Raw genomic sequence first — 60,948 nt, forward strand, 5'->3', positions numbered from 1 at the left:
TGTTGTGAACATCATTTATATTTTCAAAAAATATTAAATACAAATAACTTTAAATTGTTCGTAATCAAGATAAACTGAAATGTAATATTTATTTACTCTACCAAAATACTTGCATTGTCACTTACTCATCCTGTTGGGTAAAATTGTATGGAGAAACATAAAGCAAGAGAAAAAGAAAGCTAAAAATTTAAATAATGGCTAATCAATAGTCACACTGATGCTTTATAAGCTTTCCAATCATTTTCACTGAATGGTTCTTTTGAAGATAGCCCTGACTACTCTTGTGATTTTATTATTGCTGTCTGTTATTGATGTAGATTTATTCAGAGTACCTGCTTGCTTGCAAGCTGCAGTAAGATTAACCATTGTCCTTGCTATGATGTCACAGCATCCAAATGGTATTATTCCCCTGGAGCTCATCTCTGTCATTATAATATGCACCGTCCTGTATATGAAACTGATGAGATGGCTGGAAACCAGGAACTATTATCGTTTGGTAGCAAAAGTTCGCTTGAGAAGGGAAGCAGCATTCAAGAAAATGAAAAATGCTATGAGTCAGATTAAAGAAATGGTAAGTGTGGGAATTGCCAGATTCTGGTTCATGTTCTGCAAAAAAAAATTGTGTCGTTCTGTGCAGTCTCTATATGTTTGTAGTTTTAAAAAACCTTGTATTTCATCCAGCCTTTCCTGAACAAAACACTTAAATAGTCTGATTGAAGAGTGGGTCTTTCTATAAATGCAGTGATAGCAAGACTTAAAATACTGTGGATGGATTTTGGGTTCGATCCATTTATTTTGGAATCCTGACTAATCTGGGATGTGCAATTATACAATTCTTGCGTTTTCTTTTCCCCCACCCTTCATCTGATGATATAATAAAAAAAGACATGGCTTAGAGAGATGGAATATTCTCGCAGAATTGTTGACATTTCTGCCCCTGCTATTCTGTACATCAAATGGAGTGCTTATTTAGGACTGGACCCTCACCAAAAATACTGAAAAAACCTTTATCAACCAGAGTTAGGATAGCAACTTTTTGTTGAAAAGGGATTAGGTTTTAAAAAAAGATGGTATATTGTCAATGTCTGCCAACATCTCTTCACAAAAACTTGTTGATATCATAATATTTCTTTCAATTCTCTTTCTCTTCTCCATTCACTCTAATCCTTCTTGGAGACATAATGCTTGCTGTCATCACAGAGTGCTCATTTTTTGGCTTTCTGTTTGATGTAGAGTATTTTCATCTGGAATCACTTATTTGCTTAAACAATTTATCACATATTTAAAGCTTTATATGAAAACATGTACAAGATTGCAATGTAATTATTGATGAGGAAGCTCCAATTTGTGCATCGCAGTTCACCATCCAGACATACTTGAAGCTCTTACCCATTGTGAGATGTATTCTTTCTTCCAAGCTTCCAGGATTTTTGTGATATCAAACTTTAAATTGCCTCACAGTACTTCTACTTCCAAAGTCTCCCATTTAAGAAGGAGATGAGGTGTTTTTGTTTTCTCTCTCAAAGCTTTGAGAGTCTTTGAAACTCTTTCCCAGACAGCAACACTTTCAGGCAGAGGTAGATAGAGTTTTGACTAACAAGGGAATCAATGGTTATCAGGGGGAGGCAGGAATGTGGTTCTGAGGCCAAGGCAAAGCAGGACAGAGAGGCTGAATGATCACTGCTTCCTTACTTGTATTTTTGTTCATCAAACAACTGAAAATAAAACCACTTATTCATCTCTTCTAATATCCATTATTATCTCTATTTCATTTATTCCTGAATAAACTCAGACAATGCTGAAAATGTGTTGCTGGAAAAGCGCAGCAGGTCAGGCAGCATCCAAGGAACAGGAAATTCGACGTTTCAGGCATAAGCCTTTCATCAGATTCCTGATGAAGGGCTTATGTCCGAAACGTCGAATTTCCTGTTCCTTGGATGCTGCCTGACCTGCTGCGCTTTTCCAGCAACACATTTTCAGCTCTGATCTCCAGCATCTGCAGACCTCACTTTCTCCTCGAAGATTTAAACTCAGACAACAAAGACTAATGAAACGTCTTTGACCTAAAACATGAACTCTCTTTCACTCTTCCTACATATTCTGCCTGACCCTTTGAGAGTTTCTAGATTTTCTGTTTTAATAAAACATATACATGTACGGGATGTAAGAGCAGTCTTGCTTACTCACCTTCATAGGAAGGGAAAAAACAAAATAATTAGCATTTGATTATATAACTAATAACTAATTTTTGAAGGATATATCTTGCAAAATACTTTTGTCAGAATAATTGAAGGCCTTGGGCATTGCTCCTTGATTATTTTATGGCCAAATTGAAAACATAATGAATGCAACTCTGATAAAAGGAGAACTTGGGTTCTGTAGTTAATGAGGCAAATTCCATTCCTTGTTTTATTGTGCGATTTTAACTGTAGCAAGTGATATGTTTGATTTAACTCAAGATGGAAGCTAACTTTAATAACAAAATTACAGGATTTAAGCATCACACATTTGTCTTCAAGCTTCATCCAGGCTTTTTTGATGTACAGGGATTTTCCCCTTTGAACCAGAAAAATGGGTATATTTGTACAGATTGTGCACTTTAGTGCAGACTGCAGGATAGGAAATGCCAGCCTTGGGAAGAAATGTTAAATCAAGGCTCTGCATGCTGTTCTCTCAACAAAACCTAAAGGACAAATTAACTTACTTCAAGAAGAAACTGGACAACCACCTGATGAAGGAATGGCGCTTCGAAAGCTAGTGTGCTTCCAATTAAACCTGTTGGACTATAACCTGGTGTTGTGTGATTTTTAACTTTGAACACTGAAGTTCTCTTTGTATCCTGATAAACATGAGTCGCTCAACTTTCATTTCTGAACAGATTAGTGCAGCTGGTATTTATCTCACTTCTGTTTGTCAAAACATGCCAGACGCAAATTCGCTGCAGTTACAATTCAACACTAGATCAGAGGCAATGAAGTGCTTTGGTTTGCATTGAAGTCATAAAATGTGCAAAGTCTTACATTCTAATATGAGTTTCAAGTTCATGGCTGCATTGGGTTCATCTGATATAATTTCCTTGAATTCACAATAAATCTTCCTGAGTGGAAGCTATACTCAGTGTTCAGGGATGTGTAAGGCTAGGTGCATTAGTTAGGGGTAAATATAAGACAGTATGTTTGGGGAATGGGTCTGGGTGGGTGTCTGTTTGGAAGATCAGTGTGGACTTGTTGGGCCGAAGGGACTGTTTCCACTCAGTAGGGATTGTATATTGTACATATAGGTGGCTGGGGGCAAAACGGGCCAACATCAGGAGTAGCATTTGATTATACCTCTACTCTTGCTCCCCATAGCCAAGTCAAAGATTGATAAATCACTGTGATAGCACACATCCATCCATACTTCCTGCCCCCACATCCTTTTGAAGTGGCATAGGATTGCTGGGGATGCCTATTTCCTGACCACGCTGAATTGTACAGTGGAAATGGCTGCTCCAACCTCATTCTAAGTTTTTTTCAGTCAACTAATAACTTATTCAACCATTTCTGAACATGGCTGAATAGGCTGGGGCTATTTTCTCTGGAGTATCAGAGGCTGTGGGGTGACCTTATAGAGGTTGATAAAATCTTGAGGGACATGAATAGAGTGGATGGCCATGGTCTTTTCCCCAGGATGGAGGAATTCAAAACTAGAGGGCATAGTTTTAAGCTGAGAGGGGAAATATTTCAAAAGGATCCAAGGGGCAACTTTTTTATGCAGAGGGTGATGTGTGAATGGAATGAGTTACTAGAGGAAATAGTGGAGGCTGGTACAATTACAACATTTAATAGCTGTCTGGATGGACATATGAATAAGAAGTGTTAGAGGAATATGGGCCAAGTGCTGGCAAATGGAATTAGAGTAATTTGGGAGATGTGGTCAGCATGGATGAGTTGGATCAAAGGGTCTGTCTCCTTGCTGTATATCTTGATGACTTTATGTTAAGAGTGTTATGAAGATGTGGGTGTATTGCATCTTTAAGAGAGTCAAAAGCTAGCAGTGATAGCACCAAGTGTTCTCAATAAGATACAATTTAACATGTGATCCAGCTACTGGGGTAGCTAGGGTAGCTGGTTGCCTAGAGACAAAAACAGATTCGAATTAGGCCAATCAGTTTACATTATATTCCACCCCCCCCCCGCACCAAACAAAAACAAACTCCAATCAAGTTTGAATTTATTATATTGACAATCTTAAAAGCCAATGAAACAATCCGATGAGTTAGAGGTATAAGATCAGGGAAAATTGAACTGTTGGGAGGAGAACTGCTAAGCCAGCATGTAGAGACTACCTGAAAAATATCTCTCTTAAAGGTACCTTTAACGATTAGCAAACTGTGAAGCAGAATCCCCAAGAAGAAGGAAAGAAGACTGGAATATAGAGAAGAACTGAAAGCTGCCGGGTTTTGAGATAAAAAGTTTTGTTATATAAATTTTAATCAGGAGTTTTATTGGTGTACTATTGTAGAAGGGGAAGGTAAAAAATAGGTTAGAGGAAGGAGTTGTAAATAATTGTTGCTTAATCATTCTCTGTTACACTTTAAGAAATAAAGTTGTTAATTTTTACTTTAAATAGTTCTTGTCCTCTAATATTTTCACAGATTACTGCTCTGGATAAATCTTTTCTGTGTTGCTGGTTTAAATTAAGCAGAAAAGTTTACCCCATGTCATAACAGTTTGGGGGCTCATTGTTGGAGTTTGAATAGATTTTGGGGTATGAAAATTCCCAGCAAATTTAAACACTTGTAGGTTAGTGTCCTAGATCTTTAAATAAAATGTTGGACTATAACCTGGTGTTGTGTGATTTTTAACTTTGTACACCCCAGTTCAACACTGGGAACTCCAAATCATAAATAAAATGTAGGTGAGACAAGTTGTTTACTTTCAGTGACTTGTGGTTGATTAAATTAAAAGTGAGAGAAATGGCTCTTAAAATTGCTAAAGAGGTTCTGGGATTTGAAGATGATTCTCTAATTTGCTAAGAAAGTTTAGAATGAAAGAAAAATATCATACTTTTAGAATTAGCAAATAAGTTAGGCTTGAGTTTCCCTGTCAGGGAATTACTCAAATGCTTAGGTGTGTCAGAGAAACAGATAAGTGCAGTAGAGGTAGAAAAACTTCAACTACATTTGAGGAAAATGGAGTTAGAAGATAAACAGAGAGAGGAAAGAGAGAGAGAAAAGTTCTTGGCTGAGTAAAGTGAGAGAGAAGAAAAGGAAAGCGAAAGAGAGAGAGGGAAAAGAAAAAGACAGAAGGTTCTTAGCTGAGCAAAAAGAGAGAGAATTTGAACTTGCAAAGTTGTGACTTAGTCAGCAAAGTCAAGTTAACAGGATGGAGATTAAAAGAGAAGGTAGTGATATAGACAAATATTCAAAACTCTGCCACATTTTGATGAAAAAGATGTCGAAGGCTTCTTTATTTCATTTGAAAAATTGTCTAGGCAGATGGAGTGATCTGAGGATTTATGGGTAATGCTAATTCAGACTAAACTGGTAGGCAGAGTTAGTGAGGTTTTTGCCGCACTGTCAGATGAGGGGTCGAGAGATTAAGAGGTTAAACAGAAAATTTTAAGTGCTTATGAATTGGTACCAGAAGCATATAGACAGTGGTTCAGAAACAAAGAAGGAACCAGGCCAGACTTATGTTGAGTTCAAAATAATTAAACATAGTTATTTTGATCGATGGGTATGTGTTTTGAAAACAGATAGGAACTTTTAAGCTCTATGCGAGATTATTCTGCTGGAGGAGTCTAAAAACTGACTTCCAGAGATAGTAAGAATTCAGATGGAGGAACAGAAAGTTCAGGAAGTGAGAAGGGTAGCAGAATTATCAGATGAGTACATGCTGGTGCATAAGACATGCTTCCAGCCAGAATTTCGTCCTGTGAGGGATAGAAGTTGGGAGAAAGGGAGATCCTACATTATGAAACCAAGAGAAGAGATCACTGGTAAGAATTTACTACAGGATAAAAAAGAAGCCCAAGAGGTTGGAAAGGATGTGAAAGGCCTCAGGTGTTTTCACTGTGGTAAAGTGGGACACGTAAAGTCACAGTGCTGGTCATTAAAGAAAGGCACTGTGGGAAAAGATTAGATTACATACAGTGTGGAAACAGGCCTTTCAGCCCAACAAGTCCACACTGACCCTCCGAAGAACAACCCACCCAGACCCATTCCCCTACCTTTACCCAACACTAGAGGCAATTTACCATGGCCAATTCACCTAACCTACACATCTTTTTTTGGACTGTGGGAGGAAACCGGAGCACCTGGAGGAAACCCATGCAGGCACAGGGAGAATGTGCAAACTCCACACAAACAGTTGCCTGAGGAGGGAATTGAATCCAGGTCTCTGGCACTGTGAGGCAGCAATTTTAATCACTGTGCCACCATGCTGCCCATAAAAGATGTGGTTAAAGAACCTAAGTTAGTGGCATTAGTAAAAGTGGTAAAGGAGACACAAAGAAGAGCCGAGGAGCTGCAGGAGAGTGCACAGCTGAGGAAGGGACTGGGTATGAAACTAGTATCTGATCTCTACAAAGAATTTGCCTCTGTGGGTAGAGTTTACTCAGAAAGAACAGGGGGAGAAGGACAAGGAGTTATAATTTTGAGAGATACAGGATCTAACCAGTCACTGATAGTAAGGGATGAACGAATTTGCACTCTTTCTGATCTGTTACCCGAGAGTGTGGTAATTTGTGGGTTGGATGGACAGAAATTTAGCATTCCCTGATGTAAGATCAGTTTGGAGTGCCAACTTAAGACTGGGGAATTTACAGTGGGAGTGATTGTCAGAGTGTCGGTTTCAGGAACTCAGTTTGTTCTTGGGAATGATTTGGCAGAATCCAAGGTGGAAGTGACAACCCTTGTTGTGGAAAAGCCCAAGGAAGATCAAGAAACTGGGGAGTTAAAACAAAAATATCCTGATATTTTCCCAGACTGTATGGTAACCAGATCCCACTATCATAAGTCACAGCATGAAGCGAAAAGTAAAGAGAAAGATGAAGGAGTTGAGCTTCAGTTAGCAGATACCCTGTATGATGTAATGGTGCAGGAAAAACCTGAACAGGCACAGGGTCAGACAGAAGTGTTTAAGTCCTGAAAGTCTAAGAAACTTGCAACAGCAAGATAAGACAATACAAGGTATATATGTGGATGTGTACTCTGAAAAGGAGGCAGAGAATATTCCGGAGGGTTATTATCTGAAAAATAGAATTCTAAGGTGAAAATGGAGACCACAGCAGATTAGTGCAGAGGAGAAATGGGCTGCAACACACCAAATTGTGTAGCCGGTAGCATACAGACAGGAAGTGTTACGGGTAGTACATAAACTACCTGTAGGAGGTCACCTAGGGGCACGAAAGACTCAGGCTAAGGTACAAAAACATTTTTATTAACCTGGAATGCACAAGGATGTGGTTAATTTTTGCTGTACATGCCATACATGCCAAATAGTAGGTAAGCCACAGGTGGTAATAAAACCAGCACCTTTGTTGCCAATTCCCGCATTTGAAGAACCTTTCACGCTGGTTATAATTGATTGTGTAGGTTCCCTCCTGAGAACTAAAAGTGGGAACCAGTACTTCTTAACCATAATGGATGTGTCTGCCAGATTTCTGGAGGCAATTCCATTATGGAGTATCAAGGCAAAAAGGGTAGTAGAGGAGTGAGTAGCTTTCTTCACACGGTATGGGCTAACAAGAGAGATTCACTCGACCCAAGGGTCAAATTTTACTGCTAGGCTGTTTAAGGAAGTTATAGATAGCTTACGTATACAGCACTTTAAATGCAGTGTGTATCATCCTGAATCCCAGGGAGCTTTAGAAAGGTGGCATCAGACCTTGAAGACCATGTTGAGAGCATACAGTCAGGACTACCCAAATGATTGGGATAAAGGTATCCCACTTATATTGTTTGCCATTAGGGATGGCCAAAACAAATCTATTCAGCTCACTCCCTTTGAATTAGCTAAACAGCACCTAAAGAGGGCACAATACAGAATGAAGCAGGTGGCAGATAAAAGCTCTGAGACTTGGATGTTTTCCCAAGGGGTTAACATGTTAGTACTGTTACCAGTGATATGAGATCTGTCAAAGCCAGGTTTAGTGGCCGCTATCAAATTGAGAAAAAGTTGAGTTAGGTAACTATTTAGCAAAGATGCCAGATAGAAAAAAATGGTATTGGGTGTGTCATGTGAACCTGTTGAAATCGTATTATACTAGAGAGAAAGAATTGGAGAAACAGGTGTTAGTTACAGCCCCTTGGAGTGAGGAATCAAATCCAGATGATGTGGATTTTGATATGCCTCAAAATGGATTAAAAATTGAAGATGTCTTTGTGGGATAGGTTAGTAAGCTATCTATCTCAAGAGCATAGAACACAATTGAAATATTTCTTACTGCAGGATAAGGACATATATAAGAATCAGATGGGGAGGTCTAATGCTCCTGTACATGAAATAAATGAAGGGAATACTGCTCTGATAAAACAACATCCATATTGCTTTCAAAGCCAGACAGGTCCAGATGTAAGTGGAGGCAATGCTCAATGAAGACATCATCGAACCAAGCCAGAGCAAGTGGAGTTCGCCAATCTCCTAGTTCCCAACCTGGACGGGGCTCGACGATTCTGAGTGGATTATCGGAAGGTCAACGCCATTACAAAATCGGACTCATATCCAATTCCTAGAGAGTCCGACAAGCAGTTACATCATCAAGTTGGACTTAATGCGTGGTTACTGGCAGGTACCTTTACCAGAGATGGTGAAAGAAATTTCTGCATTTGTAAATGTAAATGGGCTATATCAGTTTAAAGTGATTCCCTTTGGAATGAAGAACGCAGCTGTCACATTCCAAAGACTCATGAACAGAATTATGGCTGAGTTAACAAACTGTATAGTCTATTTGGATGATGTAGTGATCTTTAGTAAGTCCTGGAAAGATCACATGGTACAGTTGGCAGAGCTCTTTGAACAACTACGAGAAGCAAAACTGGTGATCAATTTAAATAAAACTGAATTTGTGAAAGCAGTGGTGATGTTCTTGGGACATAACATCGGTCATGGAAGGTTGACACTGCAGAATGCAAAGACAAAGGCCATTGAGGAACTTCCATGGCTAACCTCAAAGAAAGAGGTGCTTCAATTCTTAGTGCTCAACGGATTCTATCAGAAGTTTGTTCCAAACAGTGTAGTAGCACTGTTAACTGATTTGCTGAAGAAGAACACAAAGTTTCAGTGGACAGAACTATGCCAGAAGACATTTGACCATTTGAAAGCTATATTAAACCAGTTTTAGCTACACCAAACTTAATAAAACCTTTTAAAGTCACCATTGATGCTAGTGACATTGGAGTTGGAGCTGTATTACAGGAAGATGAGGATGGGATTGAATTGCCAGTTGGTTACTTTTCAAAGAAGATTAACATCCACCAGAGGAAATACTCCATGTCAAAAAAGAGTTATTGAATTTAGTACTGGCCTTACAACATTTTAATGTGTATGTCATGAACAAAGCATCAGCAACAGTTGTGCACATGGATCACAATCTGCTTACATTCTTAGAATGCCTTCAAGACAAGAATATGAGACTATTTCTTTGGAGTCTTGAATTACAGACTGTTAATTTAAAAATCATACATGTTCCAGTCGTAAGTTGCAGTTGCGTTATCGTTGATTTGACTGATAAATTTTAGATGAGATTTGTATTAATTTAATGTTTTTTATATATACATATATGGGAAGAAGTTACAGTGAACTTATACCAAAGTTATCTGTATGTTAGGATAATGTGTTGTAAAAACAGAAAAAAAACCTGAAGCCATCTTTTCATTATGATGGTTCATTTTTTTCTTAAGGAGGAGGTGTTATGAAGATGTGGATGTACTGTAACTTGAAGAAAGTTAAAAGTGACAGCACCAAGTGTTCTCAATAAGATTAGATTACTTACAGTGTGGAAACAGGCCCTTGGGCCCAACAAGTCCACACCGACCCGCCGAAGCGCAACCCACCCATACCCCTACATATACCCCTTACCTAACACGGCCAATTCACCTGACCCGCACATCTTTGGACTGTGGGAGGAAACCGGAGCACCCGGAGGAAACCCACGCAGACACGGGGAGAACGTGCAAACTCCACACAGTCAGTCGCCTGAGGTGGGAATTGAACCCAGGTCCCTGGCGCTGTGAGGCAGCAGTGCTAACCACTGTGCCACCGTGCTGCCCTAAATATGATGTAATTTGTAGTCCAGCTACAGGGGTAGCTAGAGTAGTTGGTTGCCTGGAGTCAAAAACAGATTCAAATTGGGCCAATCAGTTTACATTATATCCCCCCAAAAAACCAAACTCCAATCAAGTTTGAATTTAGTATATTGACAATCTTAAAAGTCAATGACACATTCCGATGCTTTAGGGGTATAAGACTGGGGAAAATTGAAAAGTTGGGAGGAGAACTGCCAAGCTAGCATGTAGAGACTGCCAAAAATAACTCTCTTAAAGTTACCTTTATCGATCTTTAACCTGTGAAGCAGAATCCTCAAGAAGAAGGAAAGAAGCCCGGAATACAGAGAAAAACCGAAAGCTGCCTGGTTTTGAGATAAGAAGTTTTGTTTTGTAAATCTTAATTGGGGATTTTATCGGACTAATATTGTAGAAGGAAAAGTAAAAGATAGGTTAGAGGAAGGAGTTATAGATTCATAGAGATGTATAGCATGGAAACAGACCCTTCGGTCCAACCCGTCCATGCTGACCAGATATCCCAACCCTATCTGGTCCCACCTGCCAGCACCTGGCCCATGTCTCTCTAAACCCTTCCTCGTCCTATACCCATCCAAATGCCTTTTAAATATTGCAATTGTACCAGCCTCCACCACTTCCTCTGGCAGCTCATTCCATACACGTACCACTCTCTGTGTGAAAAAGTTGCATCTTAGGTCCCTTTTATATCTTTCCCCACTCACCCTAAACCCATGCCCTATAGTTCTGGACCCCCACTTCAGGGAAAAGACTTTGTCTATTTATCCTATCCAAACCTGTCATAATTTTATAAACCTCTATAAGGTCACCCCTCAGCCTCCGATGCTCCAGAGTTGTAAATAGCTGTTAGTTAATCATTCTCTGATATACTTTTAGAAATAAAGTTGTTAATTTTTACTTTAAATAGTTCCTGTCCTCTTGAAGTTTCACAGATTACCACATGGGATAAATCTTTTCCGTGTTGTGGTTTATATTAAGCAGGAGAGTTTACCCCGTGTCGTAACAAGAGTGAGCCATGTAGTATGGACTGGGTATGGGTGGCAGGTTAAATAACCAGTTGGTTTATTCATTCCAGATGCAGTCTGGAAATCACTTAAAGAGTTGAATAACTTTTCACAAAATCTCAGTTCTTAATACAGTACTGTTCACTATTGTACCAGACAGTTAATCTTCAGGCTGGTATTTTTGGGGATCAAAGTTAGTGACGTAAAGTGATTTGATCAGAGCATGGTGCATCTTAACTGCTTCTTCTTCCTTTGTTTTCTGCTCAGGTACACATAATATGAGAAAATAACATGGGAAGCAAAATTCACAATTCATTTATAGTAGCAGGATTGACATGATGAGTTTCATAAAATAGTTTGCAATCTGATTATGTGTGTTTAGCTTGGATGAGAAGGGAAAAAGGTATTGTAGCTAGCACTTGCCCTAGCACCTGGCCTCCTGCTTCTCTACTGCTGACCTTCCTCTGGGCCTATGCCGCTTCTAGAGGATGTGGGAGCATGAAATGAGTACTAGTGTCTGCAATTCCCATTGCAGTGATTTATCAATCTTTGTCTTGGCTATGGAGAGCAGGAGCAGTGGTATAATGAGATGCTGCTCCTGATGTTGGCGTGTTCTGTCCCCAGCAAGCTTTCCAAATATAATGGTTTCCCTAGAGCCCTTCTTCCCAGTTACTGGGCCCTGGTGCATCATCTCTGTGTCCCAAGCCATGATTGGGAGGTATAGTACCTGCATGGATCAAAGACAGGGATGGAAAATTAAAAGCTGAATAATTCATGGGCCCTTATAACTACAGATGTTGACCCATTCATTTGAATAAGTACAATGTCCTGGATTAAATCATCCTCTGATTCCTCCTTCTGACTTATTTGAATTTTGAAGAAATATTAACAAAGCAATAAGTAGACAGTTAGTATTAGATTTTGTATTGAATCAGACCTAACTTTCCTTTGTTTTCTTTCATTTTATATTCCATTTGGTCAAGTCTCCTTTATGTGCTTGCGGCATACTTTGTTCCTGAATGTGCATGTCATAACATCTGAATTGATCCATCAGTAACTGGCTGTTTACAATATAACCAAGAAAATGTTCTCTTCCTCCTAGGAAACCTACCAAGGAAACAGTGATTCTGCCCACTTTTTCTCACTTCCTGATCTCTGTAAATCGATAAACAAAGGGGATATATCACCAAGTTACGTGTTACATGCTTATCTGGAGCAGGTAAGAGAAAAGCCATGGCTTCACATCAGGCATAAAAGCAGATGTAGGCCACTTACCTTTAGATCCTGCTCAGTCATTCATTGCTATCATGGCTGACGGGCATGGTGGGCGGCACAGTGGCAGTGGGCGGCACGGTGGCACAGTGGTTAGCACTGCTGCCTCACAGCGCCTGAGACCCGGGTTCAATTCCCGACTCAGGCGACTGACTGTGTGGAGTTTGCAGTACGGTGGCTCGATTCCAGCCTCTGACAACTGTCCATTTGGAGTTTGCACATTCTCCCCATGTCTGTGTGGGTTTCCTCCGGGTGCTCCGGTTTCCTCCCACAGTCCAAAGATGTGCAGGTCAGGTGAATTGGCCATGCTAAATTGCCCGTAGTGTTAGGTAAGAGGTAAATGTAGGGGTATGGGTGGGTTGCGCTTCGGCGGGTCGGTGTGGACTTGTTGGGCCGAAGGGCCTGTTTCCACACTGTAAGTAATCTAATCTGACCTGTGACCTAACTCCATCATCCATTCTTATCCCCATCGGTTAACAAAAATCTCATTGATGTTTTGAAATTAACAATTGATCTTCTACCACCAATTGTCATTTTTGAAAGAGAGTTCCAAATTTTTGGAACGTAGAGTCACAGAGATGTATAGCACAGAAACATACCCTTTGGTCCAACTTGTCCATGCTGACCAGATATCCCAACCCAATCTAGTCGAACTTGCCATATCCCTCCAAACTCTTCCTATTCATATACCCATCCAAATGCGTCTTAAATGTTGCAATTGTACCAGCCTCCACCACTTCTTCTGGCAGCTCATTCCATACATGTACCACCCTCTGCATGAAAAAGTTGCCCCTTAGTTCTCTTTTATATCTTTCCCCTCTCACCCTAAACCTATGCCCTCTAGTTCTGGACTCCCCAACCCCAGGGAAAAGATTTTGCCTATTTACCCCATCCATGCCCCTCATAATTTTGTAAACCTCTATAAGGTCACCCCTCATCCTCCAACACTCCAGGGAAACCAGCCTCAGCCTGTTCAGTCTCTCCCTATAGCTCAAATCCTCCAACCCTGGCAACATCCTTGGAAATCTTTTCAGAACCCTTTCAAGTTTCACAACATCTTTCTGATAGGAAGGAGACCAGAATTGCATGCAATATTCCAACAGTGTCCTGTACAGTCGCAACATGACCTCCCGACTCCTGTACTCAATATTCTGACCAATAAAGGAAAGCATACCAAACGCCTTCTTCACTATCCTATCTACCTGCGACTCCGCTTTCAAGGAGCTATGAACCTGCACTCCAAGGTCTCTCTTTTGCATGTGGAAGTGTGTCCCAGTTTCACTCTGTGTGAATTTTCTCCCCTCTGCCAATATGTTCCTCTGGTTGTTTGAAAAGGACATATAGGTTATTGGACATATAGTTGCCAGCGTAGCAGCAATGCTCCTCCAAAACTCACGAACAGCATATGTAGTGTAGACAGTGAATGTCAGCAGGCAAATTTTTTCTGAAAAACTTGATCATTGCACCTCCTTACAAAAACGTCTACCAGCTAATTGCTAACCACGTCCAGGTACATAATGCCTTCCCTAAATTGTGATTTGGAGTTGCCGGTGTTGGACTGGGGTGTACAAAGTTAAAAATCACACAACACCAGGTTATAGTCCAACAGGTTTAATTGGAAGCACACTAGCTTTCAGAGCGGCGCTCCTTCATCAGGTAGTTTTCACACTAGCTTTCAGAGCACCGCTTCTCATTAAACCTGTTGGATGATAACCTGGTGTTGTGTGATTTTTAACTTTGTCCTTCCCTAAGTTATTTCCTGCTTATTCAACTACTCCAACAAGACCCTTGTCCATTGGCCTCAGCGTGAGAGGGGGAAGATCACTATGACTCACACTAGGGTCTTTCTAGTCTGCAATCTCTAGTGACTTTAGCCTGCGAGCCACAGATTTCCAAACTCTTACATTTTTCCTCCAATAAACCATTGCTGTGTTGTCAATTCCACTTATTGACATGAGTTAATCATTCAACATAGACTTTGACATTCACTGATTGTAATTTGTCCATCGGGCTCCATAGCTCAGGGGTTAGAGTGCAGGTCTTGTAAACTATCGGTCGTGAGTTCAAATCTCACTGGGGCCCCTTTGGATTTAGGGGTGGCACGGTGGCTCAGTGGTTAGCATTACTGCCTCACAGAATCAGAGTCTCAAGTTCAATCCCAGCCTTGTGTGACCGTATGTGTGGAGTTTGTACATTCTCCCTGTGTCTGTGTGGGCTTCTCCTCACAGTCACAAAGATGTGCAGGTCAGCCAAATTGCCCATAGTGTTAGGTGCATTAGTCAGAGGCAAATGGGTCTGGCTGGGTTACTCTTCGGAGGGTCGGTGTGGACTGGTTGGGCTGAAGGCCCTATTTCCATATGGTAGGAAATCTAAATCTAAACTTGGCTTGCTAATCTGAAGGTAGGAAAAGTTATGGATGAGTAGCTTTGCAATGTGAGTGTGTTTTTCTGAAACTTGGATATATTCTCCGTTCTTTCCTCTACCAATTTAGTCAGCAAAAAGAGTGGGAGTAATGTGTGACCTGTGGAAGGGTTCTGAAGATATTTGAGGCCACTCACAATACTATGCCTTGCAGGAAATAGGAAAATTATGCCATAGGTGTTGAACATGTACTAGCTACAGTAATTACTGTAAATGCTATGATAAAGTTGTGGTTTTCTATTCATTGTTTTGAAGGCTTTGGAGGCCACAAGAAAGTTCAACTGCATTGTAGATTTTCTTCCTGAATGTCAAACACAACTTGCAGACTTGCATAACGCAAAGAAAGGACTACTGTATGGTATTCCCGTCAGCATCAAAGAAAGTATTAACTACAAGGTACAGATTTTTTTTGTAAAGTGCATTAAATATTGTGAATTATAAGTTCTTTGGAATGTGAAGATGCTTATTGGTGTGTTTTTTGTTACATTACTTAAGGAGATTAAAGTATTGAATACAGAGCAAGTGCCATATCTATTTCAATTCAGTACAGTTTTTCATCTCAAAAGCATTGACTACTTGTCATCATTTAGTGTATCATTGCAGGCTCTAGTCACTCTGATTTCTTGGACAACTAGTCTTTATTCACAGATGAGTGTTGACACAGCTACACAAGTGTTGGAATCTCCCAGTAGATAGCAGCAGATGAACAGGGCTCTGTGTGAGCTCTTGTTCACAGCCCATTCGCTCATACCTGCTTTCCTATTGGTTTCACTTTTGCTTCTGTTCTTTTCTTTAGCTTTATTCTCCTTTTCTTTTGGTCTTCTTTTCTTTTTTGTAGTGTATTGGCCAGCATCAATGCCATAGCAGGGAGAGAGGGCTGTAAGTGGAGTGGCAGACTTGGCTCCTCCTTGTGATTGGAGGCATCAGCAGCGGCACCGAGGACATTCTCCAACCATTTGGGGTTGTGGCATCGCCAGCAAAGCTCCTCCAGCCACTGGGGATGGTGGCATCACTACCAGTGGCACAGGACTCTTCAGGATGGCGGTGCTGGCAAGGAGACATCTGCAGCTGAAGCAGGACTTGTGGCTTGGCGGCAGCCTGGTCTGGCAGCTGAGCTGGGGTGTCTTGGTTGCGGGGTGAGTGTGGGTTCAGTGGCAGCGGCAAAGTGGGCCCAGCAGCGATGAGATAGTGCCTAAAGTAGGGCGTTTCCATCATTGGTGGGTCCAGCACAGGCAGCGGCAAGTTGGTGAAGGTCTCCCTTGAGACTAGGTGTTGGCATGGACTAGGTCGGAAAGACTGATATTCTAAATTTTTTAACTTCTTTATTTTTCTAATTTATAATACTGGTATTTATTTCTTTACTTTGCAAAATTTTCATTTGTTTCCTAAGAATTTGATCCTAAGTATCTGTACCTAGGTAGCTTTGTACCCATGATGGCACTGTAATGCAACAATTGTAAACTTTTCACTGTATTTATTTGAGTACTTGTGACAATAAAGGTAATTCATTGCTTCATTCAATAGGGAACATTACAGTCAAGCCTTAGACTACTTTTGCCTGAAGTGTTTACATATGTAATTCCAGCTGCATTTGTTAAATAGTGAAGAAGTAAAACTCAAATTTCTTTACCTTTATCCATCTGGAGACTGAGGCCAATTGTAACATTCCTACTGCCACCCTAAATGATGTTAGTTGACTTAATGCTGAGCAGGAATCAAACTTATAACATTTGTGATTTACCTGGCTCAGAAGCTTCAGAGTCATAAAACCATACAGCTGTACAGCATAGAAACAGACCCTTTGGTCCAATTCGTCCACGCTGACCACATATCCTAAATTAATCTAATCCCATTTGTCAGCATTTGGCCCACATCTCTCTAATCCCTTGCTATTCATGTACCATTCTGATGCCTTTTAAACGTTGTAATTGTACAAGCCTCTGCCACTTCCTCTGGCAGCTCATTCCATACACGTGCTTCTCTCTGTGCGAGAAAAGTGCTCCTCAGGTCCCTTTTATATCTTTCCCCTCTCATTTTAAACTTATGCCGTACACTTTTTGGACTCTCTTGTCTATTTACACCCTGTCCAATGCTCCTCATGATTGTGTAAACCTCTATAAGGTCACTCCTCTGACTCCGACGCTTCAGTGAAAACAAACCCTGCCTATTTAACCTCTCCCTAAAGCTCAAGCCCTCCAATCTGGCAACATCCTTGTAAATCATTTCTGAACCCTTCCAAGTTTTACAACATCTTTCCTATAGCAGGGACACCAGAATTGAACACAGTGATCCAATAGTGGCCTAACCAATATCCTGTATAGCTGCAACATGACCTCCCAACTACTATACTCAATGCACTGACCCAATAAAGGCAAGCATACCAAATGGCTTCTTCACTACCCTATCTCATAGAATTCTACAGCATGAAAGAGGTCTTTTGGTCCATTACATCTGCACTAGTCATCAAACATTTACCTACTCTAGTCCCATTTCCCAGTACTTGAAGCAATTGCCGACTCTCTAATAATTTCAGTGAATAGCTTTTGCTGAAAAAGCTATTTGTCAAAGCTTTGTTTTGTCAAAGCTTTTCATCTTGCATTTATCAGGACATGTTGCCTTGTGTAATAGTTCAGACTGTCGAGATGACATTGTATTGCTGACCCAACATAATGATTATGCATGTGATATTTGCATGGGTTGGGGAGAGGATAGGTCCAATTTGTAGCCATAAAATCCAGCTCCATCTTTCTGATTGCAATCTTTTCTTGTTTAGTCTTGGCCGTCTGAGATATGAATTTTATTGATAATTCCAATATTCCCTGCAAGATGAGAAGAATTAAAATTTTAATCAAGGTTCAACAAGCTATCTAGTCAAAATGTACTACAACCCAATTGGTTAACAATAATAACATGTTCTAAAATTATTTTAATACAGGATCATGATTCAACTTGTGGACTAAGGAAATTCATAAACAAACCAGCAAGTGAAGACAGTGTAATAGTTAAAGTGCTGAAGAAACAAGGAGCAATTCCATTTGTGAAAACCAATGTTCCTCAGACATTACTCAGGTAATATTCAATAGAATGCTATTGCAATTTATAGAGTCTTTAAGCACCAGGAGAAATGTTTAGTTGTGCTGATTATGGTCTACATTAAATAGACTTGAATGTATCAACATACTCCACATAAGGTTTGTCATTGAATTTTTTTTAGTAAAGATAGAAATGTAACACCAAGGCTATTCATTACTGGAATAGTCGTAACACACTGGTTCTGGTACAATGTTACTTGCATATAAATAAATGTGTACATATGTATAAAGAATACAGTTTAAAAACCCCAAAATATCAGCGAATGTTAGAACTCAGAAACAAAAACAGAAATTGCTGGAATATCTCAGCAGGTCTGACAGCAGCTGTGAAGAGAGTTCAGAGTTAATGTTTTGGGTTCAGTGACCTTTCTTCAGAACTCAGTTTTCTCAGATTTCTCTCGCAGATGCTACCAGATCTGCTGGGCTTTTTCATGAATCTTTGGAACTGTTGACCCCAGGAAGCTTTGTCAAAGGTAGATATTATAGGATTTGGTGTTCTAGGTGAATTTAAAAACATGTGGATAGTGTGGAAAAATGGAGTTGAATTAGAAGATTAGACAACAGTATTTACTTGTTAGTCTAATTCAGTTCCTGGTCAATGATGACCCTTCAGAATGTTGATTGTGAAAGACTTGGCAATGATAATGTCACTGAATATCAAGAGATGAAGGTTATTTTACCTTTTGCTGCATATGGTCATTATCTGGCATTGTTTAGTGTGACACAAATGTGACTTTCCATTGGCCAGTCCAAGGCTAGATACTGTCCAGGTCTTGCTGTATGCGGCTATGAACTGCTTCAGGTTTTGAGGAATTGTGAGTGGTACTGAGCACTGTACATTCAACAACGAACATCCTCACCCTTGACATTGTGACAGAAGTAATTTCATTGATAAAGCAGCTAAAGATTGTTGGACCTAGAGCTATCAGGAGACACTCCTGCAATAATGTCTTGAGATTGAGAAGATTGGTTCTCAACAACTACAAACCTCTTCCTTTGTGCTAGACGCCAACCAGTAGAGCTTTTCATTGAATCCTCATTGCCTTCAGTTTTACTGGGGCAAATTATTGTCACATGTGTTGATATTAAGTTGCTTCCCAGTGTCCAATCACTGGTTAGGGTCTAATCTATCTTCTTAATATATTTTGAGAAGTTTGGTCTAGTCCATAAAAATACTCCCCATTGACTTCAGCTATTTTGAGTCTTTGGTGTCTGCCCATAAGCCTCCTTTTTGTCTTTTAATCCAATGCTGTTTATCCCTCAAAATCCAGGGTTCACAAGATTTGATGGTCCTATCCTTTTTCTACAATGGAACATGTTGGCCCTGTATTCTCCATGTTTCCTTTTTGAATTAATCTGTTCTGAGGCAGATTTACCTGAAAGTATCTGCCCCCAGTCCACTGTCACCAAATCATATCCGATCTTATTAAAATCAGCCTGCCTCCAGATTATGACTTTGATTCCAGTCTCATTCTTGTCCTTATTCTTTACAATCTTGAATCTAATGGAGTTACGATCGCTGTCTGCAAAATAATCCCCCACTAATACTTCAGCCATTTGCCTGGCTTTTGTTACCACAAGTTAAGTCCAGGACTGCCCCTTCTTTGCTGGGCCTTCCATGTACCAGCTTAAAAAGATCTCTTGAAGATATTTTTAAGAATGGTGTTCCACTAAAGATTATGACTATCCCAGTTAATGTCGGGGAAATTGAAATCCCTTACGATCACCTACAATAGTATTTGGATTAGAATTAGGGTTATTATTTTGACACTTTCCTGAAATTTTCCCTCATGATCCTCTCTTCCGTTTCACTTGGATTGCTAGTCCTTTTTGGTTTTTAGGTTCAACTCATATGGCTAGTTTTGAGGAGCCTTCTAAATTACCATTCTTCCTTACTGCTGTAATTGGATTTCCTGTTCAAAATGTTGGGGCTCAGGGGAAAAGGAGGAAAGTTGGCAGCATAGTTTGATGTAGTGGGCCTAGGGGGTGTAGGGAGCATGGTGGAAATGGGCTGTGGGGTAGTGCAAGTTAAAACAGGGCAATGGAAGTTCTAGGCGGGTACTTGACAGTTGGGCAAAGCTTGGTGCAGATGGCGCCAACATGAGCTAAATTCCTTGCCATTGCTTGCTATTGACAAAAACTAGAAAATGACTGGGACAATACCCACAGAAGGTGCATTCAGTGTTAGTTCACTCAGTAAAAGCATGGGATCCACACCTGCTGGATGCTAGGCCATTGAAAGAGCAAATACATGAAATATGCATTTCCAAGCTGCAGCTATTGAATTTGCAATTATGTCACCATCGGTTGCATTGTATACAAAGTCAATGTGCTTAGCATTCAAGTGTTGGTCAAAAGCCATTTGCACCAGGTCATGCAAATTAAACTTTGGCATCTCAATAAAGCAGACATTAGTGGCAATGACTTACAAAGAGGTGAAAACGGGCCAAAAGCACCCCAGAGCTTGAAAGATGCTATGGTAGGCAGAGATCATCACTTTGTCATTTTTCCTGTGAGTATTACAGTGGATTCTACAATGCAATGATAATCTCGACTGATATGGGTCTGAGATGGGGAGGGTGTCAGTGTATGCCAGCCACTCCCTTTTTGCTGTAACACGGTGGCCCCACAGCCAGGGAAGCACCTTCACCAAATGGTGCACATGCTGAGGATGAAGTTGAATAAATTATGATGACATTATATTAGATTCCCTACAGTATGGAAACAGGCCTTTCAGCCCAACAAGTCCACATCAACCCTCCGAAGAGTAACCCATCCAGACCCCTACTCTATATTTACCCCTGACTAATGCACAATGGACAATTTAGCATGGCCAATTCACTTGACCTGCACATTTTTTGTGGGAGGAAACTGAAGCACCCAGAGGAAACCCGTAAAGACACAGGGAGAATGTACAAACTCCATATAGACAGTTGCCCAAGGCGGGAATCGAACTTGGGCCCGGCACTGTGACGCAGCAGTGCTAACTACTGAGTTACCATGTCACCCTGACATGGTCTTTGTTGTAAGGCATTGCCTGTTTTACTGTATGGAGGAGTATGCTCCCCTGTCTATTCTCAGAGGTAATAACATCCTGTTTTGATCCTTATGTTCCCAATGTAGGTTATTGTCAGCAAGGATCCTGCACCCAGCCGTGGTGGGTCATTGGCTGCTGTGTCTGCCTTCCGAAGAAGGTGAAGGCAGATGCAGAAGGACAAGTGGCAAGTGGCATTCATGCCACATACATGCCTGGCTATAACCATCACCAACATGGGAAAATCTAACCACCATCCCTTGACATCCAATGGAATGACCATTACTGCTTCCCCCACTGTCACTATTGACTAGAAGCTCAACTGGACTTGCCACATAAACACAGTGGCTACAAGAGCAGGTCAGAAGCTAGAAATACTGCAGCAAGTAACTCACCTTCTGACACCCAAAAGCCTTTCCATCATCTACCAGGCACAAGTCAGGAGTATGATGGAATAAACACTTACCTGGATGGCTGAAACATTAACAACACTCAAGAAGCTTGACGCCATGCAGAACAAAGCAGCCCACTTGATTGGCACCACATCCACAAACATCCATTCCCTTCACTGCTGACACTCAGTAGCAGCAGTGTATAATGTCTACAAAATACACTCCAGAAATTCACCAAGGCTCCTGAGACAACACCTTCCAAATCAATGACCACTTCCATCTAGAAGGACAAGGGCAGCAGGTACATGGGGACACCACCTCTTGTAAGTTCCCTTCCAAGCCACTACCATCCTGACTTGGAAATATATTGCTGTTCCTTTCCTGTTGATGGGTCAAAATCCTGGAATTCCCTGCCTAAGGGCATTGTGGGTCAATCTGCAGCAGGTGGACTGCAGCAGTTCAAGGTGACAGCTCACCACCACCTTCTCAAGGGCAACTAGGGACAGAGAATAAATTCTGGCCCAGCCAGTGATGCCCACATTCCAAAAATGAATTAAAGAAAAATCTGAAGGCAAGACCAGACTGCGATGGAGGCTGAGGAGCACCTGGTCTGGGCAGGAGGTCACAGATACGCAGCTCCTTAGGGTTTATCGAGGCTGCAGGAGGATCAGGGGTTTTCACTCCAACTTCCATTTCCTGAGGATGAGTGAAGCGCAGTGTTGACTCACACTCTCATGTGTCCTGTGACAGTGACAGAACCATGCTGGAAGCTGGAGTGGGACCTGAGGGTTGCAGCAGTGTGACACTCCTATCAGCTCAGCCAGCTTCCCAGTGATGAGGTCATTTCATCATCCATTTGCATTGCATGCAAAGTCAACATTCTTAGTGTTCAAATGCTGGTTGAAAGCCATTTACACCATGCCATGGGAATTACACTTTGGGTGTGTACAGTAGACCATCATGGACTGTGGTATAGTCAATGGTTATCAATGTGGGGGCAGTCTGCAGCCCAAAGCCCTGCAGCTGACAGCATTTAAGGTGCAGATACAGGTACTTTCTAAAAGAGTTTAGGGTCTCTTCCTGCACCACTAACTCAGGCAGCGAATTCCAGACACCCACCACCCTCCAGGTAAAAAAGCTTTTCTTCACATCCCTTCTAATCCTTCTGCCACTGAGCTGGAATTTCTGACCCCTGGTTTTTGAAATCTTTGCCAAGGGAAACAGATTCCTCCATCCACTGTCTCTACCCCTCACAATTTTGTATACCTCAATCATGTCACCCCTCAGCCTTCTCTGATCCAAGGAAAATAACCCCAACCTCTTCATTCTCTCCTTGGAGCAACAATTCTGCAGCCCTGGCAACATTTGAGTAAATCTTCTGTGCACTCCCCCCAGAGCAATTACATCCCTCCTATAAAGTGGTGACCAGAACTGCATGTAATACACCAATTGTGGCCCCACCGGTGTCTTACACAGTTTCATCATTCTATCCCTACTTTTATACTTTACACTTCCGACAATGAAGGAGAGCATTCCATGTGACTTCTTTACAACCTTTTCTACCTGTACTGCTACCTTCAGGGGACCTGTACACCATTGATGAGACAGTGAGTAGGTGAAGCTGAAAGGCAGGGTGTGGTACTCATTCTCAGTCCAGACAATTCAAAAGGTGACATGATAGTAACCTCTAAATTAGAATTGTTTGATAAATTCCCTGTATCTAATGTTCCCCAACTGAACAATGCGTAATGTATGTCTTTAGAGTAGTGATGATTTAGAGAAAGTGTTTAGGTGAGATTTAGCTAAGGACAGGGAAAATATGTGGCCTGTCAATGAAACAGTGACTATGGTGAGAGAGTCAGGTTGTATATGCATGGAAAGGGTGAGCGGATTGGCTTTGTGGCTGCTGTGCCATTATTTTGCTAGAGCAATGCCAGACTGCCAATACTTGTCCAGTGCACAGCAGCCTTTGAGATGACACAGGCACCGGAATACCAGTCTATCAGGGAATATTCAGTGAGTGGAGAACTGCTCCGGAAACAGTGGCTGGTAGGAGTTAGAATCAATCGAAAGAGTTCTAACAGAGGTGGAGTATGTAGTAACAGAAACCAGTTTGGTAAGATATTTAAAAGACATTTGAATAAGTACATGAATATGAAAGTTTTAGAGGGATATGGGCTGACAAATGGCATTAGTTTAGTTTGGAAAACCTGGTCTGCATGGATGAATTGGACTGAAGGTCTGTTTCCGTGCTGTTTAACTCTATGATGGTACATGATGAGAAATCTGATTCAGCCTCCTGGAGAGAAACCTTCTGTGAAACTAACAGAAACTGACATTTCACTAAAAAAACATAAAATTCAGTCCTTTGAAGCCAAAAAGGAAGCAGTTGTCTTTTTAAATTTAAATCTCACTTGTAAGTAATCATATTACATTGGACTCACTTAATTCACATGTTCATCACTGGTTTTGGTTGCATCTAATTGGGTCAGAGAACTAAATTGTGGTGGACATTGATGGTCCCAGGGTCTTAGGAACATTTCATTTGTTATCGAAGAAACATTGTTGTATTTTGTTGTCACTGTTTATTGAATGCCTACGTTAGTATCCTGTATATTTGCCACTTTGTGGGATTTTGCAGAATTTGCAGATTCAGTTGGCCTGCCCTTCAATGTAAAAAACAATTTCTGTAATCACTGTCAACGGGAATAATTGAAGCAGTGATCTGCTGATTCTCTACATACCATGTTCCTTCTTGTATGAGTTCCACAAAATTGCACCCATCAATTCTTGTGAAATTCTCACAAGCTGACAACTGGATTGAGAAGCCCACTGTAAGTTTAGAAAATCTATTGTTTGACATATGTGGCTGAAGGTGGACTAATAAAGACTGCCCCTTCCTGAATAAATAAATGCACAAAATTTCTTTTGAAGGGATAATGGGAAGGTAAATTCATTTCCTGTTTTTATTAATGTCTCAGATCATCCCTAAAAATGTTTTTCTCTTTACAACAGCTTTGAGTGTAGTAATCCCATTTATGGACAAACCATCAATCCACTTAATGCCAAACGGTCACCCGGTGGGTCATCGGGTGGGGAAGCTACTTTGATTGCAGCAGGTGGCTCCATCCTTGGTATTGGAACTGATCTTGGTGGCAGCATACGCTTTCCTGCTGCTTGCTGTGGAATCTGTGGTTTCAAACCAACTTCAAATCGATTAAGGTAAGAAATTTGTTTATTGCTATTATGGGAACTGAGGTGGGCCATCAAGAGTTCCTCAAGAGTGGGAAAATCGACGTTTCGGGCAGATGCTCTTCATCGTTTCTGATGAAGGCCTTTTGCCAAAAGATCGATTTTCCTGCTCCTTGAATGCTGCCTGACCTGCAGCAGACTCTGATCTCCAGCATCTGCAGTCCTCACTTTTGCCATTCAGTTCCTCAAGTCTGATCCATCATTCAGTTAGTTCATTGCTGGTCTGCAACTTGTCTCCATCGACCTGTTGTTGATCCATACCATTTTATACTCAGAGTCATAGAGTCACACAGCATGGAAACGGACTCTTCAGTCCAATCAGTCCACACCGAAAATAATCCCAAACTAAACTAGTCCCACCTGCCTACTCATATTAGTAAATCTCTTCTTATCTCCACCTGAAAGTTTTCATCGTACCAGTGTCGCCCACTTTTTGAGGGAGAGAGTTAAAGATTTCTATTGAAGTTTGTATGAACAAATACATTCTGATTTCACATCAGCATAGTGTAGCTCTAATCAATCAAGGATTCCCCACTGCTGTGGTTGACAGGGCCCTCTGTCATGTCCGATCTTCACCCATTCTTTTCCTTACCACAACAAAATGGTTCCCCTTGTCTCCACCTACCATCTCAAGAGCATCGACATCTGAAGCACCATTAGCTGCCATTTCCATCACCTCCAACAGATTGCCTCCATCAGACACATATCGCCCTTCATACCCTTGTCAGCCTTCCGAGGGAATGTTCTTTCCAGGACTACCCTGGTCCATTCCTCCTTTACTACCGACACATCTTCACAGCCCCTCAGCACCTTCCCCTGCCATCGCTGAAGGTGTAACACCTTTTTAGATTAGATTAGATTACTTAGATTACTTACAGTGTGGAAACAGGCCCTTCGGCCCAACAAGTCCACACCGACCCGCCGAAGCGCAACCCACCCATACCCCTACCCCTACATTTACCCCTTACCTAGCACTACGGGCAATTTAGCATGGCCAATTCACCTTACCCGCACATCTTTGGACTGTGGGAGGAAACCGGAGCACCCGGAGGAAACCCACGCAGACACGGGGAGAATGTGCAAACTCCACACAGTCAGTCGCCTGAGTCGGGAATTGAATCCGGGTCTCAGGCGCTGTGAGACAGCAGTGCTAACCACTGTGCCACCGTGCCGCCCTCAATTCAATTACTTCCTCCCTCCTCACTATCTAAGGTCCCACACACACCTTTCAGGCAAAGTAGCATTTTACCTGAACTTCACTCAATCTAGTCTACTGTATTCATTTCTCACAGTGTGGTCTCCTCGACAGTGGGGAAACAATGTGCAGACTGGGTGACTGCTTTGCGAAGCATGTATGTTCTGTCAGCAAAAATAACCCTGAGCTTCCAGTGTCTGCCACTTTGACACATCATTGTTTTCCCTGACGAACATCTCTGACTCAGGCTTGCTATGATGCTCCATCAAAACTCAGGACAATCCTGCAGTCTTTTGGACCCAATATCGAGTTCAAAAATGTTACAGCTTAAGCACTTTCTTCCATGTCATTACTGTAATCCATGCACAAGGTCTTGTTATCATGTGGGCAGCTACTACAGAGAACCCATTGTCAGTTACTTACGGTCCCTATTAGCAGCTATTCATTCTCCCAGGCTGCCCTTTCCCACTCCTTTGTTTGCCCAAGTACTTTTCTCTCTCAGGGCTCCATCTTACTACTGTCAACTCCCCTATCCTTGTTTTCAGCATATATACCCACCTTTTCCAAGTTACAATCAGATCTGAGAAAGAATGAAACTCAGCATTTTAACTGTGATAAAAATATCAGAATAGTTGTCTTAGTAATAAAATAGGACATGTTTACACGGGCCCTCTGATCTTTGCATACTCCTTCTCTGCATTCTGAGATTGTGTCATTACAGGACGTAGGTCTCACATCTTCTCTCTTCAAGTAAGTGCTTTTCGAGGTGAAATGGGAAGGAAAGTAAATGAGGGTCAAGGTGACAACTATTTTGCCTCATTAGCATTTAAATGTGTCTATCTCAGGCATCAATTTTTAGCTACCAACTTTTTAAGTCTAAAGTAGAAAGCATTTTTGGTACTTATACAGGAAACATGAAAGTTGATGTTTTTACAATATATTCCGAACAAAACATCTCAAAGTATTTATTTAAACAATTTAGATTCATGGAGTCATAGAGGTGCACAGCATGGAAACAGATCATTCGGTCCAACTCGTCCATGCTGACAGATATCCGAATCCAATCTAGTCCCACCTGCCAGCACCTGGCCCATATCCCACCAAACCCTTCCTATTCATATACCCATCCAGATGCCTTTTAAATGTTGCAATTGGACTAGCCTTTTTAGAACATAGAACATAGAACAATACAGCGCAGAACAGGCCCTTCGGTCCTCGATGTTGTACCGATCTGTGAACTATTCTCAGCTTGTCCCCCATACACTATCCCATCATCATCCATGTGCTTATCTAAGGATTGTTTAAATCTCCCTAATGTGGCTGAGTTGACTACATTAGCAGGTAGGGCATTCTACGCCCTTACCACTCTCTGCGTAAAGAACCTGCCTCTGACATCTGTCTTAAATCTATCACCACTCAACTTGTAGTTATACCCCTCGTACAAGCTGAGGTTATTATCCTAGGAAAAATGACCTTCACTGTCTACCCTATCTAATCCTCTGATCATCTTGTATGTCTCAATCAAATCCCCTCTTAGCCTTTATCTTTCCAATGAGAACAGATCCAAGTCTCTCAGCTTTTCGTCATAAGACCTTCCCTCCAGACCAGGCAACATCCTGGTAAATCTCCTCCACACCTTTTCCAATGCTTCCATATCCTTCCCGAAATATGGGGACCAGAACTGTACACAATATTCCAAGTGTGGCTGCCTTTGGAGGCACTAATTAGAAAACTGCAATGAGTTGTTATTTACCCAGCTGCTAATACTGAAAAAGAGGCCCGTTTCTTCAATTAAACTGATAATGTGTTTTCATTTCATGCAGCAAGATCGGGTTGACAGGAAATATGGCTGGACAGAAAATAAGTGAGTTTCAACTTTATAACAGCCGTTATTATTTAATTTAAAACAATTATGCCACTGAACTAACTCTTCTGAGGCCAGTATCCTAACACCAAGTCACCCCTTATTTACACCTAGAGAGTCCCTGATCAGCTCCCTCAGAGCCAGCTGAGGATGATCAGCCATGATCATAATGAATAGTGGTGCATGCTCGAAGGGCAGAATGGCCTACGCCTGCACCTATTGTCTATTGTCGATTGTCAGCTCTCAGAGTGAACAGGATGTCTCATACTGTCAGCTAGGACTCCCTGATTGGACTAGATTAACAGCCCAATCAGGAAACTCATATTCTGAGGTCCATCTGTCTGGCCTTGTTACAATTATTATAGCCCGTATAATCCAAACTTTCATAAAAACTGAACTTGAAATGCACTGTAGAAGATAATCTTAGTGCCTTCGTCCTATATGTCATCACCTTACATCATACAGAATTGCTCCCATCAATAGACAGCCAGTCTGTAAACATAGTGGTTCAATAATTAACCTATTGCCCTTACAGCAATTACATAACTGAAAGCTATTTACGTACAAGCACGTGATTTTCTTCTTGATTTCACTGCCAATGAATATCCAGGTGGAAATGTTTCAAAGATTCATTACCTTCCTCCTCTCCATCCAAATTGATTGACCCTTTATTCTGGCACCCCAATCAGGGGAACATTTTCTCAGCACCTACCTTGTCAAATCTGTTAAGAATTTAATATGTTTTTAATAAGATCACCTATCATTCTTCTACGTTCCAAGGGATAAATGACCATAACTCATACAGTTTTGCAAGATTGCTATTAACATACTAGACAGAGAGAGAATAAAGAAACACAGTGTTACTCTGAAATAGTGGGATTTAATTTTCTCACAAGGGTGAATGTCTTGACACCCACATTATATCTGTGCGCACTTCTTACTTTGTGAGGTCATGTGAAACAGCTGGAAAAAAGATCTGAGATCCTTTCAATATAATGGAAATAAAAATCTGGAGAAATGGAGACGGCAATGTCAATTCACTGTTACCTTATTTATTCTCCTGCTCAAAGTAAAAACCTCATTTCCAATATTTCCAATCCTGAAATTAGTGCTGGAAAATAATAGTCCCAGCACTTGTGAGCCATTGGTAATAACCTGTCAGTGTTTGTTGCCATTATCTCTCTGAATCTGACTGCAGAAATCTTGATGTTACCATCTGTCTCTCTGCTACCACTGCTACAGGCTTTGTTCTCGATTGTGGGCAATCTCCCTAGACTATTGTCCCCCTTTCTGGAGCTGGTGATCAGTGAAATCAATCGAGTTTCACCTTTTCACTCTTGTATCACTTAAAATTGCCCTCTCCATTGAAAAATGCTTTATTATTTTTCAATGAGGTATAATTGAGTGTTTGACAGTCATTTCAGGAATAACAATTACTGATCGTGATTTTTTGTTGAAGAATATGTGGAATATTGTGAAAAACTATGTTCTGATTATTTATTAGATTTCTAAAACTAGTTTTTTTATTAAATAATCACATTTTAAAGGTTGTTTATGATATTTCAGCTTGTACCTTTACCCTAATGTTTATGATCCAACTTTTACATCAAGATTTGACAAAGTATTTGCTTTTTTGTGCTTTTTGTTTGCTGGTGGGTGGTGGATGAGAATATTTTAGTGTGATTAACTACTACGACAGTTTGATTTCCTCACTGAAGCTTAATGCTGTGAATCTCCATTGAACAACGTGGCAAAGCAAAGGTTCTCACAACAGAGATTGTCAAATCTTTCAGTGACGCCTTCTTTAAGGCCAACGGTGAGCTTGTTTCACACTGACCATGAAATCTGAGTCATGGTGCTCATGCCCTAACTTCCAATAATGTGATCTCAGTGGGCAAGCTCATATCAATGTTGTTAATTTATAAATATGGCCTCAATTTATTTTTATAGTCTGTGAAACAATTTCAATGTACTCTGGTTTTAGCATAGTTTACTTTCTAGTTTTGCTTGCCAGTTAATCCCTATACAGTGTTCCTTATAGAGTCATAGAGATGTACAGCACAGAAACAGACCCTTTGCTCCAACTCATCCATGCCAACCACATATCCCAACCTAATGTTGTCCCACTTGCCAGCACCTAGCACATATCCTTCCAAACCCTTCCTTTTCATATACCCATCCAGATGTCTTTTAAATGTTGCAATTGTACTAGCCACCACCACTTCCACAGGCTGCTCACTGCATACATGTACCACGCTCTGCATGAAAACATTGTCCCTTAGGTCTCTTTTATATCTTTCCCCACTCACCCTAAATCTATGCCCTCTAGTTCTGGACTCCCTGACTCCAGGGAAAACACTTTGTCTATTTATCCTATTCATGCCCCTTATGATTTTATAAACCTCGACAACGTCACCTCTCAGCCTTCAATATTCCAGGGAAAACAGCCCTACCCTCCTATTCAACCTCTCCATAGTAGCTCAAATCCTTCAACCCTGACAACATCCTTGGAAATCTTTTCTGAACCCTTTCAAATTTCACAACGTCCTTCCGATAGGAAGGAGACCAGAATTGCACACAATATTCCAAAAGTGGCCGAACCAACGTCCTGTACAGCTGCAATATAACCTCCCAACCCCTCTCCTCAATACTCTGTCCAATAACGAAAAGCATGCCCTCTTCACTATTCTGTCTACCTGCAACTCCACTTTCAAGGAACTGTGAACCTGCACTCCAAGGTCTCTTTGTTCAGCAACACTCCCTTGGACATTACCATTAAGTGTATAAAATCCTGCTGAGATTTGCTTTCCCAAAATGCAGCACATCACATTTATCTAAATTAAACTCCATCTGCCAATCCTTAGCCCATTGGCCCATCTGATCAAGATCCTGTTGTAATCTGAGGTAACCTTCTTCGCTGTCCACTACGCCTTCAATTTTGGTGTCATCTGCAAACTTACTAACTATATCACTTATGCTCACATCCAAATCATTTATATAAATGATGAAAAGTAGTGGACTCAGCACTGACCCTTATGGCACTCCACTAGTCACAGGCCTCCAGTCTGAAAAACAACCCTTCACCACCACCCTCTGTTTTCTACCTTCGAGCCAGTTCTGTATCTAAATAGCTAGTTCTCCCTGTATTCCATGAGATCTAGCCTTGCTAACCAGTCTCCCAAGGGGGACCTTATCGAATGCCTTACTAAAGTCCATCTAGATCATGACTACAGTTCTGACCTCATCAATCCTCTTTGTTACTTCTTCAAAAACATAATCAAGTTTGCGAGACATGATTTCCTGCACACAAAGCAATGTTGACTACCCTAATCAGTCTTTGCCTTTCCAAATTCTTGTACATTCTGTCCCTCAGGGTTCCCTCTAACAACTTGCCCACCACTGACGTCAGGCTCACTGGATTATAGTTCTCTGGCTTGTCCTTACCACCTTTCTTAAATAGTGGCACCACATTAGCCAACCTCCAGTCTTCTGGCACCTCACCTGTGCTATCAATAGTTCAAATATCTCAGCAAGGGGCCCAGCAATCACTTCTCTAGCTTCCCACAGAGTTCTAGGGTACACCTGATCAGGTCCTGGGGATTTATCCACTTTCATGCGTTTCAAGACATCCAGTACTTCCTCCTTTGTAATATGGACATTTTTCAAGATGTCACCATCTATTTCCTTATATTCTACATCTTCCATGTCCTTTTCCACAGTAAACACTAATACAAAATACTCATTTAGGATCTCCCCCCATCTCCTGCGGCTCCACACAAAAAGACCTCCTTGGTGATCTTTGAGAGGCCCTATTTGCTCCCTAGTTACCCTTATGACCTTAATGTATTTGTAAAAACCCTTTGAATTTTACCTAACCCTATTTGCCAAAGCTATCTCATGTCCCCTTTTTGCCCTGATTTCCCTCCTAAGTATACTCCGGCTGCCTTTATACTCTTCTGAGAATTTACTCGATCTATCCTGCCTATACCTTACATATGCTTCTTTCTTTCACTGAATCAAACTCTCAAATTCGTTAGTCTTCCAGCATTCCCTATACCTACCAACCATTTATTTCATCCTAACTGTCTCTGGAATATACTGTCTCTGGACTCTCGTTATCTCATTTCTAAAGGCTTCCCATTTTCCAGCCGTCTCTTTATCTGCAAACATCTGCCCTCAATCAGCTTTTGAAAGTTCTTGCCTAATACCGTCAAAATTAGCCTTCCTCCAATTTAGAACTTCAACTTTTAGATCTGGTCTATTCTTTTCCATCACTATGTTAAAACAAATAGAATTATGGTCATTGGCCCTAAAGTACTTCCCTACTGACACCTCAGTCACCTGCCCTGCCTTATTTCCCAAGAGTAGGTCAAGTTTTGCACCTTCTCTAGTAGGTACATCCACATATTGAATCAGAAAATTTTCTTGTACATACTTAAATTCCTCTCCATCTCAACCCTTAACACTATGGCAGTCCCAGTATATGTTTGGAAAGTAAAATCCCCTACCATAACCACCCTATTATTCTTACAGGTAACTGAGAAACATATTTGTAAGGAGATTTCAATTTCCCTCTGACTATTAGGGGTTCTATAGTACAATCCCAATAAGGTGATCATCCCTTTCTTACTTCTCAATTCCAACCAAATAACTTCCCAGGATGTATTTCTGGGAATATCCTCCCTAAGTACAGCTGTAATGCTATCCCTTATCAAAAATGCCACTTCCAGCCTCTCTTGCCTCCCTTTCCAAAATCCGTCTTCTTCCTATTTCAATAGCTGCTTCCTTATAACCTTTTTGGGTTGAGATTTTATCATAACCTGAAACTCAAAAATATGCTGATTAATATTTCTTTGATGAAAATGTTGGAGATGCTTGATGAGAGTAATATTGATGTTGAGCATCTGGAATTATCATCTATGAAAGATATACGTACATATAATGATAATTGCACAGAATGAATCAATTTTTATGTTTTTACAACTCAAAGGTGAAACCTGGATCTGTGTAGTTCATTAACTGGTTACACAAATCATATAACTTTTGAAGAAGCTGGATTTCATATTTGTGTGAGACTAGTTGGTACCAGGTAGCCTCAGGTTAAATAATCTGCCTAGCACAGCTTTAATAGTTGAATAGCAGTTTGTCATGGAGTTGGGAGGAGGGGCAGTTTTATGAAGACCTCCAGAAAGCCTGTGCACAAAGTTTTCCTCTCTCTTGCAACCGTAATGAGTGGAACTAAAAGAAACCCCAAAAACTTTGAAATGAAGAACTTATAGCTCAACAAAAAAAAACCTAGGTCCAACAAGCTGACTCTGAATTGAGAATTGCTGGGATCAACAGCAAAGTGATGTCATCACCAAAATCCATTTGAACTGTGAGAAAGGCATTGTGCTCCACCCTTGTTGTTTGGTTTCATGATGCACACAATTTGTTTCTTTCTGTCTATGTTTCTACTGTGATTTTTGTCTGCAGAACTCTCTGTCTTATTTGTGAGTGGAGATTTATGTGCATTGGGATTTAAAGAGGATGTAGTTCAGTTTGCATATTAGTAACTAATAATCCATTTTGCCATTTGTTAAAGGATAAGTTTGCTGATAATAAACAAGTGTTTTTGTTTTGATGAAACCTGGTTTGAGTTTCTTTCATTTTAGATAGCGATCAAAGTGACTGAACTGATTATTACATTTGTGACAACTCCTGGAATAGAAAGGCTTGTTTTCCAGCACACCTCTCTCGTCAGGGTCATGATTAAAGTCTGAAGGCTCAGTGTTGGTTCTTTGAATGCAGACATAGAATTGACAAAGGAGTTAATGGTGAACTTTCCCACAAAAACTAAGAATGTGCAGAAAATTAACACATTAGCTCAGAATTTGGGACTAGTTAACTAATAGTGAGCCACTTGAGTTAACAAGAATTCTATTGAATGTAAAGGAGTGAAATGAAAAAGGAAATGGAACTTAAGAATTGAAATTGAGGAGAAAGAAAGCAAAAGTACATTTTGGAATTAGAGATGCAGGAGAGAGAAAAGATAAAGGAAATGGCAGTCTTTTTGTGTTGGCTTCACTGTAGAAGACTTAGAAAACTTACCAAAGCAAATGAAGAGGTTAACAGGAGGAATGAACATAAGATAATCACCATCGGGATCAGGTGGCCTCCATCTCAAGGTCTTAAACAAGTGGCTGCAGAGATGGTAGATATATTGATTATCATCTTCAAAAAATCCTCAGATTTTTTGTCGTGGTTAGAAAATAGTTTGTGCAATATCTTTGTTTTTGTTCAAGAAATGAGGCAGAGAGAAAGCAGGAAACTGTAGGCTAGTTAGCCTAACATCTGTCTTGGAGAAATCCACTATTAAACAGTTTGCAGCAGGATTGTTAGAAAATCAGAACGTGATGATGTACAATCAATTTGGCTTTGTGAAAGGGAAATCATGTTTAACTAGTTAGAGGTTTTTTCAGAAAATAATACACAAAGTGGATAGCTTGGATTTTCAAAAGAACTTTGATAAAGTGCTGCATCAAAGGTTTGTTGACAATATGAGAGCTTATGGTATAGAGGATAAAATATTAGCATGGTTAAAGAATGTGAAAGAATAAAAAAGAATAAATAGGTTAAATGAATGGGCAAAAAAATTGGCAGGTGGGTGTGTTGTGAGAAAATGTGACCTTGTCCACTTTGGCAGGCAGAATGGAACAGCAGTTTTTTGTTTAAATGGGTAGAGGCTGCAAAGTGATTGTACAGATGCATCAGGGTGTTGCTAATTATATAAATCATGAAGGTTAGCATGCAGATTCTGCAGGTAATTAGGAGGACTAATGGAATATTTACGTTAATTGGAAGAGGAATGGGACATAAGTATTGGATATTTTATTGCAATTGTACACCTCTGTATCTACATTACCAAACCTATTCGTAATCCTGATAGAGTCATAGAGATGTACAGCATGGAAACAGATCCTTTGGTCCAACCCGTCCATGCCGAACAGATATCCCAATCCAATCGACTCCCACCTGCCAGCACCCGGCCCACATCATTCAACCCCTTTCTATTCATATGCCCATCCAAATGCCTCTTTAATGTTGCAATTGTACCAGTCTCCACCACTTCCTCTGGCAGCTCATTCCATACACGTACCACCCTCTGTGTGAAAATGTTGCTCCTTAGGTCTCTTTTATATCTTTCCCCTCTCACCATAAACCTATGCCCTCTAATTCTGGACTCCCCAACCCCAGGGTTGCCTATTTACCCTATCCAAGCTCCTCATAATTTTGTAAACCTCTAAACGGTCACCCCTCAGCCTCCAACGCTCCAGGGAAAACAGCTCCAGCCTGTTCAGCCTCTCCCTATAGCTCAAGTCCTCCAACCCTGGCAACAACCTTATAAATCTTTTCTGTACCCTTTCAAGTTTCACAACATATACGGGGTAGACCATTTAGGACAGAGGTGAGGAGAAACTTCTTCACCCAGAGAGTGGTGGCTGTGTGGAATGCTCTGCCCCAGAGGGCAGTGGAGGCCCAGTCTCTGGATTCATTTGAGAAAGAGTTGGATAAAGCTCTCAAAGATAGTGGAATCAAGGGTTATGGAGATAAGGCAGGAAGAGGATACTAATTAGGAATGATCAGCCATGATCATATTGAATGGCCATGCAGGCTCGAAGGGCTGAATGGCCTACTCCTGCACCTATTGTCTATTGTCTATTAACATCTTTCCCCTTAGAAAGGAGACCAGAATTGCACGCAATATTCCAACAATGGCCTAACCAATGTCCAGTACAGCTGCACCATGACCTCCCAACTCCTGTACTCAATACTCTGACCAATAAAAGAAAGCATACCAAATGCCTTCTTCACTATCCTATCTACCTGTGACACCACTTTCAAGGAGCTATGAACCTGCACTCCAAGGTCTCTTTGTTCAGCAACACTCCCTAGGTCCTTACCATTAAGTAGCAAAAGATTGGGGTGAATTTGCATTCTTTATAAATCTGAGATTGTATAATTTAGTTTTTCTGGCATTATAGTAATGAATATGAATTTTGAGTGATATATTGATTGTTTTCCAGTTGAGTCAATGGTTGGTCCATTAGCCAAAGATGTAGATAGCTTGGCATTGTGCATGAAAGCTCTCTTATGTGAAGATATGTTCCATTTGGATCCCACTGTGCCACCCATTCCCTTCAATGAACAGGTAACGCAACAACAACTGTTTACCTTTATATTGCAGCTTTCAGGCATTAAATGCTCCAAAGTGTTTCAAAAGAGAAATAGATTGTGAGAAGTAATCAATTCAAGAAAAATGATAGATTCAATTATGATGACTGAAACGACAGCTGAGGTTGAAGGTTGTTTTTGAAGTTGAGGATAGCTTGCTGAACACTGGGCTTAAAAAGGGTATTTTTTAAAGATTGAAACAAGATGGCTGTGTCGAAGGAATGAAACACAGAGATGGAAGTCATAGGACCAAACTGGAACGTAGTATTAAAGAAACTCACAGAAGTGAAGAGACTGGTAACAAAGTTAGACATTTCGGGCAGAATTTACCTCCCCCAGCTGGGTTTGAGATACTGGCAGGGTGTATGGGCTGAAGAAAATGAAGGAAGGTGGGGAAAGGGATTGAGGTCCTTTGCCTTCCTCATCCCCTCCAATTAAGTCAGGGTTGTGGAAGATGAAGGATGGTTCTCCTGCCCAGAGGCTAATAAAAGGCTTAATCCCAGATGTTGTTTCTTTTCCACCATATTCTACACCAATATGGGGAGGTTACCCATAAAAGATGACAATTTCCCTGTGGGCTTGATGAGACCACTTTATTTGGGCACCCTTGTGATCCATGGAGAGCCCCCTTACCCTTAAAGGAGTTAAATACCTGTCCTGAGTTAGTTCACTCTCTGACTGACATTGAACTCTGTCTAGGCTTCTGAAAGTGGCTGCAGTAAGTAGCTAACTTTCTAGCCTATGATTGAGACTGCTCAAGTCACTATTAGATTTAGTCCCTTTGAATCTGATGTCTTTAGAAACTGGAAGCCAGCAGTGGATAATAAAGACAAGGTCAGTTAGAGAATGGAACTTATAATGCTGTTTTAGTTAACCTGAAGTTCACGTAGCAGTGAGTTCTGCAGTATTCCAAAACACATCGTCAAGACGTCGACCTGAAGAAAACAGAAGCATGACAGGGCTGACAATTAGGTAAGGATAGAAACAGACAATATTGTGGAAGTAGGTCAGATACTGACAATGTTCTCATGACTCACCCCATCTGTCCATCTTCCTTCCTACTTATTCGCTCCACCCTCTCCTCTGACCTATCACCTTCATCCCCACCTATTGCACTCTCAGCTATCTTATCCCCAACTCCATCTCCATCCCCTCCCATTTATCTCTCCGCCCCCGAGGCTCCTAGCCTCATTCCTGATGAAGGGCTTTTGCCCAAAACCTTGATTTTCCTGCTTCTCGGATGCTGCGTGGCGTGCTGTGCTTTTCCAGCACCACACTCTTGACTCTAATCTCCAGCATCTGCAGTATTCACTTTTGCCTCATGTTTGAAACTCTGTTTAGAGTTAAAGCAGACATTAAAGAGGTGTATCATAAAGTTCAGCCACAGAGGGCAATGAAGAAAGACTGAAGTTGTGGAATGTTTTAATGTTTGTTCTCGGTATCTGTGGGAAAGCTTATGCCTTGTTTGATGCATCGTAGCATCGTTGAGTTGGTTATTTTTCCAGGTGTCCACAGTGGCAGTGTGGACAGGATTGTCCTTTTATACAGGGGATGCTCAATATTTTATCCATTAAAATAAGTGGAAATGAAAACCCAAGTGTTTCTTTGTAATTTTCAAAATTTATAAGTGAGAGGAATAAAGATCGGTGTGGGCAGATTCAGAGATTCCTTTGAGCTCTCTTGCACTCATCATTCAACTACAACTTCTCACTTTCTCTACTGAACCTGAAATTTTAACCCTCATTAAGAATGTAGGACCACAGGGGCTATTAAACCTGCTTTATTGTACCTTATTGTACAATATGTCATTAGTCATTGCAGATTGGAGGTGGGCATTGCTGTGTGGCTGAAAGAATCCAAGGAAATCTTGAAAGTGCTTACTAATCCTCAAAGAGAATGGAGAAATTCCTGGAGATAGAGGGAGTGTGAGGAGGGATGGTCAAGAAAGATTGGATGGACTAAGCAATGATTTGTGGCTGGTGTGGGCTAGAAAGCATAAAGCAAAATGTAAATCCTAAGAGGCTGCATAGAGACACTGAACTGATCCCCTCTCAACTTCAACTGTAAGTATAGTGTACGGCTATCTTGTATGGAAAGATTCCTTTCATTATTGACGTGAAGCTAGCTGAAGAAGGATTCAGTACTCAGGCAGAAATTTGCAAAGTCCTTTGCAACATGACTGGTAGCACTTTCATTATGATGAGGTGCAATGTCAGAGTTCCATGCTCCATGCATTGTTCCATGGGTAACTTGTCACAGTGCTCCACATCCCTCTGTATGTTACTTGCCAGTTGTGAAAATGTTGACTGTTTCAGTATTGAGGAGGAGAGAGTGGGGACTGCAGCTGTTGGAGATCAGAGTCCAGGGTGTGGTGCTGGAAAAACACAGTCGGTCAGGCAGCATCCGAGGACATGAGCACTTCATCAGGAATCCTGCTCCTGTTCCTGCTCCTCGGGTGCTGTCTGACTGACTGCGCTTTTTCAGCACCACACTCTTGACAAGTTTCGATATTGAGGACCTGTTTTACAAAAGAAAATGTTATTTTACATTTTTTGAATTTAAAACTTTTTTTTCAGGTGTACACCAACACGAAACGATTGAGGATAGGTTATTTTGAAAATGATGAGTATTGGATCCCGACCCCGAGCATGAAGCGAGCCGTCCGGGAAACCAAGGAACTACTGGAAGAAGCTGGACACACGGTGTGCTTACTAATCCTCAAAGAGAATGGAGAAATTCCTGGAGGTAGAGGGAGGGTGAGGAGGGATGGTCAAGAAAGATTGAATGGACTAAGCAATGATTTGTTTTTAATTAATCTTACTTCCCTGCCCCCTTATTCAAACACCCAACACAGACACTGGAAACACAATTTGGGAAGGCATGAAAATAAATAATTTTCAGGATTGCCCATTTAGTGAGTTCCTAGTTTTGAATGGCATGTGAGGCATCATACAGACATTTGAAAATGCCAGACGGGAAAGGAACTGTGGGGCTCCATTGGCTGCAGGTCTCCAGGTAGACCCACCATCACTGATAACAGTCCCTCAGATTTCACGGTATTCTGTTTTAAATGGTAAGCATATATCAGGTCATCAGATTCTTTCTGAAAATCCACGTAGGTAATATTCATTTGGGTACGCCCAATATTCAAATTATTCCATTGAAAAATTCTAGTAGACTAGTTTTCTTGAGAGAACTGACCCCCCACTCTCTCTCACACCAGGTTTCTGCACATAATCAAAAAGGAATTGGACTGGTTCCTGACTGGTTCAGTTATTTGGTTCATTTGATCTTCAGGATTGGTTTTGATTTCCTGAACTGGGTCAGAGAAGAGTTCTCCTAAGTACATTTTTCCTTACTAAGCTAATATTTTCTCTGTGGACATTACATGGGTGCAGGGAATGGTGAAGGCGTAGAAGATTGGAAAGAAGTGTATTTGTTTAATCATTTATTATGCATTCCAAGATGCCCTTGAGAAAGTGGTGGTAAGCTGCCTTTTTGAACAGCTGCAGTGCATTTATGTTGGTAGACCCTCAAAACTGTTAGGGAGGGTGTTCCAGGATTTTGACCCAGTGACACTTAGGGAACACCATTATATTTCCAAGTCAGAATGATGGCTTGGAATAGAGGTTGCAGGCAATGATGTTCCCATGTTTCTGCTGTCCTTGTCCTTCTAGATGGAAATGGTGCTGGGCTTGGAAGGTGCTGCCTGAGGAGCCATGGTGAATTTCTGTATTGCATCTTGGAGATAGTAAATACTGCTGCTGCTACTACTGAGTGTCAGTGGTGGAAGGAATGAATATTTGTGAATGGGATGCCAGTCAAGTGAGTTGTTTTGTCCTGGAAAGAGTCAAGATTCTTAAGTGTTGTTGGAGCTGCCCTCATTCAAGCAAGTGGGGAGTATTCCATCACACTCCTGACTTGTGCTTTGCAGAGGATGGACAGGTATCAAGAAGTCAGGAGGTGAGCTATTCACTACAAGATTCATAGCTTCTGACCTGCTCTTTTCGTTTGATTTATTATTGTTCCATGTGCCAAGCTATATTGAAAAATATTGTATTACATGCTAACTAGACAAATCATACCTCACATAAATGCATTAGGGTAATAGAACAGAATGCAAAATATAGTGTTACAGAGAAGTTGCGGAGAACGATCAACTCCAATATATGAGAGGTCCATTTATAAGTCTGATAACAGCTGGGAAGAAGCTGTTCTTTTATCTGTTGGTACAAATTTTCAAACTTTTGGATCTTCTGCCTGATGGAAGAAGGTGGAAGAGAGTATAATTGGGGAAGGAGGGGCCTTTGATTATATTGTCTGCTTTTCTGAGTCAGAGGGAAGTGTAGTTAGAGTCAATAGAAGGAGAGCTTGTTTTCATGGTGGACTGAGCTGCATTCACAATGCTTAGGAATTTCTTGTGGTCTTGTTGCAATTATAAACTGTGATGCATCTGCATCGCATGCTTCCTATAATGCATCTATAAAAATTGGTAAGAATCCTTGTGGATCTTTGCCAATAGTTACAGCAAACACCAGCAACTGTGTCAATAACTTTTAGTGATCACTATAGAAAAGTTTGAAAAATGCCTGCAATAATTTTAAGAGAGAGGTGCAATCTAATTCATCTTACCAAGAATTCCTGCACAGAAACAGTCCATTGTCCCAACTGATCTGTGCCAAAGTACATGCTGCAACCGAGTCTCCTTTCACCTCTCTTCATTTGACACCTAACAGTATATTCTTCTACTCCTCTCTCCCTTCTGTATTTATCCAGTTTTCCCTTAAGTGTATCCATTCTACTGCCCTTCAAGTTCCTCTTGCTGAGCATGGATTTCCCGATGTACTTTCATATCTATATTAAAAATGTCAGAATCAGGTAAAGTTAGATTAATTATTGGATAAGAAGACTGTTTATGTCTACTTCCTTGTCAGACAGGACCCTTCGTTCAATGTGCCAAATGATTAACTCTTTGTTTCTCTCTATTTCTAGTTGGTATCATTCACACCACCAAAAGTGTACAATGCTATGAATGAACTAGTTTTTCCGGGACTTCTTGCAGACAAGTGTGTTACGCTTATGGAAAGCCTGTACGTAAGCTCAAAGGATTTTAATTTGCCACCTGACATGAAATCATTATCCGCTTTTATTGTACTTTGATGGTAAAACTTCCTAAAATGGAGTCAGAAAAGATTTATAACGAATATGGTCTTTTCAGTCCTCAAAGTATACAGATAAAACACTTTGACTGTGATTTGTATTTCATTTTATATATGGATTTTAATTTTTAACTCCATCATTCACTCATAATTAATTTATCCCATCCAATCCAAATGACAGTATCATAAATAATCTCCTAAACAAATTGATTAGGCCCTTCTTCTTTGCTGACTTTCTCCTGATTAACTTTCTGAATGCCCTATTCTTCCCCTTTCCTGTAAAGGCCTCTAATCCATAAAGATCTGAACCACTTTAAATCTGTGACCATGTGAATTTCTTGCAGTTTTAAACATTCCCTACTGTAATGTTTTTCTATGCTTTATCAGTGCCGAATGGGCTTTTCCTCTCTGTGATGCCAAACTAAGTGAGTCTCTGAGTCTCTCAGCTCCTTCTCTCGGTTACTATTTGGCTTCTCTGCAGATTTTCTTCCCCATATCTGTGATCAGATTGCTGGACTGTTGTCCAGCCACTGAATTTCACTGTAAGTGCTCTTTGCTGCTTGCCTATGGGTCTGGTCACTGCAGCTACTATTTAGCAAGATCAAGTTTACAGTCAGGGAGAGACTATTAACAAGTTTTCCTGCACACAGCTATATTTAAGGTACTGTAAGAGCAGACATCTTTGGAACCTTAGAGATTTGGGGTCCAATTCATTGCTATTTGGTGTCTCTATGACATAGATCCTTACATAGTTGAAAAAGGTGGTACTGGAAAAGCACTGTAGGTCAGGCAGAATCCAGGGAGCAGGACAATTGACATTGTGGACATAAGCCCTTCATCTGGCTTATGCCCGAAAAATGGACTCTCCTGCTCTCTGAATGGGTGCCTGACCTGCTGTGCTTTTCCAGCGCCATCCTTTTTGACACTGACTCTCCGGCATTTGCTGTCCTCACTTTCTCCATGCCTATTTGTATAGTCTAAAAACCTAAAGACATTGGAGGATACTAAGGAGAAAGATGGATTCTTCTTGATGGTTAAAGCAGACCCATTGCAGGTTTTTGGCTCCACGGACTTTGCAGAAAAAGCAGGTGGACTGCAGTAATTCAAGAAGGTAGCTCACCACCACCTTCTCAAGAGCACCTAGGAATGGGCAATAAATGCTGGCCCAGCCAGTGATGTCCACATCCCGAGTAAAAAATGAGGTCTGCAGATGCTGGAGATCACAGCTGCAAATGTGTTACTGGTCAAAGCACAGCAGGTTAGGCAGCATCTCAGGAATAGAGAATTCGACGTTTCGAGCATAAGCCCTTCCTGATGAAGGGCTTATGCTCGAAACGTCGAATTCTCTATTCCTGAGATGCTGCCTAACCTGCTGTGCTTTGACCAGCAACACATTTGCAGATGTCCACATCCCACAAATGAACTGATAAAAAGATACACGAGATGAATTCAGATAAATAGGCAAGGAAAGGAATTTTAAATGAAATACAGGGGTGGGTATATCTGTTCTTTGGATGTTACACAATGGTTGAGGCACAAAAGTCTCGGACTGTCTTTCATTCAAATTTGGGACACAAGGGATACTAAAATCAAATGTAGAGGGCAGACGTGGTTAAAATGGAAGAGAAATCATAGAAATCTTTTAGTCAGGTTCTGTGCAGAGACAGTCAGTGTTGTTTTACAGTTAATGCACCAAATATAGAATATGGAAGCAGGAGTAAGCCAATTGGCCTTTTGAGCTTGACGCACCATTCAATATGATCAAGGCTGATCATGTAACGCGGTAAACTGTTCCCACTTTTTTTTATCCCTTTAGCCCTAAGAAATATATCTATTTTCTTCTTGGAAACATTAAATGTTTTTGCCTCAGCCACTTTGAGGCTTACCTCTCTCTGGGTGAAGAAATGTCTTCTTATCTCTATCATAAATGCCTAACTCTTATTCTTAGATTGTGACCCCTGATTCTGGACTCCATGTCACTCAGAACCTCTTTCCTATCTCATCCTGTTAGAGTTTTATACATTTCCTCGGAGATCCCCGCGCATTCTTTTAAACAGATATCTTAATAACAGGAAAAGTTTCTATTTACTGAATAATCAGAGCTCAAATAACCCTGTGAACAAAAGATGAGGAAAACATTCCATCACATTCAAAACACCAAAACACCACACAAAATAGAAAAGGAGTATACAAGTAAGCCCCTTATGCTTGCTCCACCATTCAAAAGGATCATGGCTGATTTTTGATTAATAAAGGTATCAAGAGTTATGGAGAGAAAGGGGTTGAGAAACATATCAGCCATGATTGAATGGCAGAGCTGACTCAATGGGCTGAATGGCCTAATTCTGCTCCTATATATCTTATGACCTGACACTCCTCAAGTTCTCTTAGTAACTACCTTTTTGTCCAAGATTTTGGTCACCTGCCCTAATAAGATCTCCTGTGATATTTTATTTAATGCTCCTGCGATGTTTCCTTATCGGAAGGTGTTATAAGTTGTTGGCTTTGTTAAGGGCACGTATGGCATGCTCCTGAACTTTTCTCATCCAGAAGAGGAGAAAGATGGCTACTGTCTGTATCATATTTCTCATCTTCATCAATTACATTTATGAATGACAGTGTAAAGAATGGACTTGAAGTGTTCCAAATATTTCTGTGATTGTTCTATAAAGGATAGTATAACCCCAATGCAGATTACACTCATGTAATACTAAATAAATGTTAAAATCAGTACCTTGATGTTTCAGAATATCCTTCAGTTTTTGTGCAGGAATCATGCTCTTACTTATATTGATACAGAATTCAAAAAAATTGCATTATCTAAAGTTCACAGTGTATGCCTTTCGATGAAACAAAACTTGAGATAATTAGCATATGAAGTAATATTCTTAATATCAAAAAGAACTGTAATGTTTTGAGAATGCATTATCTTTAAAGCAAAACTACAACAAGCTATGAAATTCCGTAAAATGTGACGTATGGAAAAGTAAATCAGCTTTTTTAGAAATGGATATTGTGACTCCAGGCCACCAGGGAATAAATCTTAAATAAACACAAAGAACTGTGGATGCTGGAAATCTGAAACAAAATCAGAGATTGCTGGAAAAATACAGCAGGTCTGACAGCATCTGTTAAAAGACAAACAGCTAACGTTTTGAGTTCAAATACGTTTCATCAGAATAAATCTTGCCCAATGGGGTGGCATGGTGGCTCAGTGGTTAGTACTGCTGCCTCATAGCACCAAGGACCCTCGTTAGATTCCAGCTTTGGGTGGCTGTCTGTGTGGAGTTTGTACATTCTCCCAGTGTCTGCGTGGGTTTCCTCTGGGTGCTCTGGTTCCTCCACAGTCCAAAGATGAACCGGTCAGGTGAATTGGTCATTCTAAATTGCGCATATTGTCAGAGGAAAATGGGTCTGGGTGAGTTACTCTTCAGAGGGTCGGTGTGGACATGTTAGGCCGAAGGGCCTGTTTCCACACTGTAGGGAATCTAATCTATATTCACTTCTTCCTTCAGAAATATCTAAATTAGTCAAAGCAAAAATAAATTATTTTGTACACTTTGGATTTTCCTTCATTACAGCTAATTGAATACTGCATGTGTAAGTGTAAGTTATAGTACGCTCATGCCTAAACCCACTATAATTGGCGTATTTGTTTGTCACACATATTAGAGAATGCCTTTTGATGCCGCATTCTGTCAAATGCGCCCTTGATGTCAGGAGAGTCACTCTCAACTGCTCTTGGGAGTTCAGTGAAGACTCAGTCAGTTGTTAAAATTTCACTTGTACTTGAATAGAGAGACTAGGACCTGAGCACACAGCATTGGAGTAAAGGGAAGATCTTTTGGAATGGAGAGAAGGAGAAACTTCTTCAGCCAGAGAGTGGTGAATCTATGGCATTTACTGCCACAGAATGCTGTGGAGGCCAGGTCATTGAATATAGTTAAGACAGAGATAGATAGGTTTGTGATTGTCAAGTGGATCAAGGGTTATGGGGAGAAAGTGGGAGAATGGAGTTGAGAAACTTATCAGCCATGATTGAATGACAGAGCCGACTCAATGGGCTGAGTGGCCTAATTTCTGCTCCTATATCTAATGGTTTACAGGGATAACAGAAAAATAGGTCACCAATTTAATGATTGACTCCTAAAACATAATAAATATGCAGACATATCATCTAATTAAAACAGAACAATTATGCAGTCATCATAAAGCAGTAATCCCTCATTCATAGATCCATCTTTAGGATTGTTGTAATTCGTCAGTTTCTTTCTAAAGTTGAGGTTTCATGTTTTAATAAATACAAATTTTCTTAGCAGTGATAGATTTTATTTTTACAAAGAATATGTAAAATGAACGCAATTAATTCCACTTAAACTTGCTTGAATTTTCTAGTAAAGGAGATGTCATAGATCCCAATATGAAGTATCAGATATCCATATGTTCTTTGCCTGAAGCAATGAAAAAGTTCTTGTATTACATTCTGAAGCCTTTTGTAAGTACAAATATTTGCTAACAAATGGATTTGGCTGAGGGGAAAACAAATAAGGCATTAGAAATGTATGTCTTGACAATCACTGCATTGGGATGTTTGGTTGGTCTCAAACAAGACCATTGTTAAAATTAGAAGATGTAAAGGAGCACTGTTACTGAAAGTATCTACAGGTAATGGTTTTTTTAAAGGAAATAAAAGTAAGGAGATACATACACTTCAGTATGAAGCAAATTATAAGCTTAATCCTCTTGACATATATAAGACATATATGCAAACTAATGAATAAATCTATTAGCATAAACTACATAAATATACATACATATGTAAACAAGTGAGTCTCACATTGCCTTCTATCCCTTTGGTGACAGTGGCACACAGGACTCTCCCAGGTTCCACAGCAACAGTCTCATGAACCCCAGACTGATTGTATAAAGTCCAATGAGTGGGACAAAGTCCCTGATATTAATACTATTCTTAATCTAAGATTATGTGCTGAATTTCCATTTTGTAATAACTGTGGTACTTTTCCAAACTTCAGAAAAGGCTAAGAAGTAAGCCACGTGATGGCACAGAATGATAGTTGTTGATGTCAATTGTCACAGAAAATTCAATGTCATTTGATTAAAGGCTGTTTTTGCATTAGGCCTGTTGTTCATGTACTTTTCCACTTTATTTCAATTGCTCATTGTCATGTCCAATTAATCCTTAACAATTAACCATTAATGGTCTGGTTTGAAATTATCATTTTTAGGCCCAACACTACACACTACCCTTTGATATTTTTAAAGCAGATGATCAACACTTGATGAAAGCCCATGCATATTGTTCAACAGCTATATGTTAGTGCAGAGGTTGTGGACACTTGAAGAATTCACATCCAGATGGAAAAGACAAAATTAATTACAAAAGCTGGTCTTGCTCTCTCTCTCTCCGACAACTTATGAACATTTTCTTCCTTTACTCGTAGTGAGACCGAGCTGTCTAAATAGTTTTACATCCAATGATTTACATTCCAGAGCCAGCAGATATAGTACACTATCATGACATTACTTTGGTTGTTTTGTTTCCTAAATAATTACCTTTTATTCAATTATTGGCCAGATTAGCCTGGCTGTCTCCAGTCAAGACCTGCCCATGGCTGTCCATTCTCAGATATCCATCTCTCAGGATCAGTGGCTGTTGTGCTGAGATAACTTTCAATATCTAAAAGGTCATGTTTGTGCCCTGTAGTTTTGCACAAGTAATTCACTGGATGAATGGAATGACTACATGAATTCACTCAACATCAGAGACCACATGCAGCATGAAAGGGTTCATTGTAGATAGTTCACTTAGTCAGCTGAAGCTAGTAAAGAGCACACTTATATTGGATTCATATTCCAAGTTTTGCATGTTTGCTGTTCTAGATGGTGACTTACTCGAGCAGTCTCTGACAGTACAAACTTCTACTATTATGCTGTGATCAGCACAGCAGACCATGTACAATTTGTCTCCTTTAATTCTCACACCTCCCAAGACACTATTCAGAGGCTGATCAATAGAATCCACCCTTTGGACATCACCCTTGCTTTACTTGGGAAACCTACTTCCTCCAGAGAGTCCTTCTTGGCACAGAGTCACCCATGGGATTCTGCTCCAAATCCCTTTCCCAAAGTTGCAAGAGTTTTAATTCAAATGATTGGTTCATGAGCACACTGAACCCATCAAGAAACAACTAGTCTGGAACACAGACTGTTTCCCTTGCCACTGTACTCTTCTTCTTGAACATTTTGCTCAGACCCCGCTCACAGTGCAAACTGTATTGTTAGACTGAACTTACCTAGTGGGTACTAACTTCGACTGATTAAGAATGACAGTGAGCATATCAATATCTTTCTTGTAATGCTGATGACAGTCATGATTGTGTCCTTTCATAATTCTTTTTTCCTAGAGTCCGAGAATTGCTGCTAGTTTCAAAGCAATGACTAGAATAGGGTGAGTAATGAATTATAAAAAGGAATGAAAAGTATTTTTATATATTTTAATAAAAATGTTGGTTATCTCTTTCGTGGCTAAAGCTGATCATTCATAAATCATATTGCAGAATAAGTTTGAGAAGATAACATTCTCTGAAGAACAAACTGTACAAGTAAACTTAGAAAACGTTTAATAACCAAAACAGAATTTTGATTAAGTTACTGGGAAAAGATTTGACAAATGGGATATAATGTGGAAAAATGTGAAAATGTCTATTTTAGCAGGAAGAATAAAATAAGCATATTATCTAAGTGGTGAAAAGTTACAGAACTCTAAAATGCAGATGGATATGGATGTCTCTGCATAAATTATAAAAGGTCAGTATACAGGGACAGCAAATAGTTAGGAAAGCTAAGAAAATGTAATAATTTATTATGAGGGAAAATGATTACGAAATCATGGGGTTACATTTTAGTTATATAGGGCGCTGGCAAAACCATATTTGAAGTACTCAGCATAGTATTGGTCACTTAATTTAAGGAAAGATGTAAATGCATTGGAAGTGGTTCAGAGAAGGGTTACTGGACTAATACCTAGAATAAGTGCATTTTGGTAAGAGCAAAGGTTGGACAAGCGAGTCTAATATCTGCTAGAGATTAGAAAACTAAGATGAGACCTGATTGACACGTTTGAAATCTTGAGGGGTGAGGAGAAAATGTTTCCCCTTATGCAAGAATATAGTATTAGAGATCACAATTGTAAAAATCAGGGGACACTCATTTAAAACTGAATGACATGACTTTTTTTCTCTTCAAGGGCTGTGTGGCTTTGGTGTTCTCTTCCTGAAAAGATTGTGGAAGCAGTCATAGTCATAGAGATGTACAGCATAGAAGCAGACCATTCGGTCCAACCCATCCATGCCGACCAGATATCCCAACCCAATCTAGTCCCACCTGCCAACACCCGGCCCATATCCCTCCAAACCCTTCCTATTCATATACCCATCCATATACCTTTTAAATGTTGCAATTGTAGCAGCCTCCACCACTTCCTCTGGCGCTCATTCCATACACGTACCACCCTCTGTGTGAAAAAGTTGTTCCTTAGGTCTCTTTTATATCTTTCCTCTCTCACCCTAAACCTATGCCCTCTAGTTCTGGACTCCCTGGCCCCAGGGAAAAGACTTTGTCTATTTATCCTATCCATGGCCCTCATAATTTTGTAAACCTCTCTAAGGTCACCCCTCAGCCTCCGACGCTCCAGGGAAAACAGCCCCAGCCTGTTCAGCCTCTCCCTATGGCTCAAATCCTCCAACCCTGGCAACATCCTTGGAAATCTTTTCTGAACTCTTTCAAGTTTCACAACATCTTTCCGATAGGAAGTATGGCAGAGGTGGAGAGGTTCTTGCTAAGCATGGGACAAAAGGGTTATCAGGGGTAGGTGGAATTGCAAATTTGAGGTTACAAACAGATCAGCCATCATCTTATTGAATAGTGGAGCAAGTTTGAGGAGATGAATGGTCTACTACTGTTTGCACATTTGTAAAGTATGGTACCACAGATTGGAGACATAAAGCATTATTTGAAGGCACTGTGTTTTGAATTTAACCACTTGCTGTCTTGCGTAGGTCTCCCCGTAGCAACCTGACAACACACTAGAAAATTCTGCACTCCTCCAATTTTGATCACTTTTGCATCAAACCTCTTCCTACTCCCTACCATTGGTGTTCATGTCTTCAGCTGCATAAACCATAGTCATAGCAATTGCTTTCCTCTAGCAATCCAAACTAAAATTAGCACATGTTTGCTGCAGACCTCATTTTTTACTGTCAGTAGATCAGTCAACTTCCGTGAATAGAGAAGGCAGGGTCAACAATTAATGACTTTCGAAGAATAAATGGCTGTCGGTATTATTTCTTTAGATCTTGGACACCTATACTTTCTTTGTACTGAGGCATCATAACTAATAACATTAATATTTATAACAAAGAAAAATAAATTTAATGAAAATTTCTCAAGACAACGCTTTGAAAATTGAAGATGCTGTGGACATTTCTTTTGATCTAAATAGAGCAATTTGGTTTTTAAAAGTTCATCATCTGTGAGTCTTCTGGCCTAGCATAATTGATGGAGGGAGTGAAAGGATTAATTTGCAAAATGGCTCCATTCAGAATATTTGGCAGATGGTCAGGGAGAGTTGGACCTCTGAACTGTACTCTTTGACACTCACTCCTGCCTGAACCACATGGAAGTGATGCAAACATCTGCAGTTAGGAGTGGAAAATTGAGGCTGGTGTAGATGAGGAGGTGAGAAGACTTGCCACTATCACAGACTACCAAAAGGATCAGCAAAAAATGTCACCCTTTTGGGGGTCACAGAGACTGAGCATGTCCAATATATTCCTGTAAGTGCAAGAGAAGCAACACATAAGCTTGACTGGGTCTTCTAATGGCCATGAAGTTACTGGCTTCTATAGGTAAGTCTGAGATCATGCAGCTCTTAGTCAGTCCATGTATACATGATGGCATCATATGGTGACATTTACAATTTAATAAGATTCCTGATCTCTAAAGTCTTATGTACCTGAATTAAGTTAAATTTAGGTGGTAGGGTTTGGGAACACGTCAATAATACAGCCAGGTAATAGCCCCACTTATCTTTTTTCTTCATCTCAGCATCTTAACCTATCCACCTCCAAAAGAATTCATTCCTGACGAAGGGCTTAGACCCGAAATGTCGGTTTTCCTGCTCCTTGGATGCTGACTGACCTGCTGTGCTTTTTCAAAAGAACTGCCATAGGAGGAGGCTTAAAATCAGCACATTGTATTTTGATTCAGAAGAAAATGTTTCTATCTCACCTTGAGTCTTCTTATTTGTATATTTTCACAGATCGGTTAAGGACCTATGGAAGCTCCACTATGCTGCAATGGTAAGATAAGATATTGCTGTGAGGCTTATTGTTTCTTAAGCAAGCAATGACATGATTTTTTAATAACAATATTAATTTTTAAAATTTACTTTAAGCAACTTGCATTAAAATAAAACTTGCATTAAAATTCATTTGTGGGATGTGTGTGTTGCTGGTGTGGTCACCACTTATTGCCCATTTCTAATTGTTCTTGATGAAGTGATGGTGAGCTGCATTCTTGAATTATTTGGTCCATATGGTGTAGGGATACACACAGAGTTATTATGAAGGCCATTTCGGGATCGTCGACTCAGTTACAATGAAGGAATAGTATGTAGGTCCAAGTTAGGATGGTGTTTTGGCTTGAATAGGAACATGCCTGTGTTGGTGTTCCGGTGTATCTGCTGCCCTTGACGTTTTAGATATTAGAGGTTATGGGTTTCATAGGTGCAGTCTAAGGAACTTTGGTGAGTTGTTCCAGTGCAGCTTGCAGATGGTACACTCTACTGCCATTGTACATTCGTGGTGGAGGAGTTGAATATTATAGATATCACATGAGCTGCCAGTGAAGTGGTCTACATTGTCTTGGGATATTGGTGAACTTCTTGAGTGCTGCATTTCATCTAACCAAGTGGAAACCATTTCATCACAATCCTTACTTGTGGCTTATGTGTGGTTGGCATCTCTGAGGAGTCAGGAGGTTACTCACTGCAAAGAAATTCCTCACCTCTGATCTACTTTTTGCCAGAATATTTATATAGCCAGTCTAGTTCAGTTTATTTGGTCAAGTGTAAACTCCTAGGATGTTGATAGCAGAGGATTCAACAATGATACTGTCACTGAATGGCAAACGTCGATGGTTAGGTTTCTCTTATTGGAGATGGTCATTGTCTGGCACTTTTGTGACACGAGTGTTACTTGCCACTTGTCAGTCTGTGCCTGCATATTATCCAAATCTTGCTACATATGGACATGGATTGCTTCAGTTTTCCTGTGTTGTACTTAACTTGGAAAACATCTGTTTTGGTATCTCTGGTGCTGCGCTAGGTCTCTCTTCTACACTCTTTATTGAACTAGGGTTGATCTCCTGGATTGATGGTAATGGTAGAATGGGGATATGTTGAGCATGAGATTGCAGATTGTAGTTGCCAATGGCCCTTTGTTCATGGATTGAGTTGCTAGATCTGTTTGAAATATTGTTGATTTCTTTACAACAATGTTGTGATAGACCCAGTCTAGCAGCAATGTCCTTTAAGACTTAGTCAGGTCAGTCTGAAGCTATGAGTGACTCTTGGCAATGGACATGGAGATCCCCATGCAGAGAACATTCTGTTCCCTTGTCATCGGAGAGCCTACCTAAACATGGAGAGGTATGTATTCATCAGTCAATAGGGGCAGTGATAATGGTTATCAGCAGCATGTTTCCTTGCCCATATTTGACCTGATGTTATGAAACTTGAGTGACTCTAGAGTCAATGTTGGGAACTCTTTCTTAATTGTGTCATTGTGCCAGACCCCTCTTCTGTTGGCTTTGTCTTTTTGGTGGAGCAGGATATACCCAGGATGTGATGATGGTGTCTGGGTCCTTTTGTGTAACAATGACTCAATCAGCCAACAATAAACATATTTCTATCTCTCAGATTATTTTTGAGGGAAGCGAAATTTCCTTGTTCTCAAGATAGCGACCTTGCTGAATAATACTTAATGTTAAGTGACTTCTGGTTTTTAACATACAGAATTGACACTGACTTTACAGCTTAAGGAATCAGCCTCTTTAAATGAGTGTCCCCATACTTTGTAGCTATGTCCCTAGTTCAAGATTTCAAACTCAAGCAGCTCAGTTCTCAAACAGTTACCTCCAATGTCTTGAGAAGTTAATTTCAGAATCAACTGGCACCTTATTGAGGTCGCATTCTTGTATTTTGTGTAGACCTACCGTGATGAGTATTTGGATGCATGGAGAAAGCACAACATTGAAGTCCTACTCTGTCCATCGATAGGTCCTGCTTTTAAACTTGGGTGTGGTGGAAAACTGTCAGGTAGGGAACAATTTGGGATTTTCTACTTCATAATCAAGTCCATGTTTGTACCAGATGTACCATTGAATTAACTGAGAGTTAAATCAGATTGAGCACACAATTGAGCAATAGACAGTCATATTTTTGTTTAATCTTTCATTGAATGTGGCATTACAGGCAAGGCCAGTATTTTTTCCCTGATGCTAATTACCCTTGAATCAATTGATTTACTATTTCAGAGGCCAATCAATAGCCCAACCACATTGCTGGGGGTCTGGAGTCACATATAGACCAGACCAGGTAAGGCCAGCAGATTTCCTTTCCATCAAGGACAACAGAGAGCCAACTGGGTTTTTATAACAATTAATTGTATTTGTCATGGACACCATTACTGAGACTAGCCTTATTCATTCCGGAATATTATAACCATGAAACCTTATCCTCCAAAGCAGTAGCCTGAACCTCTGGAATACTAGTTAGCATGACATTATCATTGTGCCACCATATCCCCATAAATATGTCATAGGTGAATTTAAGATGTCAGCATAATTCTGAATTGGCATTTTGTTTGCCACCTCAACTGCATGAACTGACGGAAAATAACAGGCCACTAAAGAAAGATCAGTTATGCCTTTCACTAAGGTGTGAAGAATTCAGAATTAGAATATCATGTGTTTATGTCACGGTCTAGGAGCTGAGTTAGGATCCTATGGAACTGAATGTTTTCCAAGAGTCCATAATAATTTGTCGCTGTCCAGGCAACTCTTCACAAGCCCAGTGTCTTGAACACTCTATAGAACACTTTTATCTTCCTCATTTGCAGATTGACTAATACTTTCAAATAAATTGTTAGATGTTTCATGCAAATAGTTAGTTTTGGGTATCTGCAAACTTTTAAAGCCAGTTAGGAGAGACAGTCCTCAGGAATGTACCAATATCATCTTTAGGAGTCTGTCAATATTCGTAAAATCTTCACAAAGAGACAGAAAAGCTTGAAAATCACTGATGATCACTGTTTTGTCTGCTCTTATATCACAACCACATGCTTTCCCATCCAGATGAAAGCAATTTCTTTTCGATCTTTGCCACAAATTTTATTCGTTGTCCAGTGACTCCATCCTTCTTCTTGGCAACTGTTTGACATTTGTACAGACTGATCAGTACCTTAGTATTTAATCCAGAGATCAACAATGTATTTGCATGGTCACTAATTCCATCTATTTCTACTGCTATAATACTGCCAGACCCTGCCACTGCCTTAGTCCAACTCTTCCTGAAACTCTCATCATGCCTTAGTTACCTCAAGACTTGAAAAATCCAATGCCCTGCTGGCTGGCCTCTCATCTGAAACTCCACTTTCCAAATCCGAACTCTAACTATGTTCTCTTCGCCCATAACCCATGTGCATGCTGATCTGTACTGACTCCCAGCAAAAGTTTGCTTTCAAAACACTCATTTATTTTATTTCAAACCTCTCTCTGCCTTTGCCTCTCCTTAATTCTGTGACCTACTTCAGGTCTCTGAAATCTGTGTTCTCTTCCAATTCTCGCCTTCTGTTCATTCCTGATTTTAATCACTTCACCATTCCCAAGGCCCTAAGCTTTAGAATGGTTTCCTAAAACTTGACAATCTCTTTACCTCCATTTAATCCTTGAAGACTCTTTTTAAACCAGATCTCTTTTATCAAGCTTTTGGCCACATGCCCTACTATCTCCTTACATGATTTAGCATGACAGCTACTGAGAAGCACATTGAAACATTTTACTAAGTTAAGAGTGCCATGTGAACACACATTATTATTGATGTTGGACTATTCCCTCATACAGAGCTTTACATTTAATGATGGCAGAATAAGTCGGATAATATTTGAAGGGTCAAATGGACAATGTTAATTAACATACTCAACCCTGGATCCAAGATTTAAGTAGAAAAGTAGTGACTTTTATATATAAAATACAGTTACACATCCATTCTGGATGGACAATTTACCTACCACTAACTTTAGTACATGTAACAGTTATTAACTGTCTAATTAGCTATCGCGAAATGGCATGAAATGTACTAATTGATCAGAAGGTACAAGCCATGACTTCAGCACTTTGTCCCGAGAGTTACCCTAACTAGTGTTCTGGAGCTCACTGAAGATTTGGTTATGAATATCGATAGGGCCTCTGAGTTATGAGTTGAAACAATATGCAAATCCTCCCATGTTATCTTTGGGAGCTCTGTGTGCCTCATTGCACTTGATCTCAACAAACCACAGTCTCAGAGTCTTCTTTTCTTCATTACCAGTCAGTTTATCAAAGGAGAAAATGTAATTTTATGTGTCTTCCATTCCCTGTGCTAGGACATTACTCATTATGAAAGAATGCAGTGTCTCAATAATTTTCCACACTATAGCAATTCTGCTTTAACCCCTTACATCCTTACTGTTCCTGTCTTTTATTTTACTTTATTTTACCCTTCATGTTTTTACTATATCAACTCTTACGTTTGTTTAGAAACATGCTCTGTAATACTTGTCCAATTTTCTTGAAAACTACAAGTCAGCAGCATAACTTTCAGATATTATACAAAGTCATATAATAGAACACCGTATTCTCTATTATACAGAGAGGTTATAAGAAAGACAAAAATTTAAAACTACAAATTTTAAAATATTTTCCCCAACAGCTGCATCCAGCTATACAATTATTTTCAGTTTATTAAATTGTCCTGCGGGGGTTGTGCCAGTTACCAAGGTAACAGAAGAGGATGAGGAAGAACTGCAGATTTATAAAGGCTATATAAATGATTTCTGGGACAAAGTTTTCAAAAAGGTCAGTAATAAGTAGAGCAGTGTTACATTGCTGTATAGTACAATTTATGTTCTTTCTGTATTTGTGACATGTAATATCAGGGTTACTCATAGACAGTGATCCATCTTTTTAATGCACAGAATCTCAGCATCCCTAGAAATTCCAAGGCTGCAGTTGCATTTCTCAAAGTTTAATGGGGAGGAACTTTTATGATCTGGCATTTTACAATGGTATTGATCCACAAGGTGTGGTACATGGGTCTCAAAGGATCTGAAAGTGTTAGTATTTAATCAAATTTGTGGGCACCAACAACATGATGATATCATGAGGACTTTGTGAAAAGATAAAGTATGATCTTGTGGGAGACAGACCCAAGGCTAGGTCTGCCCAACAGTGGAACAAAGTGGTCATGGCATGGCTAGGTTTGAAGCCCAGTCATTTATATGAACATATGAACCAGCAGCAGGAATATGCCATTCAGCCCTTGAGCTTGCTTATCATATCCTATCTGCTTACAACCTCAAACACACATCCCCACCCATCCCTCATAACCTCTTGCTTAACAAGGAAACATCTACCTCTGCCTTAAAAATATTCAAAGACTCTGCTTCCAATTCCTGCTCAGGAAGAGAATTCCAAACAATATTCAGTTCTTCTCTGTTTTAAAATAGCTATCACTTTTTAAAAAGTGACCCAAACTTCCACAAGAGGAAACATCCTTTCCACAGCTTCTCTGTTAAGACCCCTCAGGAACTCTTTTCTTGTTTTCACAAAGTTTCCTCTTAGTCTTTAAAACTCCAGAGGATGCAAAGCTAGTCTGCCCAGCCTGCTCATTCCAGTTATTTGTGAGGTAAACCTTCTCAGAATTGCTTCCAATGCATTTACGTCCAAATACTCTGAGCATTTACATCCTTCCTTAAATAAGGTGACCGATACTATACTGAGTACCTCAGAGGTGGTCTCACCAGAGGTGCTCCTGTATAACTGAACACAATCTCCCTAATTTTGTATTCAATCTTCCTCATAATAAATGAAAAAATTCTATTAGCTTTCCTAATTACTTGCTGTACCTGCATACTAGCTGTTAACGATTCATCCACCAGGACACACAAATCACTTGCATCTCAGAGCTCTGTGAACCATCTCAGTTTAGATAATATGCTTTTTAAAACTTCTTCCTGCCAAAATTGATTCTTCACAATTTTCCAAGTTGTTCTTCATTTATAGGTTCTATGCCCACTTAATTACTGTATCTATATTTTTTTTTGCAGTGTCCTCATGTCCTCATGTGGGCAGCATGATGGCACAGTGGTTAGCACTGCTGCCTCACAGTGCCAGAGATCCAGGTTCAATTCCTGTCTCAGGCAACTGTCTGTGTGGAGTTTGCACATTCTCCCCATGTCACACTCCTCCGGGTGCTCTGGTTTCCTCCCACCGTCCAAAAAATGTGCAGGTTAGGTGAATTGGCCATGCTAAATTGCCCATTGTGTTAGGGGAAGGGATAAATGTAGGGGAATGGGTCTGAGTGGGTTGCTTTTCGGAGGGTTGGTGTGGACTTGTTGGGCCGAAGGGCCTGTTTCCACACTGTAAGTAATGTTGCTCTTCAGAGGGTTAGTATGGACTTGTTGGGCTGAAAGGCCTGTTTCCACACTGTAAGTAATCTAATCTAATCTTCTTCACAACTTACTTTCCTGTTTATCTTTGTGCAGTCAGCAAACTTACCTTCTACCTTTCATCCAAGTCATTTAGACAAATCGTAAACAGTGATCCATGTGGTACATCTGTCATTCCATCTTGGCAACCAGACAAAAGACATACTTATCCTCTTCTCAGCTTCCTGTTTGCCAGCCTATCTTCCATTCATGTCAATAAGCTTCTCCCTACTCTATGAACATTTAGTTTTGACAATAACCTTGGATATAGCAATTCTGGAAATCTGTGTACTGTATATACATTCAGCAGTTCATCTTTATCCATAACATGCATAACCCATCCCTTTCACAAAACCATGTTAACGCTGCCTGAATAACTCAAACTTAAGTGTGTGCCTTTATAAATATAAAAATAGTTTCTAACATTTGCCACATTATATGCACTGGCCTGTAGTCTTCTGCTTTCTGTCTCCCTCTTTTCTTGAATAAGGAGTTACATTTGCTGTCTTCCAATCTAATGGGACCCTCACAGTTGTGGGGAATGTTGGAAATTAAAACTATGAATGACCTCCCCCTACTCTGAAGTCTGATGATCAGATGTACGAAACCTTATTAAGTCACATATAGAAGGTAAAAAATGCAACATTTTGACGATAAGCATATTGTCAATATCTAATTAACTTTGCTGTAACAGATGTCATGGAAGTGGCATGGGTTAACTTAAATTAAATGCATATTTGAGTGGAGAATTTTAACTTCTACCTCAGTATTCTAGTACTGATACTTTTGGTTTACTTGTATTTCAGGGTGTGACAGGAGGTGTTGGTCTCCCTTTATCTGTACAGTGTGTGGCCTTACCCTGGCAAGATGAGCTCTGTCTTTGTTTCATGAAGGAGGTTGAAAGACTGGTCAGAGAGAGAAAAGGATCCCTGGAGCCACTGGGTCAGAGTCGCCAAAGTATTGATGCATGATGTGCAGTTACTTAAAGAACAAACCAAAGGACAATTTTTAAAAATTAGTCTTACAATGGAAATGAACTCAATTCATGATCATATTTCTAGTTACAAAACAGTTCTGCTTTTATATGACTATTTCATAAATGATGGTGAGGTAATTATCACCCATCATTGATCCCTTGCTGTCAGTTTTCTAAATGATAATGAAGCACTCAACATTTAAACTAATTATTCTCCAAAACTGAGTCGAAATAAACAGAATAAAAAGAGATTTTCAAGGTGATTGCTAACCATTGTACTGTTGCTTCTTCAAAATGTTAGTGATAGGGCTATTAAATAATTCAGGAGTGTTACAGAAGGATTTTGTTGCTGTATTCATACCAATGTGAAAGATAGGTTTTAAAATAAAACTTTCTAATGTTACTGAAGGGGAGACAAACTTAAAACTTATTCAACAAAGAATTCTCATTTATACAACACTTCCATTTATCACAAAATACAGCCAATAAATAATTTTTTTGACATATCGTATTTCAGGTTGTAGTACAGGAACCATAGCAGCCTATTTTAACAGGAAGACCCATATTCTGCAATGAGGTGTTCATTAAGGGATAACTACTGGCAGGATACAAAAGAAAACCTCACAATTCTTCTGCTCATACTGCTTCTTCCTCTTAAGATTTATGATTGAAGCCAGGTCTTACCACAGTACCACAGCCTCTACCCTGGGTAGATCTAGGTGGCAGGCCCAGAATCTCATGATATTGACACCAATCAGATCTACACTAGCACTTCACGCAGCTAACCATTCAGACCCCAAGGAGTCTGAATTGTAGTGACTACGTACACTTTTATATATGCATTTTACCCTGCCGCAAGGCATAGGGAAGGTAGAGGCTCCAATTTTTTTTATCATACGGCTAATTAAGGAATAATGCCTGCTACTTGCATATGTTGGATGGATTATGATTGATTCTGAATCTGTTTTGTTACATTATGAGCACACAGTCTTTGGCCATCAGGTCTTGGAATGGGACTTAGAACATAAGAACTAAGAGCAGGAGTAGGCAATTCAGCTCCTCAAGCTTGCTCCTCCACTTAGAGTCATAGAGTTAAACAGCATGGAAACAGACCTTTTGGTCTGAACTTGTCCATGTCGACTAAGTTTCCCTAGTCACACTTGCTTGCATTTGGCCATTATACCACTTAACCTTTCCTTTCATGTACCTACGCAAATACCTACTGCTTTAACTGTACCTGCAGCTATTACTTCCTTTCCCTGGAGCATCGTAAGTTGAAATGTCACCTTATAGAAGTTTATAAAATCATGAGGTGTATGGATAGGGCAAACAGTCAAGGGTTTTTCCCCAGGATAGGGAGTCCAAAGCTAGAGGACATAAGTTTAAGGTGAGGGGGGAAAGATTTCAAAGGAAACTAAAGAGCAACTTTTTTCACACACAGGATAGAGAAATGAACTGTCAGAAGAAGTGTACAGGTTGGTACAATTACAATATTTAAAAGGCACGGGGTTGGGTAAATCAATAGGAAGGGTTTTGAGGGGTATGGGCCAAATGTTGGCAAATGGAACTGGATTAATTTAGGAAATCTGGTCGGTATGGATGAGTTGGATCAAAGACCCTGTTTTCATGCTGTGTACCTCCTTGACTCTGGCAGTTCGTTCCATGTACAAACCAAACTTTGTGTGAAAATGTTGCCACTGAAGTCCTTTTAAATCTTTTTCTTCTCATCTTAAAAACATGCCTCCCAGTTTTGAACTCCCCCATCCAAGGGAAAAGATCCTTGTTATTCACTTTATCTGTGCTCCTCATGATTTTAGTAACATCTTTTAGGTCAGCTGTCACCTTTCTAGCCTACAGTGAAAAAAAGTCTCACCTATCCAACTTATCCTTACAATTCAAACCCTCCAGTCCTGGCAACATTAGATTAGATTAGATTACTTACAGTGTGGAAACAGGCCCTTCGGCCCAACAAGTCCACACCGACCCACCGAAGCGAAACCCACCCATTCCCCTACATTTACCCCTTTTAGATTAGATTAGACATCCTGTTAAATCTTTTCTGAATCCTCTCCAATTTAATGAAATCCTTCCTATGGCATGGTGACCAAACTGTACACCTTATTTCAAAAGTGGCTACATCAACATCCTGTATAATCTCAACGTGACGAACCAACTCCTATACAAAGGCTTCTGAGGTGAGGGTGCTACCTACTGGGCCACACAACCACGTGGCTCCACTCATGCTTAAAGACCTTTTCTGTCGCCAGTCGGGGCAGACAGGATCTCAGTTCAAAGCTTCCAATTTGAAAGGTGATATTGTTAATGGTATAGCACTGCCAAGCACTCTTGGTACTGCACAACAGCATCAACCTAAATGGTGCACTTAGTTCTCTGGAGCAATACCTGAACTGATAACCATTTGCTGAGCTGGCACTAATTAACATTTTGTATTTACATAGTACAATCGCTGAGTACATAATTCACTCATCGCAGCTCCAGCTGATATGGTAGATAAATAGAAATCAGAAAAGTATGTTTTAAGATCGATGAAGTAAAATGCATTCCAGTTTAAACAATTAAAATGTCAATATTTTACATTTATGCCATATGATCATTTAGTAATCCAGTTGTTATAGAGTCCTTTGGGAGATATCAAGGATCTGATACAGTGGTGTCTTGATAGAAGATTGTTTTATATTCAAAAGTATGAATTAGGAGCATAAGTAGGCCATTTGGCCCATCAAGCTTGCTTTGCCATTCAATAAGATCACAGCTGATCTGTTTGTATTCTGAATTCCAGTTCCATGTACTCCCAATAACCTTTGCTTCCTTTGCCTTATTGTCATATCTAAAAGTATTAAATAACCCCACCTCCATCTTCTCTGAGGCCGTTCCAAAAATGCACAACTTTCAGAGAAAATAATTCCTCTCATCTCTGTGCTAAAAGGACAACCAACTAAT

General features: G+C 40.2%; 1 protein-coding gene across 1 annotated transcript; it reads left to right on the forward strand.

Annotated features, from left to right (window-relative positions):
• The first annotated feature begins 379 nt into the window (after nucleotides 1-379).
• On the forward strand, nucleotides 380-57,982 carry LOC132818532 (vitamin D3 hydroxylase-associated protein-like). The gene is made up of 13 exons (XM_060829592.1): nucleotides 380-571; nucleotides 12,392-12,508; nucleotides 15,238-15,378; nucleotides 17,918-18,051; nucleotides 24,516-24,722; nucleotides 27,771-27,811; nucleotides 35,878-36,002; nucleotides 38,602-38,727; nucleotides 41,018-41,115; nucleotides 45,580-45,679; nucleotides 52,474-52,582; nucleotides 55,235-55,380; nucleotides 57,818-57,982. Exons 1-13 carry the CDS (start codon nucleotides 380-382, stop codon nucleotides 57,980-57,982), a joined length of 1,701 nt encoding a protein of 566 aa, XP_060685575.1.
• Nucleotides 57,983-60,948: the final 2,966 nt, after the last annotated feature.

The sequence above is a fragment of the Hemiscyllium ocellatum genome, chromosome 9 (genome assembly GCF_020745735.1).
Source record: "Hemiscyllium ocellatum isolate sHemOce1 chromosome 9, sHemOce1.pat.X.cur, whole genome shotgun sequence".
Lineage (NCBI taxonomy): Eukaryota > Metazoa > Chordata > Chondrichthyes > Orectolobiformes > Hemiscylliidae > Hemiscyllium > Hemiscyllium ocellatum.

Coding starts and splice junctions, on each gene's coding strand:
- LOC132818532 (XM_060829592.1), top strand. CDS start 380: ATGTCACAGCATCCAAATGGTATTATTCCCCTGGAGCTCATCTCTGTC. Junction 24,723..27,770: donor CCAACTTCAAATCGATTAAG/GTAAGAAATTTG, acceptor CATTTCATGCAG/CAAGATCGGGTTGACAGGAA. Junction 38,728..41,017: donor TGGAAGAAGCTGGACACACG/GTGTGCTTACTA, acceptor CTCTATTTCTAG/TTGGTATCATTCACACCACC.